The sequence below is a fragment of the Cryptomeria japonica genome, chromosome 2 (assembly GCF_030272615.1).
Source record: "Cryptomeria japonica chromosome 2, Sugi_1.0, whole genome shotgun sequence".
Classification (NCBI taxonomy): Eukaryota; Viridiplantae; Streptophyta; class Pinopsida; order Cupressales; family Cupressaceae; genus Cryptomeria; species Cryptomeria japonica.
In genome coordinates, this window is record NC_081406.1 from 345,765,722 (window position 1) to 345,837,810 (window position 72,089).

Here is a 72,089-nt window from a genome sequence, read left to right on the forward strand (position 1 = left end):
AAATAGATCCATTATTAATCATGATGTGTTTGGCTAAAATAATTCTTTGGCTAGCGTATCATTGACAATCGTCCTGCAAAACTAGTTAGGCTACCAAAAAAGCTCATAAACAAACCAGGATTAGCATTAATAATGATCGGATTAAAACCTAAAAACCCTAAAATGCAGTCTATTTAAAAACCATAGAAGCAGAAAGTCGTATGACATGATTTACTAGCTCGTACGACAAAACTTTAGATCTCGTGAGAATGTAGAAACAGGCTCGTATGACAAAGAAATGAGCTTATACGAGTAAAGAAAGGATTATCGTGCCAACTCACAAAGAAGTTCGTACGAGCCAACAAAGGAGCTCGTACGAGTTTTTGAGCTAGACACGAGTAGAGATGAATGTTGATGAAGATTGAGAAGCCAAAACTGATAATTCTAGCCCCATGGTGGGTGCCAAAATGTCATGTCTGTGAAGTGTATACCTGTAGCTGCAACACAAAACACTCAATAGATCATTACAAGCATGGTTAGCAAATTTAAAACAAGTACATATAAAACCATGGCTAATCGATCTATCACCTCCTAATAAATGCGAGTGTAGATTTGCTCTCAGATCTGGATAAGCAAATTCTAGTGACTTGACTACACCTAGATGGAGGATTTAAGATGATAATGATGCATTTAAGGTAGAAAAGAGAATGATTAAGCTACATGATTCAACAATTATGCTAGAAAATAAGCTAGATCTAAGAATGCAATTGCCTATAATAAGAATGCTCAAATGATATGCTAAGAGATATTATGCCTATAGTAACAATGCTTGAAATGCAAATAAGATGGGATGATTATTGCTCCAAAATGGGGTCTATTTATAGTATTTCCAAGGCTAGAGGTGAGGTGGCAGGAATCAACGGTCAAGATTAAGTCTGAAGATATCAATGGTGAAATTGGAGGAGGTTGGCAAAGAGGTTGGATGAAAGGGAAAATTTGTCATCTCTATGGTGACAAGTGTAAAGAGGTTTCCAAGAGAGGGGACATGTGGCCTAAGAATGCCATGTGTCTCAAGGGGAGAGTATCCACACCATAGGAGGTTAGGATAAGGATGTTAGGATGTCCAAGCTAAGGTAGGTTTAATTAAACCCAGGGTTAGATAAAATGGGTTAGGTTTAGAAGTGCTTAGAAGTTAGGAGACATGTGGGTAATTTGAATTTAAAAACTTAAATAATAAGAAAAGGCTAATTAATTCTCAACAACTCATAAATTGATTTGTTTTAATTAATTAGGGATTAGAAGAAATGATTTGAAGATGGAGAGGAATTAATTAATCAAAGGGGATTATTGAAATGAACCTATTAAATAAATCCTTAGATTTATTAATAAGTAGATGAAAAGGGAGAATTTAATCAAATTGTTGAGGAATTCAATTAAATTGGGGAGGGGGATTAATTAAATAATTGCTTATTCAATTAATTATCTTCAGACCATTTTTAGGTGTATACAGTAAGGAATGTCAATTCAGTAAGCAAACAAAAATCTCTTTCAAGAGCAAGTAGTATACATCTAATAGATTGCTAGATCTTGTGCATACTGACCTATGTGTATAGAAAAATGTTAGAAGTGTGCAAGGTGACAAATATTTTATGTTACTAATTGAAGATTATTACAGGATTATGTGGGTTGTCTTTTTGAAGGAGAAATAAGTAGCATTAGATAGATTCAAGATATTCAAAGCAAAGGTTGAGACTAAGTCAGGATTGAAGGTGAAATGTCTGAGATCTGACAAAGGAGGAGAATTCTATTCTGGTTAGTTTGATTCATTATGTGAGAAGCATTGGATTAGAAGACAAATATCGGTTCCTGGAACATCACAGTAGAATGGAGCTGTATAAAGCAAGAACAAAACTGTCTTGGATGTTGCAAGGACTATGTTGATTGAAGGAAATGATGGTATGATGAAAGAATAAGGATCTGGTCAACTACTAAGAGGGAAGGGGTGAATCAGTAGATATAAAACTAATATAAACTTTCACCAATCTCAAAATCAACCTCTCAATGAAAACTCTAAACTGACTGGTTTAAACACTGAACTTCAAATGCAATATTACTGATAAGTTAAACTGGTTGACTTATTATAATAGATTAACAGTAAAACATCTCTGAAACTCAGAAAACCTTTTAAACCAAAACATCCAAATACTTTACTGACATAAGTAAAACATATTTCATATTGTTGCTGGTTAATATAATATATCAAAGTGGATTTAGCAGTTAAGCAATTCAACCATAGTAAACATAACCACAAAAACATTCACCACTTGACACAATGTTTTTGATGTGGAAACCCAAATGGGAAAAACCACGGTAGGGATGAATACCCATAAGTATTCTGAACTCTTCTGAAGTTCGCCCTGTTAGGAGCCAAGCCTGTTAAAGCTTTACAATAAGTCTTGTTAAGAACAAATCCTGTTAGGGACCACCCAGCTAAGGTATTGACTATAATGCCCTATTAGAAGCAATACTTTGTAAGGAGTAACCTTGGTAGAGGATTTAAAATCCAAGCTAATGGACCACCTGATAGAGGATTTGAATAACACTAAGCTTGTTAGAGCTTACCCGGTTAGGGGATTTAATTGTTGTAATTGTTAGAAAACACCAAGGGTTTGCTGATCTGTTTGAATAGCACTACAATTGCTTGTTCAAATACTTTTCATGCTCATATATGCCTTTACACAAACTGCAGATACATCATCTGGTTCGTCAACCACACTCTCTTACTCTCAACTACAAATTGCCAACTCTACAACAAAACAATAGGTCGGTAACACATCACAAACCTAATTCTCTCATATAGATTACAAACAAATCGGTTCAAGTATTACTGTTGGATTACATAATAATCACTGCACATCATTCAAGATATCCTCTACTGCTCCTTGATCACCGCTTTTTCGAACATTGTAACTCATCGCATGGTTTCCATTAGATGCAATGAACTTTCTCATTCCCAAGATAAAAACCATTATCTCTACGTGCCAAAAACCATTTGAAACTCTTCTCATACAACATGCATACATGTCATAATATTTACCGCTCATCATTAGATCATAGACCAATAAAAACCGATTCACCAAACTTTATCGGTTAGGGTTTAGCATATCAGAAGGTAGGGTTACCGGTTCATCTTTTCATTTCATAGCAATATCGGTTCCTCCACAAATTCACCTACCAGTTATAGTTCCCTTCACTAGCTCTTCCTACCGGTTAGAAAACAACATTATAATAATATCATTATCGGTTAATTGACATCAATGACAACATAACTTTTTATTAATGCAATCTTCATGCAAATGCCAACAATCTCCCCCTTTGGCATTGGTGGCAATACAAGTAATAATACCCTTGATTGCTATGATTGTGAATAGGAATCCTAGTTTACATTTTACCATGTACTCTCCTTCAACTAAGTCTCCATGTCTTCAGCTGGTAACTGGCTATAGATCAATCATACAATTATTTTCCCTCATAATCACATAGTTCTTCTCCTCGTTTGACAGCAATGCCAAAGTGAAAGTAAAACATGCAATGTCAAACTTGATTCTCCCCCTGTGGAATAAATCCACTCTACACCAATCCTATTGTAAAACTATGCAAGTAGCTCTGGGATTGATGTAATCTACATCATGCTCAATTGACCTCATGAAGGGGTACAACCCCTAGCCGACTTCTAAGATACTCAAAACTAGTCTTAGGCAAAGGTTTAGTAAAGATATCTGCAAGCCGCTCCTTGGTAGAAACATGCTCCAATATCACATCTTTACTCTGCACTTTTTCTCTCAAGAAATGATAGTTCAATTCAATATGCTTGGTTCATGCATGTAAAATAGGGTTTTTTAAGATATTTATGGCAATGGTATTGTCACATAAGATCTTTATTGGTTCTTTAAACTTCATCTTGAAACCTTCCAGAATGTATCTCATCCAGATAGCCTGGGTACAATTCATACAAGCTGCAACATACTCAGCTTCAGCAGTAGACTGTGATATACAACTCTGCTTCTTGCTACTCCATGAAACAAGTCTTCCACCTAGAAAGAATGCTCCACCAGTTGTGCTTTTCCTATCATCAACATTATCTGCCTAGTCTGCATCTGTATACACCTTCAAATTAAAGTTACCTACATATGGATACCATAAACCATAGTCAATAGTACCTTTCAAATATCTGAATATCCTCTTGGTTGTTGTCAAGTGTATTTTCTTTGGATTCTTCTGAAGTCTAGCAACTAGGCCAACTGCATGAGCTATATCCAGTCTGCTGTGAACAACATAGTGCAATTTCCCAATCATTGACCTGTATTCCTTTTCATCAACATATGTGTCTTTATCCTCTTTAGATAATTTGCAACCTATAACTATTGGTGTCCCAACTGGTTTACAGTCACTCATACAAAATGTCTTTAATACATCTTTCACATACTTGGACTATGTGATGAAAATACCACTTCATTTTCTATATTTGCAAGCCTATGAATTTTTTTATCTTTCCCACTAGAGACATTTCGAATTCACTTTTTATTTAATTTGCAAAGTCATTGCTCATGTCATCATTCCCTCCAAATATGATATCATCCACAAACACTTCACTAACCAATATCTTATCTCCTTCAGATTTGAGATATATGTTGCTATCTTCACTAGTTCTCAGAAAACCTATCTTCATCAGGTGTGAATGTAACCTCTCATATCATGCTCTTGGTGTCTGCTTTAATCCATATAGTGCCTTGTGTAATTTGCATACCATGTCCTTTGCATCAATCAAAGAATAACCATCTGTCTACTTAATGTATACTTCCTCTTCCAGTATTCCATTCAAAAATGTTGACTTCACATCCATCTGATATACTTTGAATCGCTTATGTGTTGCAAATGCAAGTAAAGTCCTGACACCTTCCAGTCTGTCAACTGATGCAAAATTCTCACCATAATCTTCTCCTTCTTCTTGTGCATAACCTTTGCAAACCAATCTAGCTTTGTTTCGGACTACTACACCATCTTCATTCAGTTTAAACCTGAATACCCGTTAGTACCTATTACATTTTTATTCATCGGTCTGTGTACTAGGGTCCATGTATTGTTCTTCTCAATTTGATCAAGCTCCTCTTCCATAGGTTTGATCCAATGATCATCTCCAAATGCTTCATTAGCAGTTCTAGGCTCAATGGTGGAGATCATGCAAGAATTCTCTCTAATTATTCTTCTGGTTAACACTACAACATCCTTATCTCCAATAATTTGGTTAGGATTGTGATTGAGTCTCACATACCTTGGAATAACATGATCATTAGCTTTAGGTTCTTCTTTTTCATTATCATCATCTTCTTTTGAATCTTCCTATTTTGGTTGAACTGGTGCAACAACATTCTCTTTACCAGTTTTAGGTTTCATCAGTTCTGGTTCCAAAAACAGAATGCAAGGATCTTCATCCTTTTTCTCTACACTGGTTTGCCCTGAGACTTCAGGATTCTCATCCACTTGAACATCAACACTCTCAATAATTCTCTATATCTGGTTGTTATAACACTTGTAGGCCTTACTCTTGGTGGAGTAACCAAGAAATATGCCTTCATCACTTTTAGCCTCAAACTTACTAACATAGTCACCTCTCTTAATAAAAAATTTACTACCAAACATCTTAAAATAACTGACATTAAGTGATCTACCATACCAGTATTCATAAGGAGTTTTATCCTTACCTCTCTTTACCAATATCCGGTTCATAGTGTAGACAATTGTACTGACAACTTCTCTCCAGAAACGTTTTGCTACACCTCCTTGTATCAACATCATTTTAGCAGCTTCAACAACTGTCTGATTGCTCCTCTTTGCAATACCATTTTGTTGTGGTGTCCTCGGTGTAGAAAGTTGTCATTTGATACCAATTTCTTCACAATATCTAGTGAATTCCTCAGAAGTGAATTCACCACCTTGATTAGTCCTCAGACACTTTATCTTCTTACCACTTTCCTTTTCAGCTAAGGCCCTAAATGCCTTGAATTTACTAAAAGCTTTTGTTTTATCCTTCAAGAATGTGACCCACATCATTCTTGAACAATCATCAGTGAAGATCATAAAATATATAACACCTTGAATACTTTTGGTCCTTATTGGTCCACAGAGGTCTGTATGAACCAAATCTAATAGATGTTCTGCTAAAAAAGATTTGCTCTTAAAAGTTGAGGATGTCATCTTTCCCAATAGACATTCCTTACATAGAGCATTAACCGGTTTGTCCAACTATGGCAAACCTCTCACTGTCTTGGACTTACTTACTTTAACAATGTTATCAAAATTTATGTGACAAAATCTCCTATGTCAAAGCCAACTATCATCTACTTTAGCAATTAAACAGTTGTTGACTTTAGGATTCAGGTGAAACAGATTACCTTTAGTCTACTTTCTTGTTGCAATCAGTTCACCTTTGCTCCCATAGATTTTATACATTCTATTCTTTAATTCCAATGTATATCCTCTATCATTGAGTTGTGCAACACTCAAAAGATTGTGCTTTAATACTTCAACCTATTAGACATCGTCTGCACTGCTCTTTCCATTAAGAGAAATAGTTCCCTTACGTTTTACCATGCAGGTGAGTCATTACCAAATCTTACAACTCCTCCATCAAATTCTTTCAAAGAAATAAATTTACTCTGATCATCGGTCATGTGGTGTGAACAACCACTATCAATGATCCAATCATCAGAATTATTCATGCGAGAAACTAATGCTTTCTAATCAGATGTTTCCTCTTTAATGGCTAAAAAGACAATGTCTTCATTAGCATCACCCTCATATTCCACATCAGTGATACCAACATCAATTGCAATAAGACAATCTCTTTTTCCTTTTCCCTTGTATTTCTTGAACTTCTCACGCTTATGCTCATTGCCACCATTAGGACAGTTAGCTCCAATGTGTCCAATTTTGTTGCATACAAAACATTTCAAAGGTAATTTACCTCTATACTTACTGGTACCTCTGGGCAGCCGCTTGGCCAACAATGCTTCAAGCTCAACCAAACTGTCTTCATCATCAACTTCTCTGTTGGATCTAGATTCATAATTGTGACTGACATCTCTACTTTTACTCATAGAAGGGTTAATAACTAAAGCTCTAAATGCAGATTCAAATTTCTGAACACTACCATCATAACCATTTAATTCAAAAGAAGTAAGCTTACCAATGATGGAGTCAAGGGTTACCTTAGTTTTGTTAATTGAATTTAGCTCCTGAATGGCTGCAACTTGGATAGCGTAGACCAGTAGAAGGGTTCTCAACACCTTACTAATTACTATGGCATCCTCCACTTTACCACCAACACTCTTGATCTCACCAACTATCTCTTTGATCCTCTGACCATACTATTGTATATTCTCACCTTCATCCATCCGCATGTCATCAAATTTTCCTCTTAGACTCTCTTCTTTGGCAATATTCACATGCTCATCACCGTTATAGATCTCTTCAAGTTTCTTCTATACCTCATAGGCAGTCTCCAAACCATGGACATCTACATACTCTACATCAAACAAAGAACTGATAATAGCCTCCAGTGCTTGATTGTTTTTTTGTTTCTCTTTCTTTTGATCATGAGTCATAATCCCACTAGGTGCAACATATTGAGTACCAACATGTTCCCAGTATTGACTTCCTAGACTCTTGATATAAATTTTTATTCTATCACTCCATGTTCTATAGTTCTCTCTATTAAACTTCAGACCTTCTTTCTTCATCATGTTCTACAAGATCTTTACCTCAAGTTGTTAGGCTTAGAGCTTAGAGGACCTAAGACGCTCTGATACCAATTGATGGCATGATGAAAGAATAAGGATCCGGTCAACTACTAAGGCGGGGGGAGTGAATCAGTAGATAGAAAACTGATATAAACTTTCACCAATCTCAAAATCAACCTATAAATGCAACCTCTAAACTGACTGGTTTAAACACATGAACTTCAAATGCAATATTACTGATAAGTTAAATCGGTTGACTCTTATAATAGATTAACAGTAAAACATCTCTGAAACTCACAAAACCTTTTAAACCAAAACATCCAAATACTTTACTGACATAAGTAAAACATATTTCAGATTGCTGTCGGTTAACATAATATATGAAAGTGGATTTTGCAGTTAAGCAATTCAACCATAGTAAACATAACCACAAAAACATTCACCACTTGACACAATATTTTTGACGTGGAAACCCAAATGGGAAAAACCATGGTGGGGATGAATACCCACAAGTATTCTAAACTCTTTTGAAGTTCACCCTTTTAGGAGTCAAGCCTGTTAAAGCTTTACAATAAGTCCTGTTAAGAACAGATCCTGTTAGGGACCTTTCGGTTAAGGGATTGACTATAATGCCCTATTAAAAGCTATACTTTGTAAGTAGTAACCTTGGTAGAGGATTTAAAATCCAAGCTAATGGACCACCTAGTTAAAGGTTATGAATAACACTAAGCTTGTTAGAGCTTACCTGGTTAGGGGATTTAACTGTTGTAATTGTTAGAAAACAATAGGGTTTTGCTGATCTGTTTGAATAGCACTACACTTGCTTGTTCAGATCCTTTTCATGCTCCTATCCACCTTTACACAAATTGTAGATACATCATCTGGTTCGGCGACCGCACTCTCTTACTATCAACTACAAATTGCCATCTCTACAAGAGAACAACTCATCGATCTTATAAACAAAACAATAGGTCGGTAAGACATCACAAACCTAATTCTCTCATAGAGATTACAAACAAATTGGTTCAAGTATGACCGTTGGATTACATAATAATCACTGCACATCATTCAAGATATCATTGACCGCTTGTCGATCACCACTTCATTAAACACTATAACTCATCATGCGGTTTCTATTACATGCAATGAACTTGCTCATTCCCAAGACAAAAACTGTTATCTCTACATGCCAAAAACCATTTGAAACTCTTCTCATACAACATGCATACGTGTCATAATCATTACTGCTCATCATTAGATCATAGACCAATACAACTGATTCACCAAACTTTATCGGTTAGGGTTTAGCATATCAGAAGGTAGGTTTACCGGTTCATCTTTTCATTTCATAGGAATACCGGTTCATCCACAAATTCACCTATCGGTTGTAGTTCCCTTCACTATCTCTTCCTATTGGTTAGAAAACAATATTATAACAACATCATTACTAGTTAATTGACATCAATGACAACATAACATTTCATTAATGCAATCTTCATGCAAATGCCAACAGGAAATATTCTGAAGATCTATTGGAGAGAATCTGTTAGCATTGTTGTTTACACATTCAATCGAGTGCATATAAAACATGGTACCGATAAGACCCCTTATGAGCTATGGTTTGGTCATGCTCCTACTGTGAGATATTTCAAAGTTTTTGGAAGCAAATGTTATATCAAGAGAGATGAGGATATAGGAAAGTTTGATGCAAGAAGTGATGAAGGAATTTTCTTGGGATATTCAACAAAGAGCAAGGCCTCTCAATGCTACAATAAGAGACTAAGAAAAATAGTGGAAAGTGCAAATGTGAAGGTTGATGAGGATTATAGTAAAGAGATCAGAGCTTGCAGATATGATGATGGTCAACATGTTGTTCTAACTCCTATTCATGCTGAAGAATTAAAGTAGAATGATACGGTAGAGACAAATAATCTAGATGTTGCTGTTGCCAGTGAAGAAGTGCAAGAATCTAAAAATTAGAATAGTTAGAAGACTTTGAGGTATGTAACATTGAATCATTCTGAAAATCAAATTATCGGAGATAAAAATAAAGATGTGATGACTAGAAGAAGGATACCTGTTGAAGAAGTATGTTTGATTTCTAAAATTGAACTTAAAGATGTTGTTAAGGCTTGTAAATATGAAAATGGAAGGAGAGCTATGGAAGAAGAACTAAATCAGATTGAGAAGAATAACACATGGGAGCTTGTGCCTAGACCTAAAGACAAGAATGTGATTGGTACTAAATGGGTATTCAGGAACAAATTGAATAAGTCGGTGAAGTTGTCAGAAATAAATAAAGATTGGTATGCGAATGATATTCACAGAAGGAAGGAATTGATTATGAGGAGACTTTTTCTCTGGTAGCTAGACTTGAAGTTGTTAGACTATTTCTTGCATATGCTGCCTATAAAGATTTCAAGGTATATCAGATGGATGTCAAATCAACCTTTTGAATGATGATCTTGAGAAAGAAGTCTACATTGAGCAACCTGATGGATTTTCATTATCAGATGACGGAGACATGGTAAGTAAACTGAAGAAATCTCTTTATGGATTGAAACAAGCCCCTAGAGCCTGGTATGCTAAATTGGATAAGAACTTGCTAAAATTGGGATTTAATAATGGTACTGCTGATAGTAATCTATATTTTAAGATTGAAAATGATAACATCTTGATTTTTGAAGTCTTTGTTGATGAGATTATCTTTGGAGGAGATGATGACTTGAGCATGAATTTTTCCGGTGATATGTAGAAAGAATTTGAGATGTCTATGATAAGAGAAATGGAATTTTTTTCGGTTTGTAGATTTCACAGAATAGAAAACATATTTTTATATCTCAAACTAAATATGTGAAGGAATTATTAAAGAAGTTTGGGTTATAAGACTCTAAACCAGTTGGAAATCCTATGGTGATTGGCTATAAATCATCTAAGAATGATGAATCCTCAAAAGCTAATCAGACCTTGTATAGATCTATGGATAGTGGAATGCTATATCTTACTTAGACTAGACTAGATATTATGCATGGCTACTAGATATCAAGCTGATCTGAAAGAGATTCATGTCACTGCTGTAAAAATGATATTCAGATAATTGAAAGGAACTGTGGATTATGTTTTGTGGTATCGAAGGAATGATGATTTCATTTTATATGCTTACACTGATGCTGATTGGGCTAGTGATGTTGATGACTAGAAGAGTACCTCTGATGGTGCATTATTTTTGGGTAAGAAGTTGGTTTCATGGGCTAGTAAGAAACAAGATTCAGTGTCCTTATCTACTGCTGAAGTTGAGTACATTGTTGTTGCTAGTAACTGCACTCAGGTAGTTTGGATGAAGCAAATGTTGAAGGATATTAGAGTTATCTATGATGAGCCTACTGTCATATATTATGATAATTCCAACACTATCAATATTTCAAAGAATTTGGTGCAACATTCAAACACTAAACATATATCAATCAAATATCATTTCTTGAGAGAAAGAGTCAGTGAAGAGGAAGTGAAGTTGGAATATGTATCTACAAAGGAAAAAATTGCAGATATTTTCACTAAGCCTTTGCCTGCAGATACATTTGTCTATTTGAGAGACAAATTAGGTGTATCTACTCCTCTTGATGAGAACTAGATGCATTGAGTTGCATCACTCCAGTAGACTTCATAGTCTTATCTTCTTGTCTGGATTGATGAGTTGGTGTTGCTACTCTGGTGGAGTAGTCTGCTTATGGTTGATTATATGTTTCTAAGGGAGAGAATCATGATCTTATTATTCTAAGGGGGACAATAATTTTGGTTTTCTATTTTTAGAACCTTTGTCATTGATGTCAAAGGGTGACAGATAGCATGTGAAAAAATTGTTTTATTTGCTTGATCTTAGGGGGAGTTTGTTGGAGATGTTTTATTTCTTTGCATTGATTGTTTTTCATATTCATATGTTTCCATCAATGCCAAAGGGGGAGATTGTTGGACATTGCCACTGCTATGATATATTGTTGCCATTGATGTCAACACATTTCTGTGATTTATTACTTTGATGATCGCAAATTGGTCTATTGGGATCATGTTTTGGTGTATGGAGTATTTCTAGTATTGGTACATCTTTTTGTATTAGTTTCAGTGGTCTGGGAAGCTCAATTGATCATATCATACGATCCAATTTTTGGTTTTTTTTTTTATCAATGCTTTGTAGAGTTTAGTATTTCCTTCCGTATATTCCAGTGTGATCAGATCTTGAGCTGATATTTTGGGAGATTTTTTGGGATGTTCATGTGTATCTTCATTACAGATGGTTTGTGATTCGGTTCATCATAAGTTATATTTATTCGTAACAGTTGTTGTTGTTTGAGTATTCTTAAGGTTAAGATGTTGATCGATGAAGATTTGATAAGTGGTGTTGGTGCAGCTATTACTGATGATTATAATGTGCTTGCTAGTGTTTCCTAATTGTGTCCTATTTTTTTTTAAGATCCACATTGATCGTTGTGCGATATTTTGCTAATTATGCTAAACCGATGATGTTCTTCGTGTTATGTGGTTTTCCTGGTGGTGTAGCGTGTTGCGATTGATCTTGGCATGATTTCTGGTGTTGTTACATATTTGGAGATTCAATCCAAGTCCATGTTATGTTTGTTAGATAGTTCAAAAAACTAGAAGACAATTGAGAGGGGGGGTGAATCAGTTGTCTCACATTACTGAAACCTTAAGAAATGAAAACTTTAATATGAAACCCAAAACATTAATACCGAAATGCTTAAACCAAATACCAGAATAACAGTTAAATCAATTAAGCATAAACAATAATCACAGAATAAATACCATCTACATGACACCAAGATTTATACGTGGAAAACCTAGTAAAGCGAAAAACCACGGTGGGAAGCCTACCCACAGTTAGATAATACTTCTATAGTAAGTATGTGAATTACTATTGAGGGGCCTACACTTGCAAGAAGGCCACCAGCCTAGAGCACACTTCTCATCACAAAAGCAGTCTCACTGACTACATAGAAATCCAGACTACAATTCGGAGAAGTGTTTGAACTGCAAAGATAGCATCTCCTATGCCTGAGTACAGTTCCAGTTAAGCTCAATACCGGAGGACTAAATCCTCTTACATAAACCCAATTCGATCTCCAATGATTGACAAAATCCTCTGCCTGAATGATATTACATTATTCACACATTACATATCCATATACCATACCATGATTTGATTTACAATGAGATCTTACATCTATATATACAAACCCTCAACCATAAACAATCAGGTCGGCTAGCAGAAAATAAACCAATTACATAATTACAAAACATGTCATCCTTAGACCAAACAAATAATATCCAACACATAAGACATCCCAAAAACACATCGAGAGGTCCAATCCACACATTTCATGAAGCCAGTCTATAACCTAGATCAACCGGGACCCAATATAGGTCTACACGCTAAAGAAATGATCTCCATCTGCTAAGTCTCAAACATAATGACCATCAACATCCTGAATCTCCACCAGAAGCTACACCAACACCACTTATGAAATTCATCAAAGATCTTCAACAAAAGCTCTGCTGGTGAAACCCTCATCGGAACCAGAAGCCAAGCTTCTAAGCAAACAGGATAGCATTCAATTACTAGACCAAAACCAACTGATTGAATATTAGCATGAGTATCATGAATAAGATAATTCCATAACGAAATTATATCGGATCATGCTGGATCCAAACCAACCAGAAACCACTCAACCTACCAGGACCAGAAGGGTGCCAGTAAAGCATTAAAACAACTAGTGTTGACATCAATGACAAAACATCAATACAACACATAATCAATTCCACCAAATGGCCAACAATCTCCCCCTTTAGCATTGATGGTAACACTAGATGTGAAAAACATCTAAGTACCAAGAAATGCCAAACAAGTCTCCCCCAATGGAAGACAACCAACAATCTCCTACTCAAAGATATAGCAATGAAGTTCTGAAACAAAGACCAAACTCCCCCTATGAATGACATCTCTGTAAAGCTCTGAATTGTACATATATCTCTCCCCCTGATGTATACAACTTCTTAAGTTTTTCTTTTTCACATCGATATCTCTCCCCCTTTGACATCAATGCCAAAAATCTGACAAAAATATTAAAGCAAAAACATAAACTACTGAAAATCAAAGCTAACTACTCCCCTAGAGTAGTAGCATCCCCGCATCAGTATCATAATGAATAGTATCTCTGATAATGCATACCAGACTGATGCCATACCACATCAATCAAGTCTCTACTGGAGGGGCAAAAACCCCCAATTTGTCTCTGAAGTACTCAAATGATTCTTTAGGCAAAGGTTTAATGAAAATATCTACAATCTGCTCTTTAGTGTTCACATAAACCAGTCTAACTTCATTTGCTTCCACCTTTTCCTTCAAAAAGTTGTACTTGATAGATATGTGATTTGTCTTAGAATAAAATATCAGATTCTTTGATATATCAATAGCAACAGAGTTATCACAATGAATAACTACTGGTGTGTTACAATTCATCTTTATATCTTTCAACATTTGCTTCATCCATAAAACTTGTGTATAGTTAGTAGCAGCAACAACATACTAAGCTTCAACAGTAGATAAAAAAGTACATGAGTGTTTCTTGCTGATCCATGAAACCAATTTCTTTCCAAGAAAGAAAGCTCCACCGGAAGTACTTTTCCGGTCATCAACATCTCCAGCCCAATCATTATTTGTATATGCACATAAAGTACATTTATCATCCTTAGGGTACCACAAACCATATTCTGATGTAACTTCCAAGTATCTAAAAATCCTTTTCACCACACTCTCATGATTTTCTCCAGGATCACTCTAAAATGTTGGTACCATACAAATAACATTCATTATGTTAGGCCTAGTCTGAGTCAAATAAAGTAGACCTCCAATCATAGATTTGTATCTTGTAGGATTTACTAGTGTAGAAACATCTTTTTTTGTCAATTTCTCACTTGTAACAATAGGAGTACTTACCGGTTTAGAATCTCCCATACCAAATTTATTCAACAACTCCCTAGCATACTTAGTTTGACAGATCAAAATACCTTTGTCAGTTTGAGTAATCTGCAAACTTAATAAAAATTTCATCTCTCCAATCATAGACATCTCAAACTCTTTCTCCATATTCTTAGAAAATTCTATGCATAACTTATCTTCACCTCCAAAAATAATCATCAAAAAATATTTCAATAATCAATATATCATCATTAGTGATTTTATAATATAAATTACTGTCAGCATTACCCTTAGTAAAACCAAGCTTCAAAGATATTTATCCAACCTTGCATACCAGGCTCTAGGTGCTTGTTTCAATCCACATAAAGCTTTCCTTAACCTGCAAACCATGTTTGTTGTATACACCTAAAAATGGTCTGAAGATAATTAATGAAATAAGCAATTATTTTATTAATCCTCCTTCCCAATTTAATTAAATTCACTAAGAAATTTGATTAAATCTCCCCTTTCATCTACTTATTAATAAATCTAAGGATTTATTAAATAGGTTCATTTCACCCCTTTAATTAGTTAATTCAAATTAATTAATTCCCTCATCCAAAATCATTTCTTCTAAATCCATTAATCAATTAAAACAAATCAAAATTATGAATTGTTGAGATTAATTATCCTTTTCATATTATTTGAATTTTTAAATTCAAATTCTCCTAACGTCTACCACTCCTAAACCTAACCATTCCTAAACCTAACCCATTCTACCTAACACCATGTCCCCTTTCATCCAACATCTTCTAGAACCTTTGTGACACTTGTCACTAAGTGTTCTCTTTCATCCAACTCCTTCTAGAAGCCTCTTGATACTTGTCACCATAAAGATGACAAATGTTCCCTTTAATCCAACTCCCTTTCCCAATCTCCTCCAATTTAACCATTGATATCTTCAGATCAATCTCAACTGTTGATTCTTGCCAACACACCCCTAGCCTTGGAAAATCCTATAAATAGACCTCATTTTGAGCAATATAGATCCCATCTCAATTTTCATCTTATGCATTGTTATTATAGGCATCTAGCTTATAGTTTATCACTTTTAGCAATGTTATCATGCTCCATTTTAGCTTAAATCTTAGCTTAATCATGTTAGATCAATCATTCATGTAGCTTAATCATGCTATTCTTGCTAAGATCATGCACTTTCATCTTTCAAATCCTCCATCTAAGTGTAGTCAAGTCACTGGAATATGCATAATAAGATCTGAGAGCATTTTTCATACTCGCATTTACTAGGAGGCAATAAGTCAATTAGCTATGGTTTTGTCTTTCTTTGATTTAAATCTTCTAACCATGCTTGTAATGATTTATTGAGTGCATTGTGTTTGTAGGTACAGGTACACTTCACAGAGCACGAAATTTTCGCGCCCACCATGGGGCAGAAATCATCATTTTCGGCCTCTCAAGCTTCAGCAAACTTCATCTCTACCGGATCAGAATCAGAATATTGTACGAGTTGATTTTGCAACTCATACGAACTACCTTTTAGCTTAGGATGACACTTCATCCTGACTCGTACTAGGTATAATTCTGACTCGTACGAGCTTTTACATTGAAAATTCTTTATTCATTCTAGCTCATTCCTGTGTCGTACGAGTTGATTTTCACTATCGTACTAGAGATAATTTTGTTTCGTATGAATTTATGGCTTCAAAATCTTATGTCGTACGAGTCTGCTTTTATTCCTGTGCGAAATATCATTTTGTGTTGTACTAACTGGAAAACAATGTCGTATGAGTTTTTGCATCTGTGATTTTTTGAAAAACTGCGAATTAGAATTTTCAAGTTTGTCTATATGTTGGTAATTTGCATTTTTGAAGGCCTTCCGGTCATTTTTAGCTAGCGTATTCTCTTTCAAAATCTCATCTACAACTCTTGGAGACCTTTCCAAAGAGTTAAACGATTCGTAATTTCGAGTCTCGAGTAGAAAGTTATGCCTATTTGAAGTTAGGATAAAATTTCATATAGTTTTTTCTGAAAATTTCATAGTTCAGATCACTAATGCTAATCTTGTTATGTCTATGAGATGTTTGCAGCCTAACTCTTTTTTGCAGGATGCTTGTCAAAGATAATCTTGTCAAAGACAAATTCAAAACACAATCATGACTACTAATGGATCTATTTTGCAGGTTGCCTAAGGATTCAACAAAAACTTTGTGTATTCTTTAAGATTCTTAGGAACATTTCAATTTGGGCTTAAAGAAATGAGCAATCATGTCTTATGTGTATTTGATGATAGGCGAGTATGCTCTCACCTTTCTTAGGTGATCAGAAAGCTAGACTCATCTTTTTCTTTCATTAGTGCATCTCTTTAGCAAGCCTGCCCTCTCGAGGAGTTATTAACTCTTAGCCCTTAAGGCCGGTGAGAGGGGAACGACCTAAGTGGGAATGGCTAACGCCAAGTAATCCAACCCACTATAAAATAAATGTGTTTTTGATGAAAATCAAAGCAACGATAGTGCTCGTGAATATCTCTCCTCCGTACCTTCGGGTATATCAAACCTTGGTTTTCAAGGCTGGGAGACCTCTTAATTGAGTTTATACCTTAACACGCCGAATGGATCCCTTACTAGTGCCTGTTAAAATAGAAGCTACCCAGTTCACCTTCGAAAGGGTGATAATCTTTGTGCCAGAGAGATAGTAACTCTCCCAAGACACTTGCCATATCGTGCCCCCATTAGTGTTTGGAGTCGGATAATACGGCATTGATAATCCATTGCGTGAGAATCAATGGCCATATTCTGATTAGCTATTGGGTGTGCACCTAAGTCAGCAAGCAAAGGTTTTCATTCTCAGCCAACTTCCTTAGGGTTTAGCTTGATTGGAATCATTTATCACATCATGTGTTTGCTGTGTATTCATCCCTAAATTGAAAAATCAGACACTTAAAACTGGAAAACCAAAGTAAAACATCAATATTCAGTGATCTAAACTCAAACAAGCAAACAATTTTTATCACTGTTCAAATACCTGTCGTATGAGTCAGACGTCTCTGTCATATTTCTTGATCCTTTGTCGTACGAGTCAAGATATTTTGTTGTATTGCTTAATCTTTTGTCGTACGAGTCAAGGTTCTATGTCATACAAAACACTGCTTTACACATGAAGTCACTAGTCTGTCGTTCTATCTTGTATCTCTTGTCATTCTATGCTGCATAATCTGTCATACAAAACTCTGCATCTGTCAGTCCAGAGCTGTGTCCTGCATGCCTGTTTCAGATTTATCATTTCTACCTGATCAATTTGCAGTAAACATAAACACCTATTATCTGCCAATCCATGCTTAGATTGTTTGCTTGGTTTCACTTGGTCAAGTTATCATCCGTCAAAATCAGGCTCTAGAAGATAAACACCCCAAGATTTTCAAAGTGTTCACCCTTAACAAGTTCAACATCTAAACATCTCAAAGTGCATTATCACCCTCTTTGATAAACTGATCACTCAAACATAGTTTCTCATCAGGATCAATCATCCTTTATCACGAAACTAAAATGTTTAGTCAAGATAACCTTATCCCACATCGTAGGATAGATCGTTCCTACTGGACTTGGTTCTTATCAAATCATCATCATTGCACTCTTAAACCGAAGATCAAAAAATTTGCAAACTTTTAAACACTTGAATTCTCTTTTAGTGTCATGTCACTCTATTGCCTTGAAATTGACCATTGATTGCTTACCCAAAACAACCTTTTGGACAATCGAATCCTAAGCAAAATAACACACATGTATGCTCGTTCTAACTAGAGCTCAAAGACGAAGGATCGTAGAGACTGAAATCGAAACATTGAAAACATTTGAAGAGCATATAACCATGGAACATGAAGATGAAATTCAAGTTGAAGGAGAAATAATAGAGCAAAACATCAAAGACATCAAGAAATATCCCCAATTCAACAAATTTATGCAGAGATTATTGGAGGAAGAAAAAGAAAAATACTTTCTAATGCTAGCCAAATCTGGTGCTACACTTCCCCAAGATTTTGATGTGAATAAATTGACACAAAAGAAAAGTGACCCTCCTCATAATAACGAACAATATGAGGACATCTTTGGTCTCCGCATGAATGACACATCAATTCCCAATACCACTAGGACCAATGAAGAAACCGACATACCTAGAAGAAATGAAGTAGAAATCCTGAATAATATTCAATTCAATGAGGATACAAGAAGAGCTAGAGATGAAACAAGAAGAGATCCCAATCCTCCTAGAATGCAAAATCATGGTCATGCAAGAATAAATCATGTTGATAATCCTATCATGACTCTCACACAACAACTACAAGCAATGCAAACACAAATCCAAGAGATGCAAAGAGGAAATGTTAAACGATACTCACTTCAAGAAATTTGTCCTTATCCTTTCGACATAAATCTAAACATGATACCATTTCTTATAGGTTTTGAAACCCCGAGATACGAAAAATATGATGGAAGCACTGACCCTCAAGATCATATAAGAGAATTTTGCACAATGAGTATGGAGTTCACACATGAGGATACCTACTTAATGAGACTATTTCCAATAAGCTTAACTGGATTAGCTATGGAATGGTTCTCCAAACTTACACCTGGAATCAGATCATTTTCAGAGTTGGTGGATAAGTTTGTTTCACAATACTCCTATAACATACAACATGAAGTAACCATGCTAGACCTATGTAACACTAAACAAAAGATTGGAGAACCCTTCATGACATTCTTACAACGATGGAGACACCTAGCATCGTGGTATCCTTGTACATTGCCAGAGTATGAAAAAATGGACATATTGATTAACAACTTAAATGATCAAAAATGAGTTATTACTAAAAAATGCAAGGAAATCAAAACTTTGGAAAAATGGTTGATAATGGAATCAGAATGGAGGAAGCTATGATAAAGAAAGGTGAGTTGAAAATATACAAAGAAGGAGTCCATCCACCTAACAACAATAATAACACCAATCACAATGCTAAACCAAAGTTTTGGAATAGAAATCAAAATGTCGTCAATGATGGAATAGTAGATAACAACAATGTGAAACCAAAACAACCGATTTTCAATTTATCTACTCACTCAGCAACAACACAACAAAACAACAATCAACAAAGACCAACTATCAAAACTTTCTTTCGAAGATAATTCACAAACATTGGTGAACCCCTTGGATCAACACTAAAGACACTTCTTGCAAACAAATTGATCACTTTACCAGAAAAAAGGAACTACGAACCTCAAATCAAACCACCTTGGTGGAACGATAATCAGTATTGAAATTTCCATTGAAACAAAGGACATCTCACAGATAATTGTCAAAAGTTGAAACATGTCATACAAGACTTAATTGATAATGGTGTAATAACTATGGATGGATATACAACAAATGAATCTCATACCACCTTTAAAACTCTGCTTCCAAACTATGAGAAAGGTGAGTCATCAACAACAAACAATGGTAAGGGTAAAGAAAAGGTAAACTACACGCATACATATGACAATGTGGTGAATGTGATTGTAGTTAAAGAAAAATAAAATCAAGAACATGCTCAGTCTATCACAAGCAGCAAAGCCAAAGTTGTTTTTCCGGGTTCTACAACAAACACATCATCCACTACACCAAAACAATACAATCTAGTGGAACAATTGCAGAAAACACCTACCCAAATATCAATCTTGGAACTTTTAAAACTTTCACCTGCACACAAGGAGATTCTTGAACGAGCATTAGTAGATACAACCGTATCCAAAGACCTTGATATTGATCAATTCCAAACCATGGTGGGACACCTCACAACCCCTCATTGCTTATCATTCATTGACGAAGATGACATGTCCTTGCAACACCCTCACAATGCTCCCTTACATATTGAAGTCCTTATTCACAAAATGTGAGTCAAGCGTGTTCTAATAGATGGTGGATCTGGCCTAAATTTTTCTCATTGAGTCTTGTTTGTGCCTTAGGATATTCAGAAGATGTAGTTGATGTATGGAAAAGGATCACTATAAAATCCTATGATGAAGAAGAACGTTCCTCCAAGGGAATTGTGATACTACCAATCAGAGTGGGACCTCTACAAAAAGACACAACATGCCAAGTTCTAGACTTGGACCTATCATATAATGTGCTCCTAGGGAGACCATGAATACATGACTTGCAAGCTATCCCATCAACCTATCATCAATGTGTAAAATTTCCCTACGAAGGACAAGAAATCACAATATCTACAGGTGCAAATCCATTCCAATATTGTAGCAATCTAAAAATGGGTCAAGAAGTAATTGTTCCACATAACATGGAGGTAACATCTTCAAGCACACAATCCAAGGAAAAGTCATTCGCCTCTATTCTATCAAGTATGGAAAAACAAATGCAGCTAAGAGATCAAGGGAACAGAGAATACTCAATATCACAATTACCACTTTCTCCTAAATCCTTGGGAAACCCATCAAGTTCTAAACAACAACCAATTGTGAAACATCTTCCAATATTTGATGGAGCATTTATTAGTGTTGGAACCTTATTAGAGGAAACATAAGACAAAGATGTATTGCAATGGCTATACAAAGATGAAGAAGTTCAACAAAAGGTCAATAATGTCTGAATACCTATGGAAAAATATGGAAAAGGATTAAACATTCTTTGAAGGATGGGATACACTAGGACAGGCCCTATCGAAAAAAGAAAGGAAGGTATCTCAAAACCTATTGAGCCTCATACTCAGCAGACTACAGATAAAGTAGGTTTAGGGTATGGACAAGTCACTATACCAGAAGACACATCTTTTAGTCAACAACAAGAGGAATATGAAAATAGACAAGAACAACTGGCAATTGAAAGGGAAGAAAAATCAGTTAAGCAACAAGCACAAGCAAACACAAAATGGCAAAAGAAGCAAGCTTCAAATCAATAAGAGAAACAAACTAAAAACATCTGTCAAGCAACATTAAATATCAATCAAAACAAGAAACAAGCTAATATAAGTTCTAGAGAACTCATAGAAAATTTGACAAAACTCAATCTCAGTCTTGAAGAAGTTGAATATGAAAGAAGGAAAAGTATAGCCAGAAAAGGAGAAGAAATGCTATATGACCAAATCTGTAGACTACAAGCTGCAAGTGATACAGATTCTAATGAATGGGAATGGGATTCCTATCACTCTGAAGAATCAGCTGAATAAAAATGCTTTGAAGGAGATATAGAAGTCAGTATAGTTCACATGTATGCAGGACAAACATTAGAACTAGTTCACTTGAATTAGAATCACATTTGGCTAACTTGGACTTAACCGAGGACAATCAGGAACTTCTTACGCGAGATCATTCTAATGAGAGTACCGTTCTAGACATCGACACACATATTGAAAACTTTGATACCTCCATCATGACCCTTGAAACATACCAACCTGAAGATCCCCTACCTTTAATCCACCCCGAGCTTATTGATTGGGAAAATGAAGGACATACTACCATTGATACCTTTCCAAATGACCATGCCATATTTGTATATCTTAATGCAATCGAACCTGTAACAACTCTCACCAGTAATCTCAGCAACACATCTTCCAGTCATGTGGGTGCCAAATCTCCTAGTCACAAAAGGGAAAATAAAGAAAAGAATATTAGGTCTAATGCTGAAAACCATTTATTGGCAACATTAGACCAAGAAAAAGTAAAAACAAAGGATGCATCTAACGGTGAAAACCTCCTTGAGGCGTCGGAAGATGGGAGATTTGACACTTTACCTGAGCACTACCAAGAAAGATTATCCATTTTGATCGAACCAACATAGGCAGTTAACATTGGCACAACAAAGCAACCAAAGATTCTTCATCTGGCAACATCTCTATCAGAGGTAGAAATGCAACAATATGTGGAATTCTTCAAATGATGGCAAATCAATTTTTCCTGGTCATATGTAGACATGACAGGGTTAGATCCAAAGCTTATTATGCATCACTTGAATGTTAATCCAAGAGATAAACCAGTCAAACATAAATTAAGAAAAATGCATCCTCATATTGCTCTTCTAGTCAAAGCAGAACTAAAGAAATTACTGGATGTCGGATTCATCATACCTGTAGCATATCCTCAATGGGTATCTAACGTTGTGCCTATTTCAAAACCAGATAAAAGCATCAAAATATGCACAGACTTCAGAGATCTTAATAACACATGTCCAAAGGATGACTTTCCTTTGCCTAACATCGACATCATTGTAGATTTAACTGTTGGACACTCTATGTTTTCTCTAATGGATGGTTTCTCTGGATACAATCAGATCAAAATAGCACCCGAAGATCAAGAAAAGACAACTTTTACATACCCATGGGGTACTTTCTGCTGGAACGCCATGCCTTTTGGATTAAAGAACACAGGTGCTACATATCAAAGAGCTATGACAACTATATTCCATGACATGATGAATACATTCATGGAAGATTATGTGGATGACATATTAGCTAAATCCTACAACAGAGAAGAACATATAGACATACTGGAAAAGATCTTTGACAGGTTAGAACAATACAAGGTAAGGCTAAACCCTAAGAAATGTGCCTTTGGTGTTACTTTAGGAAAGCTATTGGGATATATTATTTCAGTAAGAGGAATCGAAGTAGATCCAGCTAAGGTAAAAGAAATCATGGAAATGGCATCTCCCAATAATATCAGTCAACTAAGATCACTACAAGGAAGACTCCAGTCAATTAGAAAATTTGTGGCTCAATTAGCAGATAAATGTCAACCATTCACTCACCTATTGCACAAACATGTTAATTTCAAATGGGACCATCAATGTGAAGAAGCATTCAACAAGATCAAAGCATATCTCATGCAACCACTTGTTCTAATGTCACCAATTCTAGGAAAACCATTATTACTCTATGTATCAACTACCTAAGCATCATTGGGAGTTTTTCTCGCACAAGAGGATAAGGAAGGAAAAGAACGAGCCATCTACTACATCAGTAGAACACTAGTGGGATATGAGATTAACTATTCATCAACAGAAAAAGCATGCTTGGCAGTAGTTTTTGCTTCTCAAAAACTACGACACTATCTACTATCTCACTCCATCAAGTTGATAGCTAAAATCGATCCTCTGAAGTATTTGCTCAGCAAAGCCACATTGACAGGACGACTAGCAAAATGGATCATGATTTTAAGTGAGTTTGATATCAAATATGTTGACAGAAAATCTATCAAGGGACAAGTCATCGCAAATCAACTAGCAGAGACACCACTTCAAGATAATCATCCTCTACAGATTGAATTTCCTGATGTTGATATCTTGATAGTTTCAACAAAAGTATGGGAACTATACTTTGATGGTTCATATACACAACACAGATCAAGAGCAAGAATTCTTTTCATCACACCACAAGGGCATACAATCCCGAAAGCATACAAATTAAGCTTTCCATGCACAAACAATATAGAAGAGTATGAAGCATTGGTAACAGGTATCAAAATGGCTGTAGAATAGAATATTAAACAACTTCAAGTCTTTGGAGACTCTCAGCTTGTCATTAATCAGATCAATGATGACTATCAAACAAAAGATGACAAACTCATGCCTTATAAAAAGATGGTGGATGATATCAAGAAGTACTTTGTAGAAATAATTTTTGAACAAATCCCAAGAAATGACAACAAAGCAGTAGACACCATGGCTACACTTGCTTCTCTATTACAGACACAAGAAAATCAATAGTGTTATGAATTCCTAGTTGAAGAGTTGTTTCATCCCGCCTTTAATTGTCCTGATTCCCAAACCATCTGTCAACTTATTGGACACGATTCCTCCCGCTATGACCAAACTTACACATACCTAAAAGATAATATCTTACCTCCTGACTTATCAAAGAACCAAAAGAGGAACTTTATTTGCCAATCATCTCATTATACTCTCATCGTAGATACCCTGTATAAATGAGGTCTAGATGGTACTCTCTTAAGATGTCTCGAACAAGAAGAATATGAGAAGGCCTTATGTGAAGTCCATAACGACATTTGTGGCACTCATTCAAGTGGTCTTAACCTTTCGAAAAAACTCATATGCTTGGGCTATTATTGGCCAAATATGGAATGAGATTCTTTCAAGATAGCTAGAACATGCAAACAATGTCAGATCCATGGGAATTTGATCCATGCACTAGCACAAGAACTACATGCTTTAGCAACATCTTGGCCTTTTTGTCAATGGGGACTTGATCTAGTAGGAAAGATAAATCCTTCCTCATCTAAAGGACACAAATTCATCCTTGTAGCTACTGAATATTTCACAAAATGGATTAAAGCGGTACCTCTCATAAACATCATAGGAAAACAAATTGCTGCATTTATCTTGAATTACATCATCTATCGCTATGGAATACCAATGACCATTATCACTAATAATGGGCGACTATTCAAAAATCAAGTTGTACAAGAGCTATGCTATAAGTTCAAAATTTAGCACATATTCTCCACACCATATTATCCACAGGGAAATGGCCAGGCAGAAGCATCTAACAAAACTATACTGAAAATCCTCAAATAGACAGTGAACGATGCTGGGAAAGATTGGCATATTCAAGTCAACCCTACTTTATGGACTTATCGCACCAGTATCCGCACACCAACAGGTGCCACACCTTTCTCTCTTGTATATGGATCAGAAGCCATATTGCCAATTGAAGTAGAGATACCTTCTCTACGTGTATCACTAAAAGGTCTCATCCCAGATGAAGAACAAAGAGTATCTAGACTGCAAGAGTTAGAACTGATCCATGAGTGCAAACACAATGCCTTTGATCATCTAAAGGTATATCAGCAAAGAATGTGTCGGAGCTATAATCACAAGGTGAAACCATGAATCTTTCAAGTGGGAGAACTAGTGCTAAAGGAAAATCCATGCAACTAGGAAGATCGAGAAAAGAAAGGCAAATTTGAATCAAACTGGTTGGGTCCATTTGTGGTCACAACAGTATTTGGGTTAGGAGGATATCAACTATCAACATAGGATGGAGGTCAGATCGAGGAACCTATCAATAGCATGCACCTGAAGAAGTTCTATGTCTAAAAAATAAAAAAAAATAAAAAACAGTGAAAAATTGGAAAAAATAAAAAAATAGTGAAAAATCAGAAAAAATAAAAAAAAAAGTGAAAAAAAAAGAAAAAAGGGAAAAATCAGAAAAATCCTAAAAAGTGAAAAAGCAGAAAATCCAAAAAAAAATCAAATATCAGAAAAAGTGCAATAAAAACAGATGGTGAAAACCTGGCAAACAGGCGCTATCTGTCAGCTAGCTCTTCCATCTATTAGTTCATGCATTCATTCTTCCATCAAGTGCTATCCATCATAAGCCTTTATACATACGCAGACATCCCAGGTGGCTCTCTTGCCATGGTTCAGATCATTGGATATATCATAACGAATTTGTTTCTAGGCTTGGGGAAAAATCCTACACCTAGCTGGGGGCAAAACTTTGATCAATTTTGAGCTAAATCAAACAAGTAGAACAAACAGTTAGACAACTCTTATCAAGTGAAAACTGAGACACATCCAACATTGAACACAAGATCAAACTGTCAACTATCAAGATATCACAAAATCAATCTAAGCACATCACATACTTTTCAGTGTATAATATCTTTTGAATAATGATTGTAACATGATTGTTCAACTTTTCTATATTGCTTTTCACTATCATGATTTCTGAGTGACTCCAGGATGTCATTGACTAGAGGAATAAGGAAGAAACGTGATATTTTTCTTGTCTGCTATCTGAAAAATTAATCATTAATATGTGCAAATTTGTCTCAGGACATGATCATCAGAATATCATTGAAGACATTTCCGATTTGTGTATTGAAATGATTAATACTGCCTGTTTTATGCAAACAACACTCAGGTCATCTTAGTTCAATTATACCTCGATGCTTGTGTTAACTTGCTATATAAAAATCTAAGAAAGAAGTGCTCAGGTCATCATGGTTTAATTATACCATCGATGTTTGCACTCACTTCCCACATTTCAAAAGCTCAATGATGACAAAAAATGCAAAATAATCCAGTGACTAGTCCGGTCATAGTTTGCATTCCATTGCATTTTAGCTTGTATTTCATTGTTGCATGGGATCTTACAAGATCCTTTTATCCAAGGCTAAATCTATCACAGGAATCATCAAAGTATCATCACAAGTATATACACAATCAGAATGATGACTCACATCTCTCTCATGATATTATCAACCTAGCGAAAATCTTATGCTATCTCTCTGAACAGTATCAACAATTAGCATATCCAAATATTTCTGCAACTTGCTATCAACAAACTGTTAGTTCTTTATCTAATCAACCTTATCAAATCATATCAATTGATCAAACCTAATCAATTCTATCACGTCTTATACAGGATGTATCCTTCCTGAAGCTAGATGATCTGATTCTGATTCATGTCTTATACAGGATGTATCCTTCTTGAAACCAGATGTTCTGATCATGTCTTATACAGCATGAATCCTTCCTGAAACCAGACGCTTTGATCAATTTTATCTTATACAGGATGAATCCTTCCTGAAACTAGACTGAATCTAATCAATCAATATTTTTCAATCTTACCAATCTAAGCAATGAAGCTAATCAAAGAACTCACATTTTCATCAAACCACAGTTGCATAAATCAAATCAAATCTATCAGAATATCAATCTCGCAAAAATTCCAAACACCAATTATCTCAATTGATCTCCCGAGGGGGCATCATCATACCAGGATTTAGCAATCAAGAGCTGGGGCATCCTATCAAACCAATACCATCATCACAATGAGATTATTCTTTGAATCAACGTGTCATCACACCTCGCTTCAAAGAGGGGCAAAATGTATACACCTAAAAATGGTCTGAAGATAATTAATTAAATAAGCAATTATTTAATTAATCCTCCTTCCCGATTTAATTAAATTCACTGAGCAATTTGATTAAATCTCCCCTTTCATCTACTTATTAATAAATCTAAGGATTTATTAAATAGGTTCATTTCACCTCTTTAATTAATTAATTCAAATTAATTAATTCTCTAATCCAAAATCATTTCTTCTAAATCCATTAATCAATTAAAACAAATTAAAATTATGAGTTGTTGAGATTAATTATCCTTTTCATAATATTTGAATTTTTAAATTCAAATTCTCCTAACTTCTACCACTCCTAAACCTAACCCATTCTACCTACCACCATGTCCCCTTTCATCCAACATCTTCTAGAACCTTTGTGACACTTGTCACTAAGTGTTCCCTTTCATCCAACTCCTTCTAGAAGCCTCTTGATACTTGTCACCATAGAGATGACAAATGTTCCCTTTAATCCAACCCCCTTTCCCAATCTCCTCCAATTTAACCATTGATATCTTCAGATCAATCTCAACCGTTGATTCTTGCCAACTCATCCCTAGCTTTGGAAAATCCTATAAATAAACCTCATTTTGAGCAATATAGATCCCATCTCATTTTTCATCTTATGCATTGTTATTATAGGCATCTAGCTTATAGTTTATCACTTTTAGCAATGTTATCATGCTCCATTTTAGCTTAAATCTTAGTTTAATCATGTTAGATCAATCATTCATGTAGCTTAATCATGTTATTCTTGCTAAGATCATGCATTTTCATCTTTCAAATCCCCCATCTAAGTGTAGTCAAGTCACTGGAATATGCATAATAAGATTTGAGAGCATTTTTCATACTCGCATTTACTAGGAGGCAATAAGTCAATTAGCTATGGTTTTGTCTTTCTTTGATTTAAATCTTCTAACCATGCTTGTAATGATTTATTGAGTGCACTGTGTTTGCAGGTACAGGTACACTTCATAGAGCACGACATTTTTATCATCTGATAGTGAAAAATCATTAGGTTGCTCAATATAAACTTCCTCATCAAGATCCCCATTAAAAAATGCATACTTAACATCCATCTTATAAACCTTGTAGTTCTTATGAGCAGCATAGGCAAGAAATAATCTTACAACTTCATCCTAGCTACAGGTGCAAAAGTCTCTCTATAATCAATTCCTTCCTTCTGAGAAAATCCTTTACAAACCAATCTAGCTTTATTCCTTATAACTTCACCATCCTCATTCAATTTATTCCTAAAAACCCATTTAGTTCCAATAAAATTCTTATTTTTAGGTCGGGGAACCAAAGTCCATGTGTTATTTTTCTCAATCTAGTCTAATTCTTCCATATCTTTCAACCAATATTCATCTTTACATGCCTCAATTACTCATACCTATTCAACTTGTGAAATTAAACATACCTCATTAGTTATTAGTCTTCTTCTTGTCATCACTCCATTGTTCTTATCCCCAATGATCTGATCTTTTGAATAATTCAATCTCACATACCTAGGAGTCTTCTGACTCTCTATTACTCTTCCCGGTTCTTCAGTTAGTGTAGAAGTTTTTGATACTATCATAGTAACTGGTTCAACACTATTCTGATAAAGGTGCTACCAATTCAGATATAATCATTTCCATTGCTGGTTCCTTCTCTTAAATTTTGATTTGACCTCTATTCATCTCATCCACTTTGACATTAGCACTCTCCACAATTCTCTACAATCTCTTGTTATAACATCTATATGCCTTGCTTTCATTAGAATAACCAAGAAATATGCCTTCATCACATCTAGGATCAAATTTGCCAATGATATCATCTCTCTTGGTATAACATTTACTACCAAAGATTCTGAAATACTTAAGTGTAGGTGTATTGCCAAACCATAATTCATAAGGTGTCTTACCAGTTTCTCCTTTGATATGTACTTTATTAAATGTATAAACCATTGTACTTACTGCTATCTCCATTAGATATGAGGTAGACTAGCTTCCATCATCATTGTTCTAGCAACATCCAAGATAGTTCTATTCTTCCTTTCCACAACTCCATTCTACTGAGGTGTCCGGGGAGTAGAAAAGTGTCTTCTTATACCATGCTTCTCACCAAAGTTATGAAACTCACCGGATGTGATTTCTCCACCATGATCTGACCTCAAACATTTAATCTTCCATCCTATCTCAGTTTCCACTTTAGCCTTAAAGATTTTAAACTTTTCAAATGGCTCAGATTTTTCTTTTAGAAAAGTAACCCACGTCATTCTAGAATAATCATCAAAGATTACCATGAAATATCTATCACCTTGAAAACTTTTAACTCTAGAAGGGCGACACAAATCAATATGAATAAGATCTAGAACATCATTAGATTTATCTTTTATACTCCTAAAAGAGGTTCTGACCTATTTCCCCATTTGAAATTCTTTACATATCGGATTATAGGGCTTCACAATCTTAGGTATTCTCTAACTGCCTTAGTTGAACTGATCTTCATAATGCAATCAAAATTCACATGACACAACCTTTTATGCCATAGTCAACTCTCATCAATTTGTGTAATCAAACATGTCTTCTCATCAGAATTCAAATGAAATATATTACCTTTTGTCTGTGTACTGGTTGCAATCTCCAAACCAGATCTATTAATGATTTTGCATTTTCCATCCTTGAACTGTAATTGAAATCCCTTATGACCAATTGTCCTACACTCAAAAGTGATGAATACTAAGAGGGGGGGTGGGGGGGTGAATTAGTATACCAAAAAATACTGTACTCAAACTTCTAAACAGTTTAGTAGATAACCAGTATAACAGATTCACTAAGAAACTAGTTAAGATAAATGCAAACCAAATAGAAAATAAAGCATTTACCCACAAAACCACAATCACCATAACACAAGATATTTGACGTTGAAACCCAAATGGGAAAAATCACGGTGAGCAAAAACCCACAAGTAACTATCTGCAGAATAGGAACCAGATCGGTTAAGGTCAGACCGATTAAGGTCATACAATGTTCTTCACCAGAACAGATCCTATTAGGAATCTAGATCTCTGTTAGGAGATAAGTCCTATCAAAGACTACCTTGTGAGAGGATTTTCAGATCCACAGTTGTGAACCACCTTGTTAGAGGATTTACAAAGGCTTTTCTAGGCCTACCCGGTTAAGGGTTTTAGACTTGTCGAAGATATGAGTAATCAACAAGTGGGTGATCCAGATACTAGCACAACATGCTTGGTTAGATCCTTGATAGCTCACTGTTAATGCATTTCAGCATTACTTTAGTCTTCAATATCTCCACATTCTAACTCTTCACATAGACCTAATCTTCTCTTCTATGATCGTACATACAAAACCCTCATCATCTTTTAAAACCCTAGACATGATATCCTTATAAAGGAGTCTGATTTCATGTCGGTCCAATAGGATTAGATTACAAGTTCCTAGGTACAGTGCATCTAGACTCATTTGGTAACACAACACAAAATCACCACCAAAGTGTCAATGGATGATAACTCATCATAGAAATACCGGTTGGTAAGTCATCACAGAGTAATACGAGTTCATACAATTTACCAATTACTGGTTATGAAAAATGAAGATCTAAAAATATCAACTACCGCTTTGTTCCTTCAAATCACTTGAGATCCTCGAACCACTTGAGGTCTTCATACCGCTTGAGATCTTCAGTCAATTTGTGACCGGTAAACATTTTCTGCAAAACATCGATAATCTAAAGACTATAATACATAATACTGGTTGGAACAATTACCGATTGAGCATAACTCATACATCAAGAAAGTGGGTGTCCATCAGTGACAATCAAAACATCATCAAAATGCCAACAATATCCCCCTTTGGCATTGATGGCAACGCTTAGGAAAATTTTGACATCTAAGTGTTTTTATAACAAAAATATGCCATAATCAAAATTACTCCCCCTAAGCATATACACTATCCCTTTTGCAGAAATTACAATGTATGCTATTCTCTTAAAGTGGTAACATAACATTCACCAAATTTTTTAAATACTACTCCCCCTTTGCCAACAATGAGAAAGTAATGCAAAATAACCCCTGTTTGTCATTATCAACAATTGAGTAAATGTTTATGACAATAAGGAATGAAACTTATCAAAAACAGATTTAAAATCCTACATAAAAGTTTTCATGACTAATAACCATGACTCAAATAATGAGGTAGCAACCTCACTTTCTGTCTGCATCTGGAATACCAGTTCTTCCATAGCACCAATGGTACTCATCTCTTGAGTGACCGTGATGGCTTCTAGATTGAGAAAACATTTCTGAAGAATTTGCAGTCTGGGTAATAAGACCAGTTGGAGCTCCTGCAAATCTCTTGACTGGTTGTTGATCTCCAATTCTATCCTGGCAGTTTGAAGCTGATAGCGATGAACTATTTGCCCATATGTTGTGAAGGAATCATATGGCATCTTGAAGTTGCTTATGTATGCCTACAACTCTAATTGGAGTTTATCTTTTTGTGTGAGCACATCATTGAAAAATAGACGGGGTTGGCTGATTTTACTCAACAGTAGTTTGCCCTCATCCATAGCAACACTTATATCCTTCTGTTATTTCAGAAGGTGTGACCGAAGCTCATTCAATTTCTTAACTAAGACAATGTTGAGTGTCATTTCATGGTTCTTCTTGGCAGTGGATGCAACAACATCCTCCAAGCATTGTACTTGGTCCTCTACAATGGTACAAAGGAGTTTCAACTTAGACAGAGAGGAATAGGTACTAGGGAGGTTTGTACCGGGAATCAAACTGGTAAGGGTGTCAACCGCAGTTTGTATGACATCCCTTTCCTTCTTCCTCCGCAACTCTTCCAGTCTTTCTTGTGCCAGTTTAATGCCTCACAGCAGCTCAGACTCATCAGTTGATTAAAGGTCAATCAGACTGGTGGTGTCAATCAGTTTTGCTTGACCACCAGTTGCCTTGGGAGTCTCCACTTGATTAGCTTTCTCTGCTTCCTTCTCCTTTGCTACTTTTTTCTTTTCCTCCTCTTTCTTCTTTTTTTCCTCTTCTTGTTTCTTCTGTAGTTCTTCCTTCTTCTTGTCTTCTTCCTGCTTTTTCTTTTCTTCCTCCTTCTTTCTTTCTTCTTCCTTCCTTTTGTCCTCTTTTTTATTCTTCTCCTTTTCTTTCCTCTTCTCCTCTTGTTTCCTCTTCTCCTCTTGTTTCCTTTTCTCTTCTTCTTTTCTCTTCTCCTCTTGTTTCCTCTTCTCCTCTTCTTTCCTCTTCTTCTCTTCTTTCCTTTTCTCTTCCTCTTTTCTCATGTCTTCCTCTTTCCCTACTTTTCCCACTTGCCCTTTATTAGTCTTTTCCTTGTCCCGTTTCTCCTTCTCTTCTTTTTCCTTGTCTTGTTTCTCCTTTCCTATGTTCGGAGTGAAATCTTCAACATCCAATGCATCCACATCAATAGTGTCAACCTGTTCTATAACTCTTTCTCCTTCACTGTTAAATACCTCATCTGGTTTGGCTGACAATAGGTTAGGTTCTTTTTCAGCCTTCTTATTAGCCTCAGACACTTGATGTAACCGGACAACATCTTTGGCATGTAAATTTGTGTCCTTCTCTACTTCAGAAGTTCTTCCTTCTAGCAGCCCGAGTCTTCTTCTTCTCATGAAGAAGAGACCTTTATTCTTGTCCATTATCTCAAACAATTAAGAATTAGAGGCATCGGGAAAGTATTGAGCAAATAAATTTTCCCTTATTTCCTGTTCTTTCTCAATGGCAATGAGCCATTTATTATCCAAAGAATTGTATAGAGAATCAGGTGTGACCGATTTGATTTCAGATGGCGACTGGTCATTGACACACAAATATCTAATAACTTCTTGTTCTACTTCTTCTTTCTCATTATCAAAAAAATCATCAAAATATTCTTGTAAGTCATCAAGCACCTTCCTCTTAATATTATTTAAAGTCCTTTGACAATATGTCATAGGATTATAAGAAGAGATGTCTATATTTACCGGTGCAGACATTGCAGGTGCACTACCTGTAGATTTTGCCTTCTTGCTTGATTGCCTGGTTTTCTTAGGTTGTACTTCCAGTTCAGTATCCTCTGACTCTGGTGATTTGTTTTTGGTTTTCTGCTTCCTCTCAAATACTTTAGCAGGAGAAAACTTAGGTTTCTTCTTGGTAGGTGACCGCTTGGTCACTTTTGGGCTAGCTAAGGTAACCGGTGCCGATACCGATGGCACTACCTTGCCCTTTTTCAGTGAAGGATCTTCAACCGATGTTACCCTCTCTAAGTAGGTGCAGGTTCTCTTTTTCTTGGCATCTAGAGGTAAGGCAAGCAGGGTAGAGGCATACCCATCCAACATGTGATACATCACTTCATACCCCATAGGTTCTACCATTTCCTTTATGGGTTCTACCGCTTCCATTATGCATTCATCTACCTTTATGGTGAAGCAGATGTCATCTTCATTTTTCTTTACAATATCTCTAGATATCCTCATCCTCTGGCTCATTTTCTGCTTGAATTCATCAAAGTATTTGTTCAAAACCTCAGGATATCTAGTTCCTACCACTTGAAGATTTTCCCTAATTTGCTTAGATATCGGTTGGTCAGTAGACCATTGAATATCACCTAGTCTAGGAAAATAGCATTGAAAGTAGAAAAATAGGCCGATCAAAAGTTGTCCAAACCTAAACCTTAGAGCATTATCCTGTTTGATGGATTTCAGGTTCAATAGTAGTTGCTTGTGCAAATAGGTACACAAATCAAAAGAGGCACCTTCCTTAATCATTCTGTAGGTGACATTCACTGCAGAAGCAAGGACAAAGTTTATTCTGCTGGCATAAAACACTTGGTAGCCAATCACCATGCAAGCACACTTAACCAAATCATCTTTGATGGTGTTGACAATCATTCCTCGTTGGTCGTTCAGAGAACCGGTGAGCTTGGTCATTTCAGTCTCGATGACCTTCCTTAGGACTAGCACCTCTCCAATGTTACAGAAACCGGTGACGACATGAATTGCTTCCGATGTAATGTCATGTGTGTGCTTGAGGTAAATTTTGTCACCGTGTACTCTGCTCAGGATGATGCAGATGTGATCTTCAGTAAACTCTTTCAGAAAATAAATTGCATTGTGTAGTTTCTTCATCTCTAGGATGCTATATTCTGGTTTTATTTTCTTATCATCCCCACAGAACAGACCTAGCTGAGAATGGATCACTAGAGATCCTAGGTCTTCCAATTTTCAATCAATATATCTTGAAATATCTTCCTCAACTATAACTCTAGTGGGTATCTGGGATAGGGCATTGTATTTCATCTTCTTTTGAATAAAATCCTTTGAGTCTACAGGTGCACTAGAACTGGAGTGCGATGTAGAAGCCATGATTAAATGATAGACAAATTTTTTGAGAAAATACCTTCACACTTTGAAATTTAGGGTTTTGCAATGTCGCTCACAACACACCACTTCGGTTGCCAGATTACCGCTTGGTGTTCTTCACTTGATTGATTGAAAATGATCTCTGGACTCTTCTATAAGATTTTGAATTCACTTTGAATCGCTAGACGAATCGCTCTTGTCGCTCTGCACTTGAAAATTATTCGCTCAAAAATAGATAAGTGAAAATGGTGTCAAAAATCTCTTTTAAACAATCTTTCACCTACCATAATAAATGCTCCATTGCTAGGGTACAAACCCTATTTTTTTCCTTTTAACACTTCAAAATCTTCTGTCGATTGACAGGTAACATATAATGGTTAAGGTCTTTACCGATATAAACTGGGGGTTCAAATATTTCACCGATATGCTCCCCCCAAGCTTTTCTGAAGCTCAATTTGCTAGTTTAGAGACTTCCACACTAGGTGCAGAAATCGGTTCATTTTGTGATACTTCTTCAGGTTTCTTTTTCCGTGTTTTATTCATTCCCACTGGAACGGTTTCAACATCAATCTTCCCTTCTAGAGTGATCGGTATATCATCTGATAGGTTCTTTCTCATTCTACAGGTTCTGGCAGTGTGTCCCGGTTTGTTGCAATGATAGCATACGATTCCAGGTGTTCTCCATGGTCCATTGTTCATACTACCATTCTTCCTTCTATATGTTGCAGTAGTGTGACTGCTACCATGATAGATCAAATAGGTTGCTCTCCAATGAGTTGCCGCTTGATAGCCACTTGACTGATGGTCATAGGCATTATACCGGTTTGGATTCCAATTCACAGTGGGTTCTGGGATAACTCCTTGAGTCCTAGGAGGGAATCTCCCAATGTTGTGCAAAATAGACCTGCATTCAAATTCTCTATGCCCAAACTTGTTGCATGCATAGCAGTTTCCATTGAATCTATTGGATCTAGGCTTGTTGTTTAGAAAATAAGGAAAATTATTATAGGCCTTGCTTCTACATACATTAGCAGTATGTACTTCCTTGAGACAATTGAAGCAAACATGTTTAAACTTTTGCTTACCTTTATCCTTAGATGGTGGTTGCTTCTTTGATGCTTCAACTTTTGTTCAATATCTCCACATTCTAACTCTTCACATAGACCTAATCTTCTCTTCTATGATCGCACATACAAAACCCTCATCATCTTTTAAAACCCTAGACATGATGTCCTTATAAAGGAGTCTGATTTCCTGCTGGTCCAATAGGATTAGATTACAAGTTCCTAGGTTCAGTGCATCTAGACACATTTGGTAACACAACACAAAATCACCACCAAAGTGTCGGTGGATGATAACTCATCAAAGAAATACCGGTTGGTAACTCATCATAGAGTAATACCAATTCATACAATGTATTGATTACTAGTTATGAAAAATGAAAACTGGAAAATGTCAACTACCACTTTGTTCCTTCAAACCGCTTGAGATCCTCAAACCGCCTGAGGTCTTCATACCGCTTGAGATCTTCAGTCAATTTGTGACCGGTAAACATTTTTTGCAAAACACCGATAGTCTAAAGATTATAATACATAATACCGGTTGGAACAATTACCGATTGAGCATAACTCATACATCAAGAAAGTGTGTGTCGATCAATGACAATCAAAACATCATCAAAATTCCAACAAAAAGATTATGCTTTAAACCTTCAACATAATAAACATTTTCAGTATTGTTCTTACCATCCAATGATATAGTTCCTTTTCCTTTGATCATACATGCTTTGTCATCTTCAAATCTAACTAGACCGCCATCAAATTCTTGCAAAGATAGAAACTTCCCTTTATCTCTAGTCATATGATGTGAACAACCATTGTCAATTACCCATTCATCCTTGTCTTCAATTTTAGCAGTAAGTGCCTTCTCTTCAGGTACATTTACTTCCAGTGCTAGAACATCTTCCTTGATATCTAGGAGCACCCATTCCTTCCCATTGCCGAAACCACTAGCAGGGTCTTCTATCGGTTCATCATCAAAATCAGTAATGCCTTCCTCATCCGCTATGCAACTTTATTTGTCTTTGTTTTTCCTGTACGTAAACTTGTTCTGATATCTAGGGTTAGGCTTAAAAGATCTTCTAACTCTTTCTTCAAATCTTGAATTCCTTTTAGGACATCTAGATGCAAAATGACCAATATTATTACATGCAAAACATTTAAAAGGTGCTTTTCCTTCATACTTACTTCCTACCGGTCCTTTAGGTACTCTTCTAGCAAACAGGGCTTCAAGTTGCTCAAATTCCTCATCTTATCTCTTCATATCTTCCAATTCCTTTGCATACAAAGTTTTCCAAACTTTATTACCGGTTGTAGATGTAGATAAATGAAAACCAGGTTCAGTCTTTACAACTCCAAAAGGTCTAAATTCTTCAAGCTCAAAAACAAATAATTTCCCAACCAAGGTATCTATGTTGATAGATGTAGTAGCCATTGTTCTCAATTCATTAATAGTAGCAGCCTTCATTTTGTAATCTGTTGGTAGGGCTCTCAAAACTTTAGATATTATTTCATTTACCCTTTCCATTAATATAGTAATCCTGTCATCTTCTTCTAGCTTTAGGTTTTCATATCTTACCCAGTAACCATCAAGTTTACCACAACATTGAATTCCCATAACAATCTCATTTACCCTTTCCATTAATATAGTAATCCTGTCATCTTCTTCCAGCTTCAGGTTTTCATATCTTACCCAGTAACCATCAAGTTTAGCAATCTTCACTATAGGTTCACCTTCATTAAGAGTCTCCAACTTATCCCATATAGCCTTTCTAAATGATTTGTCAGTTAATCCCATGATTTGCTGATCAGAAAGTGTACACAAGAGGGCTTCTCTTTCTCTACAATCATTCTCAAGCTCCTTATCTAGGTTTGTTGGAGGAGGATTTCCAGATGCCGAATTATAAGGTGTGACACTATTCTGTGTGATCTCCCAAATCTCCTTGCCAAGACATCTCATATGATTCTCCATCGAAATCTTCCATACTATGTAATTTGTTCCATAAAGCCTAAGAATATCTCTCTGAAAGGTAGCCCTAGATGAACTTGAACTGTTAGTTGCCATAGGATCTTAATCAAGCAGTTAAGCTTTCTGTAGAGAGGACCAAAGCTCTCATACCAATTGTTAGATAGTTCAAATAATTGGAAGACAACTGAGAGGGGGGGTGAACCAGTTGTCTCAGATTACTAGAACCTTAAGCAATTAAAACTTTAATACTGGAACCCAAAACATTAATACCAGAATGCTTAAACCAAATACCGAAATAGCAGTTAAACCAATTAAGCATAAAAAATAATCACAGAATAAATACCATCCACATGGAACCAAGATTTATACGTGGAAAACCTGATAAAGAGAAAAACCACGGTGGGAAGCCTACCCACAGTTAGATAATACTTTTGCAGTAAGTATGTGAATTATAATTAAGGGGCCTACACTTGCAGGAAGGCCAATAGCCTAGAGCATACCGGTCATCACAAAAGGAGTCTCAATGACTACATAGAAATCCAGACTACAATTCGGAGAAGTATTTGAATTGCAAAGATATCATATACTATGCCTGAGTATAGTTCTGGTTAAGCTCAATATTAGAGGAATAAATCCTCTTACATAAACCCAATTCGATCTCCAATGATCGACCAAATTCTCTACCTGAATGATATTACATTATTCGTGCATTACATATCCATATCCCATACCATGATCTAATCTACAATGAGATCTTACATGTATATATACGAACCCTCGACCATAAACAATCAGTTCAGCTGCCACAGAATAAACCAATTACATAATTACAAAACATGTCGGCCTTAGACCAAATAAATAATATCCAACACATAAGACATCTCAGAAAGACATCAAGAGGTCCAATCCATACGTTTCATTAATTCAGTCCATAACCTAGATCAACTGGGACCCAATATAGGTCCACACACTAAAACAATGATCTCCATCTACCAAGTGTCGAACATGATCACCATCAATATCTTGAAACTCCATTAGAAGCTGCATCAACACCACTTATGTAATTCATCAAAGATCTTCAACAAAAGCTCTGCCGGTGAAACCGTCGCCAGAACTAGAAGCCAAGCTTCTAAGCAAACAGGATAGCATCTGATCACCAGACCAAAAGCAACTGACTTAATATGAGCATGAGTATCATGAATAAGCCAATTCCATAACCAAATCATATCAGAGCCTACCGGATCATGTCAGATCCAAACCAACCAGAAACCACTCAACCTACCAGGACTAGAAGGGTGCCGATAAAGCATCCAAACAACTAGTGTTGACATCAATGATAAAACATCAATGCAATACATAATCAATTCAACCAAATGGCCAACATTGTAATGTTGATGTAGGAGAATATTCGGTTCATAGCAATCTTGCATCAACCAAAAACATTTTCCTTTTTGTTTTGTTTTCTATTTGTAGTTCAAGTTTTCCTTTCTATGTGTCATGGTTTTGGCTCACCGGATCTTGTGGAGTTGGATTCTACTTGAAGACTTGATAATATTTCTTGATTCTAGACTGCATCGCATTTGGATAATTTTCCAGCAAGATATCGCTACCGGTTTCCATGACAGTTTCCTATTACCAGTTGTTCCTTTGTTACCGGTTGCCTGGACCTATTCTGGTTATCTACCGAAACCCATTCCAAAGCTTGCAAAGCCTTGGGTGTCGATTCCAATGTTCCTTGGCATGTGGTTGACATTTTCCTGTGATATACGTTTCATCCTTTAGATTTTCCAAAGGAATATCTTGGTGGAGGTTGGCCTTGTTTATTTTGCATGTTAGGTCTTGTTCTTCGGGTTTAGATCCCTTTTGGGCCAACTAGATCTTTTGGATCAATATATATATATATTTAATTATGCCTTAGAATGTAATCAATTAGAGAATCAAGCAGCTAGACTGTGCATAGAAGATAGATCATAAGATTTAAGATCCCGGTTATGACCTATTCTACTTGGCCTGTGAGTCGGTATGTTGTAACCTAGTTGTCACCGGTTGGATGTAATCAAATCTCATGCGATAAAACAATCTATTCTAAATTGCCTCCATCATATCTTTGTGTTTCCATTGTGTTTACTCTTGTTGATCCGTCCAGATTGATCTCTTTGAGGTCCCATTGGCTAAAATAATGCATGTATTCTTCCTCCCACCATGTACTTCTTGTCTATTAAACTGCCAAGGTCTACCCAACAAAAGGTGATAAATATCCATAGGCATAATATCACACAAGACTTCATCATGATAATTCCCAATTTTCAATTTCACCAAACATTGTTCACTTACTAACAACTGATGTTCATCCTAAATCCATGCTATCTGATAAGGCTTATGGTGTTTCAATCTCTCCAATACATAATAATGCTAGAAGAATGAAGTATGTATGAATGCTAGAATCTATTTAGTAGATGGAAGGAAATTCCTGGATGGATTGAGACATGAGAATGTGTGCTTTGCCTTAATTCCTAAGAAGACTGAGAAACTGGAACTGGAAGGAGAACACCCGGAAGAGATAAGAGATTTGCTAATTGAATATGAGGATATCATTTCAGATAATGTACCTGATGGATTGCCACTGGTGAGAAGTATTAGTCATTGCATGGACTTGGTTCCTGGAGCTAGTTTTCCTAACAAAGATGCACATTGATTGACACTGATAGAAAATAAAGACCTGAATAGAGAAGTGTAGGAGTTTTTGAAGAAAGGTTTGATCAAGGAGAGTTTAATCCCTTGTGCTATACCAACAGTATTAGCACCTAAGAATAATGAAGAGTGGAGAATGTGTATCAATTCAAGAGCAATAAACAAGATCACAAAGAAATATCGGTTTCCTTTGCCCAGGATTGATGACATAATGGAATATTTGAGTGGAGAAAAATACTTTAAAAAGATAGATTTGAAGAGTGGATATCATCGGATCAGGATCATAAAAGGTGATGAGTGGAAGACAACATTTAAGACAAATGAAGGATTGCATGAATGGTTGGTGATTCCTTTTGGATTGATTAATGCATCAAGTACTTTCATGAGGCTGATGCATGAGGTATTGATAAAATTCTTGGGTAAGTTTGTTATTATGTATCTGGATGACATTCTGATTTTTCAGTAAGACAATAGAGGAGCATTTGTTCCAGTTAAGACAAGTTTTGCTAAGGTTGAGAGAAGAAAAGTTGTTGATCAATGTCAAGAAGTGTACTTTCATGAAGGATGAGTTAGTTTATTCAGGATTTGTGATATCTAAGGATGGTTTGAAGATGGACCCTGAGAAAGTGAAAGCAATTATTGAATGACTTACACCAGAAAGCATTGGAGAGGTAAGATCATTTCATGGGTTGGCTAGTTTTTACCGGAAGTTTATCAGAAATTTCAGTTCATTTTGTAACCCTATGAATGAGACCATGAGAGGAGATTAAAAGGAATTCAAGTGGACTAATAGAGGAAACAAAAGTTTTGAACCGTTGAAGCAGAAAGTGACTAAGAAGCCTATGTTAGCTTTACCAGATTTCAGTAAAGTATTTCAAGTAGATTGTGATGCAAGTGGAACATCAATAGGAGTAGTCTTGAGTCAAGAAGGAAGAGCAGTAGCTTATTTCAGTGAGAAATTGAATGATGCCCAGAGGAGATATTCAGTATATGATCAGGAGTTTTATGCCATAGTTCAAGCCTTGAAGAAGTGGAGACATTACTTAGTGCCTAAGGAGTTTGTGTTGTATACAGATCATCAAGATTTTCAGTATTTAAACCATTAGAGTAAGTTGAATAAGAGACATGTGAGATTGGTATAATTCTTACAGAGTTACACCTTTGTGTTGAAGCATAGAAGTGGGAAATCTAACAAAGTTTTTGATGCATTGAGTAGGAGAAGAAATTTGGTGACAAATATGAGAGTGATAGTATTAGGATTTGAAGATTTGAAGACCTTGTATGATGAGGACTTGGATTTGTAGAACCTTGGGAAGCATGTAGAGAACCGGTTATGGTAGATAGAAGCAAATGGTTGGATTATTTCATTCAAGATGGGATGTTATTTAGAGGAGTTTAGTTATGCATACCTAAGAGTTCTATGAGAGAGAATCTAATAAAGGAGAAACACACTGGAGGATTAGCTGGACATTTTGGTATTGACAAAACAATAGCATTGGTGAGTGAGCAGTACTTTTGGCCCAAGATTCATAAGGATGTTAAGAGATATGTGCAAAGTTGTAGAGTTTGTCAAGTTGCAAAGTGTAGTAGTCAGAATGTAGGATTGTATAAACCTTTGACAGTTCTGGTATGACCTTGGGAGGATATAAGCATGGATTTTGTACTTGGATTGCCTAAGACACCGAGAGGGAATGATTCTATATTTGTGGTAGTGGATAGGTTCTCGAAGATGGATCATTTCATACCTTGTAAGAAGACATCAGATGCATTTCATGTAGCAGACCTATTTTTCAAGGAAGTGGTAAGATTGCATAGATTACCTAAGAGAATAGTTTAAGACAGAGACACTAAGTTTTTTGGCTATTTTTGGAGAACACTTTAGAAGAAGATGAAGATAGATTTGAATTTTAGTTCTACTTTTCATCCATAGACTAATGGACAGACACAAGTTGTTAATCGGAGTTTGAGAAATTTGTTGAGATGTTTAGTAGGAGATAAAACCAGAAATTGGGATTTGATTCTTGCACAAGAAGAGTTTGCCTACAACAATTCAATGAATGGAAATATCGGAAAAACATCTTTTGAGATTGTTACTGAAGTGCATCCTAGAGGTGTATCAGAATTGAGAGACATTAGCAATGAAGACCGAAGGAGTTAAGAAGAAGAAGACTTTGCAAATCACATGGTAGCATTGCATATTTAGGTTAAGAAGCATTCGAAGGACATAAAAAACAAGTATAAGGAGAAGGAAGATGAGACAAAGAGACATAAGGAATTTGAAGTTGGTGATGAAGTGATGGTATATTTAAAAAAAGAGAGATACCCGGTTGGAATTTATAACAAGTTGTAGATGAAGAAGTTTGGACCTTGTAGGATTTTGAGGAAGTTCAGTTCTAGGAATGCATATGAAGTGGAGTTACCGGATAATCTAAGTATTTCATCTATATTCAACATTGTAGATCTTCATGAGTACCATGAACCAGGATTCAATGAGGATAGTGTTGTAGAATTGGAGAAACAGTTCCCCTAGAAGGAACCAGATCAGATTGAAGAGATTTTGGATAGTATAATTGGGTGTAGTATCCGAACCAGTCAGTATAAGGAATATCTTGTGAAGTGGAAGGATAGACCAATTGAAGATTCATCTTGGATTTCTCAGGCAGAGGTAGATCACCTTGGTTTTCCTCTGAACCCAACAAAGTGAGAGGCTCACTTTTTCAATAACCCTAGATGTCTGATGCAGGAGCATCCCTGGTTCATAGCAATCTGCATCAACCAAAAACATTTTCCTTTCTGTTTTGTTTGCAGTTTCAATTTTAGTTTTCCTTTTTGTGTGTCTCAATTTTGGCTCAACGGATCCTGTGGAGTTGGATTCTACTTGAAGACTTGATCATCTTTCTTGCTTCCAGACTGCATCACATTTGGATAATTTTTCGGCAAGATATCGCTACCGGTTTCCATGACAGTTTCCTATTACCAGTTGTTCCTTTGTTACCGGTTGCCTGGACCTATTCTAGTGATCTATCAGAACCCATTCCGAATCTTGCAGAGCCTTGGAAGTTGATTCTAATGTTCCTTAGCATGTGGCCGACCTTTTCCTATGATCTACATTTCATCCTTTGGATTTTCTCGAGAAATCTCTTGGTGGAGACCGACCTTGTTTATTTTGCACGTTAGGTCTTATTCTTTGGGTTTTGATCCCTTTTGGGCTAATTGGATCCTTTTTATCGATATATATATTTGTAATTATGCCTTAGAATGTAATCAATCAGAGAATAAAGTAGCTATATTGTGCATAGAAGATAGACCATAAGATTCAAGATCCTGATTGTGACCTATTCTACCAGGCCTGTGAGCCGGTATGTTGTAACTAGGTTGTTACCAGTTGGATGTAATAAAATCTCATGTAATAAAATAATCTATTTTGCATTTCCTCCATCATATATTTGTTTTTCCATTATGTTTACTCTTGCTAACCAGTCTGGATTGGTCTCTTTGTGGTCCCTCCTCACCAATGACTACTTTACATGTATATCATTATATTGATCTAGTGGTAGATCTTTGTATCATGTGATGTAATTTTATATTTAGGTATTAAGGGTTTGGCCGACCTTGTTGTCAAGGTTGATGAATTGTATAAATAGGTGTTATTCTCATGTAATTTGGGTATCAGTGTGGTATTTGCATTATCAGGGAGTGGCATATGTGTTGCTTAAGTGCATTTATCTTTCTGTGGAGATTGATGTTGCAGAGTAGACATATGTGCTTAATCGAAACTATCATCAGGCATTTGGAGATGCTATTATTGCAGTTCATTCCTTTCAGATTGTAGTCTGAATCTTTTTGTTAGTTAGTGAGACTTCCTTGAGGGTTTTAGCCCTCCTGGTCATTTTATTTTGAGAAGTGAACTCTAGGAAGTGTGTCTGAATCCATGTGCATTCTCCATTGTAGTATTTATACATACTACTATAGAGTATCATCTTACTGTGGGTATGTTCCCATCGTGGTTTTTCTCTTAACTGGGTTTTCCATGTCAAAATATTGGTGTTGTGTGTTGTGATATCAATTTTCTTATTTTTGTTGTTGCCGCAGTTTATCAGATCTGTATTTGTGGTTAAGATTTTAGATTCAGGGAAAACTGATTCACCCACCCCCCTCTCAGTTTTCCTTCATTGATGTTGCCAATAATTGGTATCAAAGCTACATCCTCAGAAAGAAGTTTAACCACTTTAGGAGATCCGAGATGGTAATTGGTGGTGTTATTCTTTAAGAAGGAGAGTCCAAGATTTGATGGAAGTAATTATGCTATATGGAAGAACCTGATGGAGGTACACTTGAGATATCTTGGAGAAAATTACTAGAAGATTACAAAAAAAAGCCTATTCTATTCCTCAGAATGGACCGGTTACTACTGATGAGATCAAAGAAGCTAAAAAAAATATTAGAGCTAAGGAAGCATTGTTGAGCGCCTTGACTGATTTAGAGATGACTAATGTAATGGGACTTTAGACCACACATGAGATCTGGGAGAAGATGAAAACATAAACACTTTCATGACTAAGGTGAATGAACTTGTCCTAGGTATCAGATGTGTCGGTGGAACCCTTAAAGAAGATGAAATTGTTGCTAAGTTGTTGAGATCATTGCCTCCTGCTTACAAACATACGGTAGTTGCTATTGATGAGATCCGGAGTGTGACTACTATGACAAGAGACATGCTAGTTGAGAAGATTGAATTTGGTGAATCACATAGAAATTCTAAGACAACATTTAGAGCATCTGTATCTGGAGCAGAAGTATGATCTTGAAGAATACAAAATATCCAGATATGAAAGAGAAATAAGATAGATGGAAGAGAAAGAAAGAGAATTGGATGAGCTTGAAGAATTGATTGCCCGGATATTGCCTAAGGGAGCCGGTAAGTATGATGGAAAATTACCTCTGAAATGTTTATCTTGCAATAAGATAGGACATTTTTCTTCTAGATGCCCTGAGAGAATGTCTAAATATGGTAGGCATGATAAATTTGATAAAAATGATAGGAATGACAGATATGAGAAGCATGAAAATTATGAAAAGCCTTACAAGCCTAACCGAAAGTATGAGCATCAAAAGAATTGTTATTATGCTACCGATGAAGGTGTTACAAATGAAGAATCAAAAGGAGATGAAGTTTTTTATTTCTATTAAAGAAGATGGACCGATACCTGTTGATTCCACAAGCTGAACTATTGAGGAGAAAGATTAAGTTGCTAAAGTTGAAGAGAAAGATGAATTGGTGATTAGCAGCGGTTGTTCACATCATATGACCCGTGATAAAAGAAAATTTGTGAGTATGGAAAGTATGAAGGTGGAATAGTAAGATTTGGAGATGACAAAGTTTGTGTGATCTGTGGTAGAGGTTCTATTTCCTTTGATGGTAAGAATAACATTGATGATGTTCTATATGTTGAAGGTTTGAAGCATAATATTTTAAGTGTTGGATAGAGGGTTGACAAAGGTTATGATCTACAATTCAAGAATGGAAAATGCAAGATCTTAAATGCCTCCGGTATAGAGATTGCATCTGTAACTAAGACTGAAGGTAATATTTTTCATTTGAGTGCTTGTGAGAAAAGTTGTTTCATTGCTCAGATTGATGAAAGTTGGTTATGGCATAGGAGAATGTGTTATGTTAACTTTGATTCAATGATTAAGATCAGTTCTATTCAAGTTGTTAGAGATCTGCCTAAAATTGTTAGCCTTGCTAATCTAGTATGTAAGGAATGTCAATTGGGTAAGCAAACAAGAATCTCTTTAAAGAGTGAGCACTATACATATAATGGATTGCTAGATAATATGTATATTGACCTATGTAGACCGACAAACGTTAGAACTATGTAGGGTGACAGATATTTTATGTTACTAATTGATGATTATTCTAGGATTATGTGGGTTGTCTATTTGAAGGAGAAATTAGAAGTATTAGATAAATTCAAAAGATTCAAAGCAAAGGTTGAGATTGAGTCGGGACTGAAGGTGAAATGTTTGAGATTTGACAAAGGAGGAGAATTATGGTCCAGTGAGTTTGATTCATTCTATGCGAAGCATGGGATTAGAAGACAATTATCTTCTCCTAGAACCCCTCAACATAATAGAGTTGTTAAAAGGAAGAACAAAACTATCTTGGATACTGCAAGGACTATGTTGATTGAAGGAAATGCTCCAAAGATATATTGGAGAGAAGTTGTTAGCACTGATGTTTACACATTCAACCGAGTGTATATAAAAGGTGATATTGGTAAGACCCTTTATGACCTATGGTTTGGTCATGCTCCTACTGTGAGATATTTCAAAAAATTTGGAAGAAAATGTTATATCAAGAGATATGAGGATATAGGAAAGTTTGATGCAAGAAGTGACGAGGGAATTTTCCTTGGATATTCAATAAAGAGCAAGGCCTACTGGTGCTACAATAAGAGACTGAGAAAAATAGTGGAAAGTGCAAATGTGAAGGTTGATGAGGATTATAGTAAAGAGATCAAAGCTTGTGGATATGATGATGGTCAACATGTTGTTCTAACTCATATTAAGTCTAAAGAATTGAAGCAAAATGACCGAGTAGAGACAATTAATTCAAATGTTGCTGCTATCGGTGAAGAAGTGTAGGAGCCTAAAAATCAAAATAGTTAGAAGACTCTGAGGTATCTAAGATTGAATCATTTTGAAAATCATATTATTGGAGATAAAAATAAAGGTGTGATGACTGGAAGAAGGCTAGCTGCTGAAGAAGTATGTTTGATTTCTAAAATTGAACCTAAAGATGTTGTTGAGGCTTGTAAAGATGAAAATTGGATGAGAGCTATGGAAGAAGAACTAAATTAGATTGATAAGAATAACACATGGGAGTTTGTGCCTATACCTAAAGACAATAATGTGATTGGTACTAAATGGTGTTGGAATTGAAGAAATCCAAGAACACTACGAGGGGGGGTGAATAAGTGTTCTGCCAGTATTGTAAGATTTTACCTTATTATAAAATACACATATAAACTGGTAAATGAAGAAACATATAAAATGAAGTAAATAAACCAGCCACATGAATGTGATAACACAATGATGAACAGTGAGTACCAAACCGGTACTAAGAGGGGGGGGGGTGAATCAATACAGGTACAAAAACTTTTCCTAAACCGGTTTGACTACAAACAGTGAACTTTACTGCCAATCACTAGCACCAGTCATAAACCAAAATACTACTGGTTAAGCACAATGAGACTGTGAAAGATATAAATCGGAAATAGTTATCTTACCACACAACCTACACCCTCATTTCCACATTATACTTATGCATAGATAGGTAATCTATCAATAGAAATATAATAACTTGATAGATCAACATGATTCACCGCTTGATAGAAAACAACAAACCATCACATGAAAAAGACATCACATATGACACACATTTTTCACATGGAAACCCAACTGGGAAAAACTACAGTGGGGATGAATACCCACAATCTGTTTTTGAACTATTTAGAAGTCCACTCTGTTAGAAGCCTAGTCCGGTTAAAGACTGTTACAATAGGTTCTGTTAGGAACCAATCCTATTAGGGATCACCCAGTTAAGGGATGGCTAGAATACCTGTTAAGGGTTAAACCCTGTTAAGGGTTACCTTGTTAGAGGATTTTATAAACTCAATGGCTTTGAGTCACCCTGTTAAAGGATTTACAACAAGCTAGTTAAAGCTACCTTGTTAAGGGATTTTCCAACTATTGAAGTGATTAGAGATCAACATGTATTACAATGATCTGGTAATAGCACCCAATGCCAATGCAGACCTACTTTAGATACTTTCTTCTGCATATGCACTCTACAGGTATCAACCCTCTTATCTGGTCTGGCAAGAATCACATATCTTTGCACTTAGATACACACGCAACATTTGCCAACAACCTCAACATGAAACACATCATTGACCTTATAGGAAACAGATAGGCCAGTAACATAAATCCTAAACCCTAAACATTTAGGTTGAGAAATTTAGTCGGTTCAACACTGACCATTGAACACTTTGTATTTGAATACAACGGTCTTGAACAGATCTCAAGAAATTATCCAACGTTCGTTCTTCACTGCTTCTTGGAGGTGATAACCCATCACGCGTTCTCCACCGTTTGCATAGACTTCGCGTATTCCTGAGGTAGATAGGATCAATCTCCTTCATGTAGGATCGTTCACATGCACGAGGCTGATGTGGCAACATGATCTGTTCTCCATTACAATGCTAACTCATCACACAATGCCATCGGTTGAATCACACAGGCTCGAAACACTTCAACTGGAAACCCTAAAGCTTCAACCGGAAACCCTGAAGTTGAGACTACCAACCGGTAGTCATACCATATTAAACCTTGATAGAAAACATTCCATATACCGGTTCACTTGGACAAACGTACCACTTCACCTTTTCTGCATATACCGGTTCTCATCATTATACCGGTTCACTTTACTAGTTGCTTAACTTCAATAAACTTGTTCACTCTTCATCATATTACCGGTTCACTCTTCAGTGTGTTACCGGTTCTCTTTCAGCATATTACTGGTTCTCTCTTGAGTATATTACTAGTTCATTCTTTTAGCATATTGATATCAATGACAACACAATATCATCATGTCAACATATTCTGCACATATGCCAACAATCTCTCCCTTTGGCATTGATGGCAATATACAAAGATATCTCTCTTTCTGCATCACATCATCTCCTTAATACTTTAGATATCTTTTCCACTTCACATCTTCTCCCTCTTTGACAACAATGCCAAAGTGGAGGCACAAGCTTCCCTGATCCACTATGCTGCTCCCCCTGAGGAGTAGCATCCTTCAACACATCAATCCTGAAAAGATATAGCAAAGTAAGATTTGACTGATGTGGAGCATAAACCTTTAGATTATCTCTTGAAGGGGAAACACCCCTAATGCACCGCTCAGATAGGTAAAAGAGCCTTCGGTAGAGGATTGGTGAATATGTCTGCTAACTGCTCCTTACTGGAAACATGTTCCAATACCAGCTCTTTGTTCTGAACCTTTTCCCTCAAGAAATGATACTTGAGTTCAAAGTGCTTGGTTCTAGCATGTAAAATTGGATTCTTGGAAATGTTAATTGCACTTGTATTGTCACAAAATATACTTACTGGTTCAGATACAGGAACTTTGAAGCCATTCAATACATGCCTCATCCAAATAGTCTGGGTATAGTTCATAAAAGCTGCAACATACTCCGCTTCTACTGTAGACTGAGAGATACAACTCTGCTTTTTACTCATCCAGGAGACCAGTGTACCATTGAGAAAGAATGCACCACCGGTTGTGCTCTTCCGGTCATCCACATTACTAGCCCAATTAGCATCTATGGACACTTTCAGATTGAAATTATCATTGTATGGATACCACAATCCATAGTCAATAGTTCCCTTCAGATATCTAAGAATCCGCTTGACTGCTACCAATTGGGATTCTCTTGGGCTTTGCTGAAACCGAGCGGTAATACCCACTACATGTGCAATGTCTGGTCTGTTATGCACTACATAATGCAGCTTACCAATCATTGATCTGTATTCCTTCTCATTTCCCAATGCTGAGTCATCCTCTTTTGATAGTTTACAACCGGTCACCATTGGTGTACCAACCGGTTTGTTGTCTTCCATGCCAAAGGTCTTCAACACCTCTTTGACATACTTGGACTGAGTAATAAAGATTCCATCTTTCATTTGCTAAATCTGCAGTCCAATGAAGAACTTAATCTCCCTTATGAGTGACATCTCAAACTCCTTTTTCATCTCATCTGCAAAGTCATGACTCATCTTGTCATCTCCACCAAAGATTATGTCATCAAAAAATACTTCATAGATCAGAATCTGATCTTCTTCTGATTTCAAGTAGATATTGCTATCTTCACTTGTTTTTTCAAATCCAATCTTCACAAGATGGAAGTGCAAGCATTCATACCATGCTCTAGGTGCCCGCTTCAGTCCATACAAGTCTTTATGTAGCCTACACACCATGTCACTATCTTTTGATAGGGAAAACCCATCTGGTTGCTCTATATATACCTCCTCTTCAATTATTCCATTCAGGAATGCAAATTTTACATCCATTTGGTATACCTTGAATCCTTTAAAAGCTGCATATGCAAGAAGCATACAAACTCCTTCCAATCTTGCTACTAGAGCAAAGGTTTCTCCAAAGTCTTCCCCTTCTTCTTGGGCATATCCTTTACACACTAGTCTGGCCTTGTTCCTTACCACTTTTCCATCCTCATTCAACTTATTTCTGAAGACCCATTTGGTTCCAATGACATTTTTATGCTCCGATTTGGGTACCAAAGACCATGTACCATTCTTCTCTATCTGGTCAAGTTCTTCTTCCATTGCCTTGATCCAGTCTTCATCTTTATGTGCCTCTTTGAATGATTTAGGCTCAAATTCAGATATCATACATGAGCTTTCTCTGACCTTTCTTCTTGTAATAATTCTCGCATCTTTGTCTCCTATGATCTACTTTGGATCATGATTGAGTTTGACATACCTAGGTATATTCTTAACAGATTCCTCTTGCTTTTCTTCTTCATCCTCATCTTCATCAACATCAGCATCAATCGGTGTAGGAGCACAATTACTGGTACTGGGCTGATTTGCAACCGGTTCCCAGAAGGTTACTACTGGTTCATCTCCTACATGCTCTTTATTAGTTTCCTCAGGTTTCTTAGAGTTTTCATCAACCCTAACATTGATGCTTTCAACAATTCTTTGAGTCCTATTGTTGAAACATTTGAGAGCTTTTCTTTTTGTGGAATACCCTAGGAATATTCCCTCATCGCATTTAGCATCAATCTTGCTCTGATGTTCACTCCTCTTGATATAACATTTGCTACCAAACATTCTGAAGTAGCTTACCACTGGTGTCTTACCGATCCAATACTCATAAGGAGTCTTATCCTTTCCTTTCTTGATGAGTACTTGGTTCATTGTGTAGACTGCAGTGCTCACCGCTTCTCTCCAAAAGGTGTGAGAAACCTTTCCTTGGATCAACATAGTTCTAGTCATTTCAACCACAGTCCAGTTGTTGCTCTCAGCTAAGCCATTCTGCTATGGAGTCTAGGGGATAAATAGTTGCCTCTTGATGCCATTCTCTTCACAATATTTGTTGAATTCACTAGAAGTGAATTCTCCTCCTTGATCAGTTCTGAGACATTTGATTCTTCTACCACTTTCCTTCTCTACTAATGCTCTGAAAGCTTTGAACTTTCCAAAGGCTTCAGACTTGTCCTTCAGGAATGTGACCCACATCATTATTGAGAAATCATCTGTAAGAATCATAAAATACCTATCTCCCTACACACTGCTAGTTTTCATAGGACCACACAAATTAGTATGCACAAGATCAAGTAAATTGTCTACAGTGAAAGATTTACCTTTGAAGGTTGAGGAAGACATTTTCCCTAGTTGACACTCTCTGCATAAAGGATTTTCTGGTTTGCTCAGCACCAACAATCCTCTAACTACCATTATCTTACTTGCCTTCACAATATCATCAAAGTTTACATGGCAGAGTCTCCTATGCCATATCCAATTGTCTTCAAACTTAGCCATAATACATGTACTGACATTAGCATTTAGCTAAAATAGGTTACCTTTGGTCTGCATACCGATAGCCATCAGTTCACCACTCTTTCATTTGATTTTGCACACTCCATTTTTGAATTCTAAAGTGGGTCCATTATTATTCAGTTGAGAAACACTCAAAAGGTTGTGCCTTAGACCTTCTACCCAATACACATTGTCAGCACTATTCTTTCCATTTAGAGAGGTGGACCCTCTACCTTTGACCATACATAGTGCATCATTACCAAAATGAACTACACCACCTTCATACTCTTCCAGAGAAAGAAACTTACTCCGGTCACCAGTCATATGGTGAGAACAACCACTGCCAATAATCCACTCATTGGAATTATCAAAGCGGGAGACAACAGACTTCTTGTCTGACACATCTTCCTTGACTGCTACAAACACAATATCCTCATTTTCTTCATTTTCTGATTCCTCGTCAGTGACACCTTCATCAACTGCTACAAAATAGTTTCTCTAGTTTCCTCCTTTGAACTTCTTGAACTTTTCCAGTTTGTCCTTGCTATCACCATTAGGACAGTTTACAACAATGTGTCCTATCCGGTTACAAGAGAAGCATTTTAAAGGGAGCTTACCTCTGTATTTACCAGTTCCCTTAGGAAGTCTCTTGGCAAGAAGAGCTTCAAATTCCATCAAGATATCCTCATCATCCATTTCTCTGCTCTGTCTAGGTTCACCACTGGTACTAGCTTCTTTTCCTTTTCTAGATGATGTAGCAGATGCTCTAAAGGCTCATTCAGTCTTCTGAACACTGGCATCAAAACTATTTAGCTCATAGGCTGTCAACTTTGCAATGCTGGAGTCTAGGGATACCTTAGTCTTGTCTATTGACCTCAACTCCTGAATAGCAGCAACCCTTATTGCATAGACCAGTAACAAGGATCTCAAAACTTTGCTAACAACAGTGGAATCTTCTGTTTTACCACCTGCACTCTTGATATCACCAACAATAGTTTTGATTCTTATTCCATATTGTTAAATGGTCTCTCCTTCAACAATCCGCATGCCTTCAAACTTTTGTTTGAGGCTTTCTTCCTTAGCTTGTTTCACATGCTCATCACCGCCATAGATATTCTCAAGAGTATCCCATACTTCTTTGGGATTTTCTTTATCTTGGACATCAATAAACCAAATGTCAGATAAACTACTGATTAGGGCTTCCATGACTTGTCCATTCTCCTGAATCTCTCTCTTTTGGTCATCGGTGAGAGTACTGGTAGGGATAACATAAAAATTCTCAACATAGCTCCAATGTTGAGAACCCATGCTTCTGATGTATATCTTTATTCTATCCTTCCATATTTTAAAGTTATCTCTGTTAAATTTTGGACCTTCCCTCTTCATCATTACAATAGGATCTTTCCCTCAAGTGGTTAAGCTTACAACAAAGAGGACCTAGAGGATGCTCTGATACCAATTGATAACACAATGATGAACAATGAGTACCAAACCGGTATTGAGAGGGGGGGGGGGGTTAATCAGTACTGGTACAAAAACTTTTCCTGAACCGGTTTGACTGCAAACAGTGAACTTGACTACCAATCACTAACATCGGTCATAAACCAAAATACTACCGGTTAAGCATAATGAGACTGTGAAAGATATAAACCGGAAACACTTATCTTACCACACAACCTACACCCTCATTTCCACATTATCCTTGTGCATAGACAGGTAATCTATCAATAGAAATATAATAACTTGCTAGATCAACATGATTCACCACTTGACAGAAAACAACAAAACATCACATGAAAAGGACATCACATATGACACTCATTTTTGACGTGGAAACCCAACTGGGAAAAACCATGGTGGGGATGAATACCCACAATCTATTTTTGAACTCTTTAGAAGTCCGCTCTGTTAGAAGCCTAGTCCCGTTTAAGACTGTTACAACAGGTTCTGTTAGGAACCGATCCTGTTAGGGATCACCTGGTTAAGGGATGGCTAGAATACCCGATTAAGGGTTAAACCCTGTTAAGGGTTACCTTGTTAGAGGAATTTATGAACTCAATGGCTTTGAGTCACCTTGTTAAAGGATTTACAGCCAGCTAGTTAAAGCTACCTTGTTAAGGGATTTTCCAACTATTGAAGTGATTAGAGATCAACAGGTATTACAATGATCTGGTAATAGCACTCAATGCCAATGCAGACCCACTTTAGATCCTTTCTTCTGCATACACACTTTGCAGGTATCAACCCTCTTATCTGGTCTGGCAAGAATCACGTATCTTTGCACTTAGATACACACACAACATTTGCCAACAACCTCAACATGAAACACAACATCGACCTTATAGGAAATAGATAGGTCGGTAACATAAACCCTAAACCCTAAACATTTAGGTTGAGAAATTCAATCAGTTCAATCCTGACCATTGAACACTTTGTATTTGAATACAACGGTTTTGAACAGATCTCAAGACATTCTCCATTGTTCATTCTTCACCGCTTCTTGAAGGTGATAACCCATCACGCATTCTCCACCGTTTGCATAGACTTCGCACATTCCTGAGGTAGATAGGATCAATCTCCTTCATGTAGGATCCTTCACATGCATGAGGCTAACATGGCAACATGATCTGATCTCCATTATAATGCTAACTCACCACACAATGCCATCGATTGAATCACACAGGCTCAAAACACTTCAACCAGAAACCCTGAAGCTTCAACCAGAAACCCTAAAGCTGAGACTACCAACCGGTAGTCATACCATATTAAACCTTGATAGAAAACATTCTATATACCAGTTCACTTGGACAAACATACCGCTTCACCTTTTGCACATATACTGGTTCTCATCATTATACCAGTTCACTTGGCCAGTTGGTTAACTTCAATAAACTTGTTCATTCTTCATCATATTACCGATTTACTCTTCAACATGTTACTGGTTCTCTTTTAGCATATTACTAGTTCTCTCTTGAGTATATTACCGGTTCATTCTTTCAGCATATTGACATCAATGACAACACAATATCATCATGTCAACATATTCTGCACATATGCCAATAGAATGAACACCATAACCCACTGAATTTTATACATGGAAAACCTCAAAGAGGAAAAACCACGGTGGGATTTGTGACCCACAATATCAATTCACTGGCCATATGAAAGATATTACATAGCATGGGGACCTGCACATGCAGGAAGGCACACTTCCTAGAGCACACTGCTCAACACAAAAGAGTCTCACTGACTACAAGCTTCTTCTGAGATAAAATAGTAATGGTGAACTCACAAAATGCATTTACAATGCCAAAGAGAGTTTTGGGTATATCTCTATTCTGTACCGGTTCATAAACCCTGAACCCTTTTACTAGTATCTCCTTTCCTCCAAGAATGTTTTACAAACCATCTGCTGATCATTGCATGATATTAATTTCACATACAAATTATCTACATACATATCCTTCACATCACACTGATCTACTTCCTTGTCATATATCAAAATGACCTAATAAACTGACTTATATATCCTTTACACAATATGCCTTATGTTGGCTTGCAATACATTACAAAATATATTCAATATCGGCCCTATACAATATTTACAAAATGATTTTACAAATAAAACCTTTCGGATCCCAAACTGATGTCGGCTTCACTGAAATGCTGGATGTCGGTGTCGGTGATGACCCTGATTACTCCAAAGCCGATATCTGTTGGTGTATGCCTCTAATGTCGGTATCTGCTAGTATATGCCTTCTATAGAATCTTATTGCCATCAATGATAACATATGAATACAATGAGTGTCAATTGCCAACAATCTCACCCTTTGGCATTGACGGCAACACTCATGTGAAAAATGGAGTCCCTGTCGGTTCAACTGAAACATGAACTGAAACATTCTCCCCCTGAGATGATTGACTATGTTTGCAATATACTTTCTGTTTGATATCATCCCCCTAGGATTATATACATATTTCTCACATACATATCCTCCCCCTTTGGCATCAATGCCAAAGACCGGTGAAAGAATTGAAAGAATTGTTAGGAATCTGTGCAAAAGAATGAATAATTATAAATTACTTACTGGAGCTTGACCAATTTCAAGATTTCTAGATAAGCTTTCTCTAGTAACTATATATAGGTATCCTATCCAGTTTTGAATGTTTCAGATATGGATACAAGTCCACTCAGTAAATGTGCAAATGATTCTTTCTCAGTGACTTCTGTCGGTGTGGGCTTTGCAAGCATATCTATGCATTCCTTCTTATATACACCAAGTGAATCCAATCTTGGACTCACCAAACCTCTGAGACTCCTTGCTCTCTGAATGATCTTGTCTCTTTCCTTTTCAAAAGAAAAAAATTGCTCCTCCAAAGTCAAAATTTGTCCATCAATAGATGTTGTAAGTGAAGTTAGTCCATCAAATGAATTAGCAATATTAGCAATCTTTTATGGTAACTCCTTTATCCACTTATCTACATTTGTTGTAAGAATCTCTATATTACAACAGACCCTGTAGATGTTAGTACATTGTTTCAAAGGATTTTCAATAAGTATAAGTTTCTCTCCAATTTTCTTTTTCTCTGTCTCAATATTCTGGTCAAAAGCGACTTTCTTAGCCAAAGTAAATCTTTCAAGTGCTTGTCGGTCAAAAATCTGCTGTAATGATTGAGTTTTTAGAGATGTGCTATGTCAATACCTTAAGCTTGCTAAAAGGGATTGCTTCATTTTCAATCGTACATTCAGGAATCAATCTGTGCAAAATTGTTATTGACTGATCTATTATTCCTTTGTCTGCAGATCCCTCCTTCATTAGCTTTTGAGCAGCCATCATCATTAGCTATGTGGGACTCATCTGTGTGATTGATTTCTTCTCAACTTGAGAAGTGTCAATTGCCAAAAGTTTTGCTGAGGAATCAACTACCGGTTCAGTCTCCTTTTCCTTTTCTTTATTTTCCTTATCCTCTCTTGGTGTATTCCTTTTCTCATCCTCTTTTGCACCAGTGGCTTCGCCACTTGGTGCAATATCTGTTACAACCAGTGGATTATTATCCATAATATTATCAGTATCTTGTACATTATCTGCATTACCTTGCTTGAATTGTACAAATGTTGTCTCTGTCTATATAGTCTATACACTCTTATTATCTACTGGTTCATTCAAAATTTGATCTGAACTTCCCAAAATTCCTTTCCCTTTAGATCTGTTCGGAATGGTGGGAGTTGTTGCCTTAGTATATTCTTCTTGAGAAGTAAGGAAATTAGGATTCTTTTGGAAGAATTTAGCCCAGCCATGTCTGGTCTCATTTATTATTTCATTGACTCTACCCATCATTAAGCTTATTTGCCGAGGTTTAATCTCTTTGTCCCTCTTGATTGCATCTAATCTCCTTACATCCAACTTATTATACAATGATAAAGGAATTTCCTTCAAAATCTCTACGAAAGCCTTCTTATATATGTCTAAATGTAACATAATTGCTTCTTCTATTTCATTTCGTTCATTGTCATCTAAATGTTCATAGAAATTTGACACATTCTTCAAAATTCCATCTTTAGTTACCTCATCTATTAATTTTACACAAGTCATTTGGGGGATGATGGTAACATTACCAAATTCAATTGCTTTATCTATCTCACTCTTTTTCTTCTTCTTGCTGGGGGTTCTAGGAGCAGATGGAGCAGGCTTACTCTTCTGAGTAGGTTTCCTTGCGGGAGGTGTGGATGTTGTTGTTACATTTCTTACTAGCTTCCTCCTTGGCTCCACCTTCTTCTCTTCTACCGGAGGCTTGTCAACTTTCTTCCTTTGTACGCTTCTGAATGCAAGAGGTTGATTATCCTCTACATCAGAGTTAGAAGTGATAGGTGATATGAAAGTTGTTGGCCTCTTTAACTCAGGAGCACTTTTCACTACAGTTGTTGCAGTTGCCATTGTCGGTTGATCTACCGGTTTAGATCCAAAACCTAGTTATGTATCTATCTTGTGAATTACATTTTGAACGAAGGAAATTTTTTTGTCTATTTTCTTTTCCCTCATTTTCTTATTGAAACCAATTTGAACTTCAAGAGCCTTCTCCTTTGCAGTGCCAAAGTGTTCAGCCTTATTATCCAAAGGAGCATCAATCAGCATTTTAGCATATAGTTCCAAAATGTTGTCATCAACTTCATAACCCAATACAATGACCTATATTGTTCTTGGTTCCACCACTTCCATGAGAGTCTCATCTGTTTTTACCATGAAGCAAATTTCAGTGGAGTATTTCTCCTCAATGTGTTTGGAGATTCTCTCCCTTAGTCTCATGTTCTCTTGAAAAGATTTAAAGAACCCATACCTTCTCATCCCTGTTGCTGCCAAGACCAATGATTGCATCTTTAATGTGCATACCTACCAGTATGTCATTAGCCCATCATTTCTTTCCCAAACCCGGTAGCTCATTCATGAAATACAACATTAAACAGATAATAAGATTGCCAAACCAGAATGTTCCTTTCTTAACACCTTTGATTTTTCCAAGATTTATCATTAATTCACTTCTTAACCATTCACACAAATCATACTTTCTATCATTCTCTATCATTTGATATGCAACATGGATACAGGAACTGGCAACAAAATTCAATCAACTTGATTGTGTTACCTTGTAGCAGATGATCATGCTAGCAAATTCTACATTTGTATCTTTAATGGTGCTGACCCTCATTGACCTTCCATCATGGGTTGCATTGGTGAGCTTTTCAACCTCAGTGTTGGAGATCTTCTTCCCTGGTTCCTGCTTGACTTTGGGTAAGCCGATGACCGCTTGAATTGCTTCTTTGGTGATCATGTGAGGCCGGTCCAACCAGATGAATTCATTATGGACCCTTCTTAGAACATATGTAATCATTTCATCCTTGAATTCCGGTATGTATAGGATTCTGGTTAACCCTAGGTCTTCAATGATTTGATATTCTGGTTTGATTGTTCCGAAGCTGCCTAGTATCATAGATTGATACGTTCCCTTGATTTCCTCAGTGCCTAAATCCTCCAATGTGTAGTGAATATAAGCTCTGATAGCTTCCATATAAACTACGACATGGAGAACCCTTGAGAATACGTCAGTAGAGTCTTCCTTCATTGCAATTTGAGGAACTTCCTTGAAAATAGGTCTAAGCCTATCCTTAACCTCAACAACAGTGGGATTCACAATGAAAGTAGGAGCAGATGATGATCCCGATGCTATTACAAATAAAGATATGGATTAAAATCATCGATTTGAAAGATCTAGATCACTTCTTAGATAACTGCTGGAAATATTTTTAGAATGCCTTTGGTCGCTCTTAATCGCCTATGATTCGCCTTTTCTTTGCGCTGGTTTTCTCGAGTGTTGGGTGAGTGAAAATGAGTCAATTTTCCATTTTTATTAGCGAGTAAACCCTAATCCTTCACTCTCTTAAATGCTTAGCGGTGTGCCCTACCGGATGTCGGTTTCAGATTTTTATGCTAAATAAACCTTCATCAATGATCAATACAAACTTTCCAGGTCTCTTTCCAGATCTCTTTTGAGGAATATGCAAGATTAGCAATGAATTTGCCAACCCCTAAGGCATATGCCTCAGTGACTAGTTGAATTTCCTGCCGGTGCAGGAATGCTCTTCTCTACCAATGGAGTTACTAGTGTAGTTGCATCTCCACTTGGCTCTTCAGACTTTCTAACCCATCTCCTGGTGTGATCTTGTTGTAATTCATCTACCTTCTACTTTCCTTTCTCATTTGCTTTGAAATTGCTAACTGGTTTAGTCTTGCTTATGCAGTACTTAGCAATATGACCTTTTTTTTTGCATGCATAACATGTAACATTGTTCTTTTGAATTTATTTGACATATCCGATGTCATTCCTTGACCTACATTGATTAGCCAAATGTCCAAACTTTCCACATGCATGACATTTAACATTCATTCTGCATTCTTCTGACTTATGACCATATTTCTTGCAATTTGTGCATTGACCGGGAACTGAATTGTAGTTTTCATTTGCTCTATTTCTACATTGTTTAACCATATGCCCAAATTTATTACAAACAAAGCATTTGCGATTGAATCTGTAAGCATTAGATTGCCTTACCGGTTTCCTCTAGTCTGATGAGTTCTGCATACCAGTTGTCTGATCTTTATTTTTGGTACTGGAGCTTTCACCTTGTTCAAATCCAAATCCTCTAGAATCTTCACTCTGCCTTTGTCTTTTCAATAAATCATCCAACTGTGCAACACTAATCCTGAAATTTTCTTTATACTCACTTGCAGTAGTCAGATCATTTCTCAGAGTTATTATCTATCTCTCTAGCTCTTGTTCATTATTTTGAGATTGTACCAAATCAGTTCTCAACATATCATTCTCATGAGCCAATCTGCCACATTCTTTTAATTTGTTCTTCAGAGATACAACAAGATTTTCTTCGTTCTTCTTTTTCTCCTCGATATCTTTTGACATCCTCATAGTCAATTCTTGCATTTCATTCTTCATGAGCATGTTTTGTTGACTCAGCTTTTGTCATTGTTCCTTAAGTGCATTTTTCTCTTCATCATCCTAGTTTTACAAAAGTTCCTTCCTGCTAGCTTGAGCTGATGATAACCTTTCTTGCAGAACAAGAATGAATTCATTAGCAGAATTCAATTCATCTTCCAGCTTTAAGTTCTTCAACCTTTGAGCATCATAATCCTCAAGTGCCATCTCAAGTTGCTTCTCCATAGCCATATTCAATGATTCCAGTTTTAGGATCTTCCTCAAGTTGTTAAACTTCCTCTGAGGCACCAGGCTCTAATACCAATTGTTGGAATTTAAGGAATCCAAGAACACGGAGAGGGGGGGGGGGTGAATCAGTGTTCTGCTAGTAATGTAAGATTTTACCTTATTATAACATACACATATAAACCGGTAAATGAAGAAATATATAACATGAAGTAAATAAACCAGCCACATGAATGAACACCATAACACACTGAATTTTATATGTGGAAAACCTCAAAGAAAAAAACCATGGTGGGATTTGTGACCCACAATATCAATTCATTGGCCATATGAAAGATATTACATAGCATGGGGCCTGCAAATGCAGGAAGGTACACTGCTCAACACAAAAGAGTCTCACTGACTACAAGTTTTTGCTGAGATAAAATAGTAATGGTGAACTCACAAAATGCATCTGCAATGCCAAAAAGAGTTTCGGTTATAGCTCTGTTTTGTACTGGTTCATAAACCCTGAACCCATTTACCGGTATCTCCTTTCCTCCAACAATATTTTACAAACCATCTACTGATCATTGTAAGATATTAATTTCACATACAAATGATCTACATACATATCCTTCGCATCACACTATTCTACTTCCTTGTCATATATCAAAATGACCTAATAAGTTGACTTATATACCCTTTACAAACAATATGCCTTATATCATCTTCCAATACATTACAAAAGCTATTCAACGTTGGCCCTATACAATAATTACAAAATGATTTTACAAATAAATCCTTTCGGATCCCAAACTGATGTCGGCCTCACTGAAGTGCTAGATGCTAGTGCCGATGCCGATGCCAGTGATGACCCTGATTACACCAATGTCGGTATCTATCGGTGTATGCCTCCAATGCCGGTATCTGCCAGTATATGCCTTCTATATAATATTGTTTCCATCAATGACAACATATGAATCCAATGACTTTCAACTGCCAACAAATGGGTATTCAGGATCAAACTGAATGAAGTCAATGAAGTTGTTAGAAATAAATCAAGACTGGTATACAAAGGATATTCATGAAAGGAAGGAATTGATTATGAGGAGACTTTTGCTCTAGTATCTAGACTTGAAGTTGTTAGACTATTGCTTGCATATGCTACGTATAAATATTTCAAGGTATATCAGATGGATGTTATGTTAGCCTTTTTCAATGGCAATCTTAAGGAAGAAGACTACATTGAGAAACATGATGGATTTTCATTATCAGATGATGAAGACATGGTATGTAAACTAAAGAAAGCTCTTTATGGTTTGAAACAAGCCCCTATATCCTAGTATGCTAGATTGGATAAGTAATTGCTGAAATTGGGATTTAATAAAGGTACCGTTGATAGTAATCTATATTTTAAGATTGATAATAATAACATCTTGATTATTGAAGTCTTTGTTGATGATATTATATTTGGAGGAGATTATGACTTGAGCATGATATTTGTTGGTGATGTGCAGAAAGAGTTTGAGATGTCTATGATAGGAGAGATGAAATTTTTCTTTGGTTTGCAGATTTCACATACTAGAAAAGGTATTTATATATCTCAAACTAAATATTTGAAGGAATTACTAAAGAAGTTTGTGTTAGAAGACTCTAAATAGGTTGGAACTCATATGGTTACTATCTATAAATTATCTAAGAATGATGAATCCTTGAATGATAATTAGACCTTGTACAAATCTATAGTTGGAGTACTGCTATATATTACTTAGACTAGACCAAACATTATGGATGATGTGTGCATGGCTGCTAGACATCAAGCTGATCTGAAACAGAGTCATGTCACTGTTGTAAAAAGGATATTCAGATACTTGAAAGGAATTGTGGATTATGGTTTGTGGTATCCAAGGAATGATGTTTTCATGTTATGTCCTTAAATTGATGTTGATTAGGTTGGTGATGTTGATGACTGGAAGAGTACCTCCGGTGGAGCATTCTTTTTGAGTGAGAATTGGTTTCATGGGCTAGGAAGAAATAAGACTCAGTGTCCTTATTTACTGTTGAAGTTGAGTAGATTGCTGCTGCTAGTAACTACACTTAGGTAGTTTGGATGAAGCAAATATTGAAGGATATCGGAGTTATCCATGATAAGCCTACTTGTTGTAATCAGGGATCACTGAGAGGGGGGGTGAATCAGTGATCTACCAGTTTGCAGATTTTCTAACTTAACTTTATACCATCAGATGCATGCAAATGAAACTGAAATGCAAAAAACATAGAATAAACAACCACAAAAGCATAGCACCAGATTTTTACGTGGAAACCCAAATGGGAAAAATCACGGTGGGATTTGAACCCACAATATTACAATATGGGAAATGCACAAGCTTTCAAGCACATTGCCTAGAGCTCACTGCTCAAATACAATAAGGGCTACAACCCTGGAAGGCTCACTACTTGAATGATTAGTTATAATGATGAATTAAAGAAAAATGAACTCCAAAATAGCATCTATAATGCTTGGATGAGTTCTGGTTAAGTGCCAAATAACTGACTGGATCACCTCTATTGTTCTGCTTTGTTCACTGTCTCAGTCAGCTACTGGATAAATAATGCACACATAAAAATATGCCAAAATGGATTTTCAATCACCACTTGCTCACATACAATCATACCATACACCAAAAAGATCATCCACCGGTCTTATATGCCCGCAATCACAAAATAGGTCATTTACCATGTCGACCTGCTAGTGTAACATGTAGTCTCATGTCGGCTTGACTAAATCACAAAGGATAAATCTGGATCATCAAAACAATAATAAAAGGATATTTCTATGTCGTCTGAATCTTCCAAACATGATTCAATACACCGCAATCACCGAAAAGCTTCTAGACACAAAACTGCTTTGTTCATCCTAAAATACCAGTTAACTGGCTATCGATTGACATCTGCTTCTGGTTAAGAAGAATTATTTCTATCGGATTGAATCTCCATGAAGAGTTGCCATCAATAACAACCCTAAACCAATAATGAACCATCAGAAGCCACCAGATGAGTGTCAATTGCCAACAATCTCCCCCTTTGGCATTAATGATGGCAACACTCATGAAAAATGGCTAAGTGTTGAGCACTATATACCGGATCAAAAGAATTTCTAAGGCTCCCCCTTAGACAAAGAATTCCACTCTTTTATACTATACATTTTTCACCATTTCTCTCTTCCTTTGACATAAATTCCCAGGATGAGGTATTGGCCAAAACTTATATACAGAGATACTTGCTAGAAAATTTACAAATACCTGAAGATGTCAGCAAAAATGGTCTTCAAAGATCTTAGGTGAGTGTCCCACCCAGTCTTCAAGTTATCCAAAAATATAATAAATGTACTAAATATAGTGACATGAATCTCTACTTCCTTCAAATCATATGACACAGGTTGTGCCATAGCCTTCATGTCATCTACCTTATTGCTTAGCATGGTGTCCAAACAAAGGGCAATTAAGTTCTGGAGCTCACCTACTCTCCTCAAAATTTCATCCTTCTCAGCATTGAGCCTTGAGAGCTGATCATTTAGAGCCAAAATTTGTCCTTCAACATTTCTGATTGGAGTGACATTGGGATCAAAGGACTGAGAAATACTAGCAATTTTGCCCTAGAAAACACTTATTTGCTTGTCTATATCTATAGTGAATTTGGGCAAAATTAGACAAGACTTGTATATTTTACCACCTTCTGTCAAGGCATCTAAAACAACCTAAAAACCTTAATTCAATCTCACCCTATCATCCTCAATCATCTTCCAGAATGTCTACATCCTAACATCCTTAAATCTATCCAAAACTCTTTTAGTAGCAGACTTCTCTAAAGAATCAAAACTGGCATTTACACTATTAATCAATTGCAACAGTTTACTAGAGGGGCTATTATTAGAATCTAACTATACATTCAAAGCCACCTTCTGCAAAACATCAATCGACATCAAAATGAGCTTCTTATCTTCAGATTCAGACTTTACCAAATCTTGGCTAGCCTAAGCTTGAACATCAGCTGCGAGCATTAGCTTCTTGACAAGGGACATCTGTCCAAGGTTTACAAGACCATTAAGATTAATAGGAATCTGAGGTGGGGTCCTTGTGATAGGAGAAGTGTCAATTGTTGAATCAACAACTCCTCTACCCTTGTCTGACTCTGCAACCTTTGCCTCTGCGACTCCAGCTTCCTTTTTCTCTGCCTCATCCCCTTTATCTTGTGCATCGGTGTTGCCACTTGGTGCAATATCATCCTTTTGAATTTTGGGGGCTGCAGGTATTGTTTATCACTGAAGGATTATCACCTATCTTAGTATCAATATTTGTGTTGTCTTGATCTTCTGGATGTCCCTCAGTCTGAGTTTCACCCTTTTGATCACCGAAAACACCTTGATTTTCTTTCGGCTAAGAAGACTTAAATGCATATTTGTACAAAGGATCATTTAAAATTATTTTTCTCCATATGTCTTATGTTTCCTTTCTCACCTCTTCCACTCTCCCAATCATTAACCTGTTTATGTTGTTCTTGCTTCTAAATTCTTTCTTATTAGCCTCTTCAATAAGTCTTTTGACTTCATCATGGGTGATACAAGTGCAAACATTTATTAACTCTCTTTCTTTCATTTCTCTGTCAATCTTGCTAGCTATTAGCCTCCTTGCATCAATAATGTTATACCCTTAGGGATACTACACCCTAATTCAATCAACCTTTCTTTGATCTCCCTCATCTAGATGTTCATAACAGGCTCCAAGATTCTTCAAGTTTCCAGCAACAATTATTTTATTTATTAGCCGGTCTATTGACAATGGAGGAACAATTGTGTACTTACCTTGCAGGTCACGAGACTCAAGGTCTTTGTCAAGTTGACTTCTGACATGTCTTCCTCTTTTGGGTCTACCGATAGGGGTAGGTTCATATTTAGTTTTATTTCTTTGCTAGGCTCCACCGGTCTTCGACTTCCTCACCACTCTTGCAAATTCACCTTTCTTCTTTGCCTTTCCTGCTTCCTCCTTAGATTCTGTCTTAGATGCTGCCGGACATACAACAACATAAGTTTTTTTGGGCTTTTCCTTTTTATTCAACACACCCTTTTCAAATGGGCTAGGTCCTAAAGATTGTGCCACTGGAGCAGGGACAGACTTGGTCTCTGTTGGCTGAGCTTTGGAGGGAACTGGGTTGACCTTGGGCTTCTTGGTTTTCTCTTTGGCCTCCTTCTGAGCATTTTTTTCTCTTGCCTGCTTCACCTCCACTTAGGTGAATCCAATTTGCACTGCCACTTCCTTAGCCATCTTTGCAGCTTTCCTTTTCCTAGCAGGTGCAGTGAATTGTTTGTGCAATTCAAGGTCTTTCTCCTTAAATGTTCCATTTCTTCTTTCCTTAGGATCAACCGGTTGACTCAAAAGGAGTTGAGCATATTCCTCAAGAGAGATAGAGTCAACTTCATACCCCATGGGCATGATCTATACTATCCTAAGCTCCATGGCTTCCATTTGACATTGATCCTTATCAACCATGAAGCAGATGGTTTGCTCATACTTCTCAACAATCTCCTTAGGGATTCTTTCTCTATTTTTCATTGTAGCTTGGAAAGATTTGAAGTATCCCCAGAGAGAAGATACTCACATTGTGGAATCACCTATCCCCCACATTCCCTCATTAATTTGTATCACCACTGGTCTATCATAGGCCCATTGGACCTTTCCTTTCACATCGAATATCCCATTCAAGAAATATAAGACAAGGAAAATAAGAGTTCCATATTTGAAAGTGAGCTTCTTATCTTGCTTTATCTTCTTCAAATTACTCATCAACTCATTGAAAAGGACTATACACAGATCATACCTCATGTCATTCTTCAACATCTGATAAGCAAAGTATATGGTAGTTCTGGCAATGGAGTTGTGTCTACTAGACTAGTAAACTTTGTATCCGATCACCATTGATGCAAACTTCACATCATGCTCCAGAATGTCATTTATGGTCATTTCTTTTGTTGGCTTGTTGATGATGTTTTTGATGTAACAAGTTGATTGATGACTTGTTTTGTGTTGTCATTGATGGCAACCATGTTTTGTCAGTTATCTATGTCACTTAGTCCAACCGGTAAAGCTTAAACGGTAGTAGAAGTAGTTAAACATTGAACCGGTAAAGAAGTGCAGTGTTATGATCAAACGACCGGTATGGGAAATCAGTGAAGAGTCAAGTGTTACAGTTTGGAGTGAATGTTTATAAAAATGGCATGAGAATATATCTAGAACCACATTGGCAAATTGAATTGAATGAGTAAGTTATGATGAGCAGAGCAGTTAGTCTTGAAGAACAGTTAACCGGCAGAGAAGAATCACTTAAATTGGTAAAACCGGTAGATATAATGTTTTAGTTTTATTTTGTGGCCAACATAAGTAAAACATGTTAAGCAAGATTAACCAGATACATTGAACCTAGGAAATTGTTCCAAGGTTGTTTGCCGACTTAGTAGAGCTGTTTATAAAAGGATGAATATTGTGTGATGATGTATTAGATGAAGGATCTAGATTGAAGATTTTATTGTGCCATGGAAGGTGAAGCTTTGTATTGATATTTAGTCCGTGTTAGATGCAAAACAAAAGTGGACCTTATTAGGCACATAGGTTCTATATGCAAATCAACTACCCATTGTTTCCTAATAGTTGCAACAATCTAAATCCCTTAACCGGGTAGGTCCTAATAGGCCTGAATGTGTAAATCCCTTAACTAGGTAGCTCATTAATTTGAGTTTAAATCCTCAACCGAGGTTGCTCCTAATAGGGAAAAGATACTAATAGAGCTCATATTGTAAATCACTTGACCAGGTGACTCCTATCATGGTCTGCTCCTAATTGGGCATCATTGTTGTATGACCTTAACTAGTCTGATCCTTATACTGCAGTTAGTGGATCTTGTGGGTACTAATTCCCACCATGATTTTTCCCATTTGGGTTTCCACATGAAAAAAATTGTGTTATGTGGTGCATATATTATTGGGTGTTAGCTTATGTGGTTATTTTTCTTGCATGCTTGTTAAGTTTCAAATTGATTAAAGTGGTGATCAGACTTGTGTTGTTGTTTTTTCTTGCATTGATTCACCTCCCCTCTCAATGTCTTATAAGTTTATCAATTGGTATCAGAGCCTAATTGCCTTAAGGCTTAAATTCTTGGGAAGGATCCCTAAGGCTATCATGGGGGAAGGAATAAGTTATAGAGAGTGATCTAACTAGCTTGTAGAATCTAAAGAAGCCCTAGGTGAATTAAGGGTTAAGTATAAAGCTTCATTGGTAAAGAGGAGAGAGATAGCTGAAAAATTGTATGAGCTTAGTGAAAGCAGTTCATCTGAGGAAGCAAACATGGATGCATTAGCGAATGAGATGGAAAAGTTAAATGATGATAAGTCAAATTTGAGGAGAGAACTTGAAGCCCTAACTATTAGGATGAGTCAAGATCTTGGAAGCCAGAAGGACTGTTGAAGACAAAATTAGAGAAAACTAGCATGAGATCTTTAAGCTAAATCAAGAGGTTGGAACCATGACTGCATACCTTCAAGAGGAAAAAGAAGAAAAGGAAGAAGTAAAGGCTGATCTAGACATGGCAATGTCTCTTAGAGAAAGTATGATGAAGAAGAATGCAAATCTTACAAAGGAGCTTGCTGATGCTAATGAGATACTTGCTAAATTTAGTAGGAGCTCTACTACTTGATTAGAAGTTCTAGTCTCAGAGGCAGAAAGGAGAGCCACAAGGCTTAGGATACATAACCCTTGAGAAAGGAGAGTCTTCTGGTACCAAGAATATCTTTCATGAAGATAAATTTGCACCTAAGACAAAGGTGAACACTGGTAAGAAAGTCTACAAACTTGTATGTTTTAATTGTCATAAGCCAGGACATACTGCTAATGTTTGTAGAAGTAGATCTAGTTATTTTGATGGTTTTAGACCTAATGTTTATGAGGTTTACAAGCCTAGAACTTTTAATGGTTATTATTACACTTGTAACAAGTAAGGGCATAGAGCTATTGAGTGCAGGTTTGGAGCAAATATTCAGAGATCTTATATGAATCCAAGATCTAGAGGTAACCGACAAAGATCCTATAATGACCGAAGAAATTCAACTTTGCGCAGACCTTATACTAACTGGTCTAGTCCCTATGAGATGGAGAGAAGGATGACTATGATTTGCGTAATCTGTGATAACTACGGTCATGTGGCTATGAATTGTAGAAGAAGGACTCATAGAGGAAATGCTAGACCTTGGAGAGAATCTAGTATGGGATGTTATCATTGTCACCAACCGAGACACATTACTAGGTTTTGCAGAGCAACGATGAATCAACCAGTAATTCAATCTACTGATCTAAAAGGTAAGAATAAAGTTGATGTTGAGGAAACCAGGAATTGAAATGAACAAAATCTAGAGAAAGAAGAGTTATGAGAAGCCATCGGAAGAGACTCATTCTTCACCTAGTATGGAGAATTCTTCACCGGTAAACTAAGCTATTATAAATTTTAGGGGGAACTTATTGTCAGATCCATTTCCAGACCCCCTATATGATGTGCAGGAAGTTAAATCTGCATACTTTTATGCATTGTAGTGTTAAGAAGTGATTTTGTGATCAAACCGGTAGGTTTGATGTGAAATGAGAACCGGTAGTGAGTATTAAGGTTAAACGGTAATTAGGGTAATATCAACCGAGTGTAGCATTTAATGTAGCTTGTAAAAGGTAAATAAAAGAAAGTTTTTTAGTCTTATTTGTTACCTTGCATATTGGAGAACACTTGGAGAGCGATGAAAATAGAGAAAGATCTTGTGTTTACTATATTAGTGAAGATTGACAATGAATTGAAGAGATTTATGGAGAAGTGAATCGTTGAAGTGCATTCAGACCGTAAAGCGTAGAAACCCTAGCTGCAGAGGTGGTGAAAGGCATTTATCTCAAATTTGAATCTGTGTTTGATATCTTATAGTGGATACACCACATTTTTTAGAAGTTACTGAAAGGCCACGACCATAATTCAAGAAGCATCCACACAAGTTGATTGAAAATGATCCTACTAGAACCCTATCTAGCATGTCGTATAGAGTATTGCATGTGGAAGATGTCTGATCCTACATTCATTGTAAGTTGAAAGATTTAGGTACCATTGCAATCTATAATCAATTCTAAACCTTATATGACAAACAATGTGTATTAAAATATCAACACCGAAGGGTTGTTGACAAGGGCTTTCATCATGCGCTGAACTTACTTGATGAATTCAAAGAAGATCATATCTGGTATGTCTTGAGAAGGATACATGACTAGTTTATATGGTTTGATTGACCGCATAAGATAACAAAGGAAGCGATTCATGTCATCATCAAATTGTCTACCACTGGTGAAGTTCATGTACTTAGGTCAATCCCGAAGGATGATGTAACTAAGTTGACAAAGTCTAAATGGGATGGTCGAGTAATGACAATAAATGACATTGAGGACCCTAAAGTTAAATATGCATCTATGGTGATCGGATATAGGGTTTATCATTCCAGTAGAACAAATAGTGTTCCCATAGCTGCAATTCACACATCTTACCAAATGATAAAAGATAATGCAGACTATGATCTTTTTGAAGCCCTGAGAACCCAGTTGATATTAAATCTGGACTCCATTAAGAAGGATAAAAGGCATAAATTTAAATTTGGGAAGATGATCGTAGGTTTATTCTTCTACTTTCAGAACTCCTTTCCCGGTATCAGTGATATACAATGGATAGAAGGTACACCAACAATATTACAAATCAAGAACAATATCAAGATGATTGGTAATGAATTTGATAAGGTCATGTGGGGATACTTTAAATATTTTCTGAAGAAAATGCATAAAAGAGAGAGGATACCAGAACAAGTTGTTAAAAGGTACGAGGATACTATCTGTTTCATGGTAGATATTGACACTTGTCAAATGGAGGCATCTGACCCTAGGACATCATGGGTGATGCCGATGGGTTATGAAGTTGAAGAAGATCTTTTGATTTCCTATGCTGATCATTTGTTAGCACAACCAGTATATTCCAATGCTACAAGGTTTGGGACTTATAAGGAGAAATCACTAGAAGTGCATTTTGAGCTTGCCAAACCAATCATTGCAAAGAAAGTAAGAAACGATGTGAAAGAATTTTTTATTTTACAAGGATTTACTAAAGAGGCAATTACAAAGGCTAAAGTAATGTTTGAAGCGAAGAAGGTTGTTGAATCCTCTAGTTCCCCAACTGGTACCAGTACCGGTAGATAGACAAGAAGCACAGTTGCAAAGGAGAAACCTTCTAAGATTCAAGCCCCCTACACCTAAAGCATCGGTAGCCACCAATAAGAGGAAGAATGAGAAAGAAAAGAGAACTACAGATGAAGAGGAAACAAAATATGAAGGTGAGAAGAAAGAACTTAGAGCCAGTGGAAAAAAGTCTAAGGTTGTTGGAGCTTCTACTGTGAAATCAGTTAAGAAATTGGTAACTAAACATACTCTCTTTGAAGATGTATTGTATCATATGAAGAAGTATGGTATTATGGTTGATGTAAAGGATAATGAAAAAGAAAAGGAGAAGACTGAAGAGAAAGAAGAAAAGAAGAAGGAAGAAGGAAGAAGAAAAGGTAAAATCAGAGTTACATGAGCAAAAAGTGACACACCGGTCACTCTTATCTAAGAAAATTGTTGATGAATATGAGAAGGATGACACTGTTAGCATACAAGGACCGATCAACATGGATATGCTAAGTCCAACTGAGCTAATGGAGATTGCATCTACCATGCAATATAAGGAACAAAAAAAGATTATGAAAGCACAAAGAAAAGAAACACAAACTATTCAAAGTGCTATTAAAATTTTGTCTAGTATATTACCCAAGACTGATATAGAAAGTCTTCCTACACTGATTGACAAAATGGAGAAACTTGTTATA